The sequence below is a fragment of the Vipera berus genome (assembly GCF_964194415.1).
Source record: "Vipera berus genome assembly, chromosome: 2".
NCBI classification, from domain to species: Eukaryota; Metazoa; Chordata; class Lepidosauria; order Squamata; family Viperidae; genus Vipera; species Vipera berus.
In genome coordinates, this window is record NC_138203.1 from 134,715,171 (window position 1) to 134,787,259 (window position 72,089).

At 40.5% G+C, this 72,089-nt stretch overlaps 2 protein-coding genes across 3 annotated transcripts; both read right to left on the reverse strand.

Annotated features, from left to right (window-relative positions):
• Positions 1-18,955: 18,955 nt before the first annotated feature.
• Positions 18,956-31,698, reverse strand: LOC308662821 (retinol dehydrogenase 7-like; the record flags this gene model as incomplete). Its single annotated transcript, XM_081318966.1, has 4 exons — positions 18,956-19,173; positions 19,775-19,932; positions 25,201-25,459; positions 31,383-31,698. 4 exons carry the CDS (start codon positions 31,696-31,698, stop codon positions 18,956-18,958), a joined length of 951 nt encoding a protein of 316 aa, XP_081175092.1.
• A 16,815-nt stretch (positions 31,699-48,513) lies between these two features.
• LOC308664290 (17-beta-hydroxysteroid dehydrogenase type 6-like) lies at positions 48,514-61,462 on the reverse strand. 2 transcript variants are annotated; one of them, XM_081321386.1, is made up of 6 exons: positions 61,096-61,462; positions 60,643-60,701; positions 57,637-57,958; positions 53,796-54,054; positions 50,831-50,988; positions 48,514-49,461 (listed from the first exon to the last, which is right to left on the reverse strand). In XM_081321386.1, the coding sequence occupies exons 2-6, from the start codon at positions 60,670-60,672 to the stop codon at positions 49,238-49,240; spliced, it is 993 nt and encodes a 330-aa protein (XP_081177512.1). In that variant the 5' UTR covers positions 60,673-60,701; positions 61,096-61,462; the 3' UTR covers positions 48,514-49,237. The 2 variants fall into 2 exon arrangements, with proteins under 2 accessions (XP_081177512.1, XP_081177513.1); XM_081321387.1 differs by lacking the exon at positions 60,643-60,701 and having other exon boundaries at positions 48,517-49,461.
• Between the last annotated feature and the right edge of the window lie 10,627 nt (positions 61,463-72,089).

Genomic DNA, 72,089 nt, shown 5'->3' on the forward strand with positions numbered 1-72,089 from the left:
GCTAACTCTGACGACCCTTCCAGGGAAGGCAGGTTGAAGTCACCCAGCACTATAAGCCTGGGGAACTCCACTGCCAACCTTGAGAGGGTGTCGAGCAGCTCGGGCAGAGCTGTTGCCACACATCTGGGTGCCAGGTATGTGAGCAACAAGCCCATCTGAACCCGAGGGCCACATCTCAGGAGGAGGGACTCACTCCCTCCAATCTGGACAATGGTGGTCTCCCACGGACATAAAGTCTCCCTAATAACCACCGCCACCCCTCCACCCCTACCCTGAGCCCGTGGCCGGTGTAGCACACGGAAACCTGGGGGGCATAACTCGATCAGAGGGACCCCTCCCTCCGAGCCCAACCAAGTTTCCGTAATGCATGCCAGATCCGCGCGTTCCTCCTCGATCAGGTCACGAACGAGGGGAGCCTTATTAACAACGGTAAACCAGCCTGAGCTCAGGGACCTGATCTCCCTCATCCCCGGGCAAAAGGGTGCTAACCGGAGGGTTGGAGTGCTCCACCGCTCGGAGACAGTGGGGGCGCAATCCTGGATGTTGATACGGCCCTCTGTGCAAACACCTGCTGCCATTCCCTATCGTCGTGGGGATTTGAAACCCCACCCCAACACATCCAGAACCAGCAGCCTCCACCCCAAACCCTGTGCCGTCGGGACCCCTAACAGGCCCAGACGGAGTGCCGGTTAATAATTCCCTCCCCACCCTCACCCTCTGTAACCTTTTAAAATAACTGGGTAAAAATATATTAGGGGCCTCTTAATATGTCTCCACCCGAGGCCCCTGTCTAAGCCCAGCCACCATATTATGGTGTTCAGTTCATCAAAGAAAGCTTTTTCTAATTTTATGGGAATAGTTTGAAATAGAAAGAGTATTTTCGGTAAAATATTCATTTTAATTGTAGCTATTCTCCCCAGCATTGAAAGTTGGAGGTTTTTTTCCAGTTTTCTAAGTCCAGTTTTATTTGTTTTAGTAATTTTATGTAGTTATACTCTTTTATTGTTGCACATCTTGCTGTTAAGTAAATTCCCAAATACTTAACCTTTTTGACTGTTTGAAGGTTTGTTTTTCTTTCAAGTTGCATTTTCTGTTTTCTGTTAAGTTCTTTGTCAAAACTTTAGTTTTTTCTCTATTTATTATCAAACCTGCTACATCACCATATTGTTCTATTGTATCCAACAATTTCCTGCTTGTTTCCAAAGGTTCTTCCAATATAAAAACCAAGTCATCTGCAAATGCTTGTAATTTATATTTTTCACCCTTTATCTCTAGTCCTTTAATCTCAGAGTCTTGTCTAATGTTTCTGTTCAGTACTTCCAGAGTTAATATAAATAGTAGTGGGGATAAAGGACATCCCTGTCTTGTGCCCTTTTTAATATTAAAGATTTCTGTATAGTCCCCATTTACAATTATTCTAGCAGTGTGTTTATCATAAATTGCATGGATTCCATTTATAAAGTTTTCCCCAAAGTCCATTTTGGCAGGTTGCTGGAACATGAATTGCCAAGTAAGATTATCAAATGCTTTTTGTGCATCAAGAAATATCAGAGCCATCTGTTTCCCTGGATGGGCTTCATAGTACTCTGGGACAAAGATTTTATAGTCCACATTGAGTAATGAGATTGGTCTATAATTTTTTATATGTGTCAAGTCTGCATCTTCTTTAGGTATTAAAGTGATATTAGCTTCAGTCCATGTCTTTGGTATTTTGGTTTCTAGGAGAATTTCATTGCAAAGTTCTATCAAAGTTGGAGTTAAGATATCTTGTAAAGCAGTATAGAATTCTGCAGGTAGTCCATCTGCCCCTGGGGTCTTATCTTTTTTTTTTTGCCTTTTTATAGCTTCCGTAATTTCCATCATTGATATTGGTTCATTCAATATATTTTGAAAGTTCTGGGAAACTTTTGGTATGTTTGCTTTTTAAAAATATTGCTGTATTTTTTTCCTTGGGGATTTCCTTTGCTTTGTAAAGTGTCTCATAATATTCTTTAACAATTTTTTTCACTGCATCATTTTGAAACTGTATTTCTCCATTTGTATTTTGTAATTTCTTTATCATTTTCTTTTCTTTTTCTTTTTTCAATCTATATGCTAGCCATCTTCCCGGCTTATTTGCATTTTCAAAGAAATTCTGTTTAGCCCGTTTGATCTGTTGAGCCATTAGTTCCATCTCAGCTAAATTTAAGCTATGCTTTATTATTTCCATTTGTTTCTTGAGTGATACTTTATCTGGATCTATTTGTAGTTCTGCTTCTAGTCTTCTGAGTGCCTCCCTCAGGTTGAGTTGTAATTGTTTCTTTTCTTTGTTTTTCTTAGCCATGTAAGTTATGGCCAAGCCTCTAAAATATGCTTTAGCAGTGTCCCAAACATTTTGGAGTGATGTTACTTCCTTCTTATTTATTTTGAAGAAAAATTCCATTTCCTTTGTCACTAGTTGTAGAAATTCTTTTTCCTTCAGTATCAATTTATTTAGAGACCATCTAGGTTTCTTCTTAATTCCTTTCCAGATCATTTTTATTGGATTATGGTCTGCCCAGTCATTGGCTTCAATTTCCACCTCTTGAATCATCAATTTCAAGTCCAATGAGATCCATATCATATCAATTCTTGACCATGATTTGTGTCTATTTGAGTAAAATGTATATTGTAATTTCTCTGGGTTTCTCTCTCGCCATATATCTAACATGCTAAATTCTTCTATCATTTTTAAAAATGCTCTAGGTCACAGGTCTGCAACCTGCGGCTCCGGAGCCGCATGCGGCTGTTTCAGCCGTCTCCTGCGGCTCCCAGTCCTCTGCCATGTGCAGTCCCAAAAAAAAAAAGTGGGACTAAAAAAGTTCAACCAATCAATTCAAATATGCAGGGTAGGTGCATATCTCGCCTTGGCTCCACTCTTCAGTCAAACCCTGTTCTGTGCATGCGTGCATGTACGCGCATGTGCACACATTTTTTGCAGCTCCCAGTTTTTCCTTTTGTGAGGGAACCGGTTCCGAGTGGCTCTTTCACTGTTTCAGGTTGCTGACCCCTGCTCTAGGTAATAAATTTCCTCCTTTCCTTCCTTGCTTGGCACTTTTGTAGTCCGAGGATCCATCTGCAATTGCATTAAAGTCTCCCATTATGCAAACATTTTGGTAGTTTAGATCTAGTATTTTCTTATAAAATTTAAGATAAAATTGTTCTTGTTTATCGTTAGGTGCATATATTCCAATGATTAGTAGTTGCTTTTGATCCATCATAATTTCCACCATTAAAATTCTCCCCTCTTCGTCTGCATAAATTTGTTTGGGGCTCATCTTTTCTTTGATATAAAGGGCTACTCCTCTTTTCTTTTGGGATGATGATGCAAATAAAAGTTTGCCTATTTTTGATTGCTCTAGAATTTTGGTATGTTTCCTCGTAATGTGCATTTCTTGGAGACAAATTATATCCATATTTAATTTTTGTAAGCATGTGAAAGTTTTTCTTCTTTTTGAGGGAGAATTTAGGCCGTTAATATTTACTGATAGTATCCCCATCTCTTCCATCCTGTGAGATTTAAAAACCCAAAATTTGATACTCACAACTCAAAGACAAGTCTGGTTAACAAAAACAAAGATTTATTGAAAAGAAATTGAAAATAATAAAGAAAATAATAAAGAAAGAAAACGTTTGCAAACGTAGCCTCTTAGACCCTTCCCAAGTTGGATTGGGTTCTAAGAGCGCGCTGTGCAAGTTTCAAAGCAAGTATTTATACTTTTTTTCTCGATACATGCCCCCCCCTTAAGAAACTTAAGTTAGTCTTTGAAGTCATTTACATTTCTAAAAGATCCTCTTTGAACTTTTACATCCAAAAGACTTATTGTAACAACTTCCTTACATCCGTCACTACACTATCTTGTTTTATTCACCTTCTTGAGGTGATTATCCTTTTTAACATTTCAAAAGAACTTTGTTGATTACCATGTGTGAATTCTCTGTCTAAGCAGGAAATACTGTAGATAGCCCCACATCTTAGTGTTACATTTGATACAATTCATTGGTGTTACATTTGGTACCATTTATAAAAGAATAACTTTATTTATTTTCCATTAATTCCACCCTTTTTCTCTTCTACCTGAATTATTCTTTTATACTTTTAGGAATTCATCATTTCCTAATTTGTGTGGAAGCAAGTTATTGTATTCTGAATCTTCTTTCCCCAACCCTTGTTTTCCTACCTTCATTATTAACATTGTTTCTTTTTTCCCATTTTCAACTGAAGATGTTATTAAGGTCATACTTTTCATTGTTCGTCTTATTAGTATTTGTATGAGAGGAATCAAACATGGTAAAAACATAATAGCCAAGAATCCTAGTATTGCAAATTTTGCTAGTTCTTTCCAATTTGCAAACCACCCTCCAAACCAATTATTTACCCCATCTAAGGTCAACCCCTTCCAGGTTTGGACTGGGACATGAGCTAATTTTATCATTTTGTCTGTAATTTCCTTTACTACCATACCACTTTCATCTACTTCAATGCAGCAATTGCTCAGATTAAATTTTCCACACACACCTCCTTCTTGAGCTAATAAGTAGTCTAAGGCTAACCGATTCTGCATAATGTAAGTTCGAGACTTTACACTTTCCTTAGCTAAATGCGTTAGAGTACTTACAGTGTCATTTGTAATTATTTCAAGCACTGCTTGTAGCCTAATTACCCTATTTAGAATATAGATGGGCTCTCTGGCACCTAAAGTGCCATCTTCCGCCCATGTAGCTGGTCCATAATAGTTGATGATCTAGTCCAATCATCATCTTTCCAGGTTCCAATTTTCATATTGCTTGGTTGTATGGCTCTTTTCTTTCGGACTTTATCTGATAAATCATCATATACAGTTAGTCCCAGCGATTGTTTTTGTTCGATGGGAAGGAGGAAAAAACTTGGCTTTATTATTCCTAAGATACAAGATCCATACCACCCCTTGGGTAGATACCCATAGGCATATTTTCCACATATCCAATACATACCTTCCGGGGCTACCCAGTCCAGGGTGTCGTTTTCAGGATCTTTTAAATAAGCCATCTCAGTTATTTCACTTAATGTCTCTTTCGTTGATATTCCACTTCCTCCCCACCAACTGTCATTGTTCCATACAGCCAAGCAAATCATGTCCCCTACTGCGACTTTTCTATTCTTTCTTTGTCTCTCATAACATACTTTCCCTACTAAATTTGTGGTTAATGCCCATGTTCCCTCTTTTCCTTTTGTGAACTTGAGAGTTTTATTTTTCCACATTTCCACCACAATGTCATGTTTTAATTCCTCCACAAACAAAACAATTTCTTACTGTTAGAGTTTTTGCAATTTCTTCAGCCAATTGTACAAACATATTCACTGTTTTCTTAGGAAATTCAGGTAATTCTAATTTTTCGAATTCCTGATAATATGACCAAAAGATACTCTTGCGTATTGGTTTTATTTTAGTTGTTTCTATTTTTAATACTAGCCACCCCCACGGGTCTTTTCCGGTTCCATCTATTCCTATTCCAAAGTCCTTATATTGAATTCCTTTTTCTAATGACTGATTTATATGTATATGTATATGTATACACATTGGGTTACATTTTCCTTGAGTGCAATCAGTCCTGGTACTTCCGATACTAATATTCACTTCCTTTGGACCTATACTTCTCTCATTTGGGACCGTAGTAGTATACCAATAATCATAGCTTGGAGTAAAGGCAACAGGTATTACACTTGATATGTGCACTTTGTGAAATAAATACTTCCTTTCTTTTATATAATTTCTTTCCCACTCTAAGTTTTCACATCTCACCCCAAACGAGTTATCAGATCCTTGTCCATTATTAATAGCTTGGCAAGCATCAAAGCACACCCCCACACTAGTTCCGCCTCTGGTTTCATTATGGGCTATGTAACCTCGTCTGATTTGACTTAATGAGAACATCTGAATTGCACCTAGCCCTCCCTTATAAGCATACACCCACATTTTTGCAGTTACTGGTCCTATTGCTTTTGGGTCATAACATTCTACTCCTATGTTGGTGTGACAACGCTTATATTGTGTGTCATTTTGAATGCAGTCTGTCAAGTTAGTTTGTAAACATTCAGGAATCATAGTATGGTATATCATTGTTTTCTCAACTTTCCCTTCCCTTTTTGTCATTTTTACACATTGCGTACATGGTTCTAGTGGTTGGACAGGTTTTAAGAGTATAATAAGAAGAACTCCCAAGTACCACCCAGTAACGTTCCAATACATCCTCTATGCTCTTAATATCACACTCTATCTTACACCCCGTACATAAAATGCAATCAATATAATAGGAGCAACAACAACATCCACAAAGGCACTTACAAAACCAGCACCTCCTGGAGATATGGAGATATTGGATTTTTCTCAATCTTGGCTTTTCTCTGGGAGTGGAAGCATAAAAAAAATGCAATGTTTAGTCCTTATGTCTCTTTTACCCCTCCTTCTGTCAAGAGTCCGTTAGGTCCTCCGAAGCTTTAACTTCAGTGGATCTCCTTGGTGAGATTCCACCTTCCACCTCTCTGGTGCTGGCACGGGCCCTTTCACTCGGGAGTAATGAGTCCAACCTCTTTCAGCTGTCCGGATGGCTGTTTCAGTAGTTAACAAGATGATGTAAGGTCCCTCCCAAGTTGGAGTTAGTTTTTCATCTTTCCAGGCTTTTATCAACACCCACTGCCCTGCTTTGTATCGGTGTACTGCAAAGTCCAAGGGTGGAGTTTGAGCAAGAATGCCTTTCTGTCGCAAGAGAGAAAAACATCTGGACAGCTTAAGTACATATTCTATTATTTTATCTTTCAGTTCAACTCGTGGCAATCCCTCCCTCCCCATATAAGGTACTCCAAACATGAGTTCAAATGATGACAATCCAATATCTTTACATGGTTGTGTTCGTATCCTTAATAAGGCCAAGGGGAGGCATTTATTCCAGGGTAAATTTGTTTCCTCCATTAATTTAATCAAAGTTTGTTTTAATTTTTGATTAGCATGTTCAGAAATCCCAGAACTACTGGGGTGCCAAGCTGTGTGATAATCCCATTTAATTCCTACGGCCTCATTAATTAATTTTACTACCCTTGCCATAAAATGCATCCCCTGGTCACTGTCTATTACTTCAGGAAGACCATACCTGAGTATTATGTTTTCTAACAATATTCTACCCGTGGTGCTAGCATTTGCATTCACACATGGAAAAGCTTCTACCCATCGAGTTAAATGATCCACTATGACAAGCAAAAACCTTATTTTTCCTGCTTTTGGTAATTCAGTATAGTCAATTTGAATTTTCTGAAAAGGTGGTATTGCCAACTCCCTTCCCTGTTCCAAACAAGGACAGGATTGTAATTCCCCCAATTCTCCCAGATATCACCTTCCATCAATGTGTCCTGCACACAGACACAAAAACATCAAAAACAAAAAAACCAACAAAAAAAAACAACTCCACAAAAAGATTAGAGTAATTTCTTTTGGGTGATGTTTAACTAAAACTCAAAGATTTCCAAAAACTTGTCCAACAATTACTGTATCCTCTTTCCAAAAAAAAAATTACAAGCTGAAACTGCAAGAGTGGGCATTACATTTCACACACCCCCTTCCTCAGACCAGAATTCTAAGCAGAAAAAATGGTTAAAATGACCAGCCCCCCCTTCTCTCTCTCTCTCTCTCTCTCTCTCTCTCTCTCTCTCTCTCTCTCTCTCTCTCTCTCTCTCTCTCTCTCTCTCTCTCTCTCTCTCTCTCTCTCTCTCTCTCTCTCTCTCTCTCTCTCTCCAGGGGAGGGGGGAAGAGAAAGAGACAGGAGTAAAAGAAATTTTACAAAAATCTCACCACTAAATTTTTTTGCTGTCCTTCACATGCATTTTCCATAAATTCTCACACACATTGTCCATGAAACTTGTCTCATTGGTTTTTTCATTTACTTTTACAACAATAAAATCTGCAATTTACTATTCCTTTCACAGCCTGGGACTCGTGGGGGTGAGTGATGTTTGAAGGCTAACACACATTTACATATCAGCAAATTAACTCATTCACTTCCATTCTGACTGCTTGCATAAACAATTTCACATACAAAAATTTCATTTCATACTTTCTCCAGACAAACCATACATTGTTAAATAAGGCCTTTTTGTTTGGTGTTATCAGAGAGGATTTTGACCCTCTTCCAAGTCTTGGAAATAACACAGAACAACACAGACAGACATATATACACAGATACTATTAAAACAACATTTATTTAGACATATGGCTTGTCTTACAAGAGGTGAGAAAAATCATGAGGTGATTCCAACCGAACATGGTTTCTATAGGGCCCTTTAACCATCTCCTATTTTTCTCACCATTCCAAGTCCAAGCTTAATGTTCCAAATGTCCAAATATATATATAACAAAACAAAACACACATATCAATTTGGGGTTTTAGGCCAAAACAGGTCTCCCCTTTTAATTAAAAGGGGGAAAACATTTATGGTTACCTCCAATTTATCCCACCAACTTCAAAAGACAGTGGGGAAAGACTAAAAGGGATTTTGAACCTGGGGTCTTTTGCAGGTGTAAAGGGGGAGGGGAAAAGTAGCACCCTCCTCACCTCACCTTTGACAAAGGGAATTGAATAGTCCAAAGAACTAGATTAAAAGAAAAAGATAGAAAAAAAACTTGCTTTTATTTCTTTGAATTTTCTTTTCTTTAGGTTTACAACAACAACTACAACAATTGCCCATCTTCTTTGAGAGTTTCCCTGATTATGGTTCCCTGAGGTTCTCGATCTTATGGCCACTCAAAATTTTCAACACCAGTTCGCTTCCCTTCAGGCTGTCCTTTCCCCTCGCGGGTTAAGGAAATGCAACCTTTCAGGTCCGCACTCGCTTTGGACTTACCAGTGTTCCCAGAACACAGCCCATCACACTCACACAGCCATTATCGCAGAAACCTCCCACAATCGCTCTCCTGACCACCCAGGTACAATTGCATGCTTCCCTCCTTCGGGGCAAAAGTTTCTTACCTGGGCCAGTGCACTGGGTTACCTGGTCCTGGGCCTCAGTTGTTGACTCTCTTCCTTTTTCCTATTCTTTGATTTTGTAGACCAGAATTGTTAATTTAGTTTGGCTCGGAGCCTGCAAAGGGAAGCTAGATCTCAGACAACTCCTGGCAGTTGAAATCAACAGGCGCGCCCCTGGACTTTACTGAGAACAGCTCCTCCCTAGAGGCTCTTTCAAGCCCCACGTTTGGTCGCCAAGATTGTGAGATTTAAAAACCCAAAATTTGATACTCACAACTCAAAGACAAGTCTGGTTAACAAAAACAAAGATTTATTGAAAAGAAATTGAAAATAATAAAGAAAATAATAAAGAAAGAAAACGTTTGCAAACGTGGCCTCTTAGACCCTTCCCAAGTTGGATTGGGTTCTAAGAGCGCGCTGTGCAAGTTTCAAAGCAAGTATTTATACTTTTTTTCTCGATACATGCCCCCCCCTTAAGAAACTTAAGTTAGTCTTTGAAGTCATTTACATTTCTAAAAGATCCTCTTTGAACTTTTACATCCAAAAGACTTATTGTAACAACTTCCTTACATCCGTCACTACACTATCTTGTTTTATTCACCTTCTTGAGGTGATTATCCTTTTTAACATTTCAAAAGAACTTTGTTGATTACCATGTGTGAATTCTCTGTCTAAGCAGGAAATACTGTAGATAGCCCCACATCTTAGTGTTACATTTGATACAATTCATTGGTGTTACATTTGGTACCATTTATAAAAGAATAACTTTATTTATTTTCCTTTAATCCTTTTCAGTTATATCTGGGTCTTAGTCTTCTAGTCGATCTTATCTGTCTCTGGTCTCTTGGTCTTGCACCTTCTTCTGAATAGGCATATGTGGTTTGGGTTTCTTTGGTCTCTTCCCTCTCTTTTTGGTCGGCCTCACCTTGAACTGGCAATTCCTCTTGTTTTTTGGGTTCTGGATTGTCTTTCTCCAAAAAGGCTCTGTGACTGTCAAAAAACTCCAATGCTTTAAGTGGTGTATCCAGTCTGTATCTTTTTGTATCCCAGTAGAGTAAAATCCCTTCTGGAATCAGCCATCTAAAATTCACTCCTTTTTCAACATTTCTTATTTAAAAATTGGTAGTCTCTTCGAGCCTCTCTTATCCTTCTAGGAATTTGCTTAAGAACCACAATTTCTTTTTCTTTGTATTTCAACGGCTCATCTCTTACTTTTCTCAGGATTTCATCTCTTATGGTTCTTTTTAAAAATCTGACATGGACTTCCCTGGGCACCTTATTTCTTCTAGCATAATTTGAGCTAACACGATAGGCCTGATCGACCTCTCCTTGTATTTGTGACTTCCCCGAGCCTAGAATGTCTGCCAGCAACTCTGTCATCAATTCTAGAAGATCCTCTTCCTTGTCTTCTTGTATGTTTTGGAATCTTAGGAAATACAACGCCCGCTCCATTTCTATGGTCATCAAAGAATCTTCCAGTTCTCCATTTATTTGGATGAGTTTTTGGTTTTCATCTTTCAGGTCTGCTATTTGATGGTCAACCTCCGTTGACTTATGTTCCATTTTTTTGGATTCTTTGCTGGTTTTCTGAAATCATCTTTATGAGGTCTGCCAATTGAGAATCTATGTTGTTGATTTTTTGGTTCATTTTGTCTAGGTCACTTTTCAACTCTTCGTGGTTTTTACTTGCTGTGGTGGACTGGGCAGTGTTGGCATCAAAAATTGCTTGTAAGATAGCTTGGGTATCCTTCTGTTGGATATCGGTCTTTTCCTGTTGTAACATTGTAGTTATTGATTTCTTAAACAAGGACAAACCTGTTTAAGCAATAATCTTCAAAACCAAACAGGGCGAAAAGACCAAAGGGAGTCCTTTTTTCCTTCGAAAACAAAGATGCCAAAGACCTTCAGGGCAATTTCTGGGCAATTAGCCAAATTCCAGTGTGAGATAAAGCCATTCAAGAAGGGTGGGTGAAATTTTCAAGTTTCACCACTAGATGGGATTATCTATCCAGTCCCACCCTTTGCAGGGAAAATAAAATAGAAGGAGCGAGGGGGAAAAGAAATAAAAGTTTCAAGTTTAAAAAGAATTAAAAATTAAAAGCTAAAAGTAAAAATAAGAAGTAAAAATCATAGTGGCTTTCACACAAAAGCCCAATTTTATGAAGGAAAAGCTTTCCCAAGCTTCTAGCTAAAAACAGCCCTGTGATAAAGTAGCATTTTCACTTTGCAAGAAGCTTATACCACCGCTTGTAAATTGGAAGGGGGGGATAAAAGAGAATTCCACCCCCTCCCTCGAGCAAGGGCTTTGCTCCCAAAGGCTGAAAAAGTGCTAATTGCTAAGGGTCTTGGCTTGTAAAGAGAGTAAAAGGAAGTTCCTCACCATTGACTATTTGCATGTAAATTAGAAGTCTTTTGTCTCCGCTGGCAATGGCGGGTCAGACATTGCCCTGCCGGTTCCAGGGGCTCTTTTGGGACCAGCAGTCTGGCTACCACCTAATTGCAGTCCTCAGACATTCACCCTTTGGGGGCTGCCTCTACGGGGCAGCATTCAGTCCATTTGGACCCACCAGCTGATAGAATTCGGACCCAGGGAGGAGAGAGACCTTTCCCCGAGTCTGATTTTCAGCTGACGTCACTGGAAATCCTCTCCTGACTCCAGTCTTTCTGACAAGATTAACACATCTGTAACTCTGCAGACTTGGTTTTTGTTTGGGACAGAGAGACTTGGGGGCAGGGTTGGTTTCTGCTTTTAAAATCCTTTAAAATATATTTTGCCATTTTAAATATTTTCAAGAATATTTCTTTCTCGGGGGGGGCTGACTTCCCACAAATCCCCCCTTTGTGCCATAAGTGTGTGAATGACAAACTTACTGGCACAAGATTAAAATTGATCTGGTCAGGAGCCTTGTTAAACAAGCTTTAAACTCTTAAGCCACAAAAAAAGAAACACACTAATAGAAGCAAGCAGAAAAAGATCCCTCCAGAGGACTGGGAAAGAGCTGATGTAGTTCCCATCTTAAAAAAAAAAAGCAGGGGGGTAGATCCAGGAAACTACAGACGTATCAGCCCGACCTCAATACCTGGGAAGATTCTGGAAAAGATAATCAAATAACAAATCAGTGAACACATAGAGGCAAACAAAGTCATTACTAAAAGCCAACATGGGTTTGTCAAAAACAGATCATGCTAGATAAATCTTATTGCATTATTTGACCTAGTGACAAAATTAGTGGACCAGAGGAATGCTGTGGATATAATTTACTTTGACTTTGGTAAGGCATTTGATAAAGTTGGTATAGGGTTTCCTGCCTGAGCAGGGGGTTGGACTAAATGAATTCAAAGGTCCCTTCCAACATCATCATCATCATCATCATCATCATCATCATCATCATCATCATCATTAAACTTTTATTCATTAAACATGAAACTCAGTCAACTGAACACTCAAATTGACTGGCACTAATGGTTGACATGGGTTGCTGCCAACACCCTAGGAATCAACCAGGTATCTCCTTCAAATGTAAGATGTTCCGAGTAGCGCAGTTTTTTGTAGCTTTGTTGGACTTATTGCAGGAAGCTGCAATTTCTTGATGTATTTTAGTTTAGTTTAGTTTTATTTGATTTCTATACCGCCCTTCTCCCTAGGGACTCAGTTTTGCAAAGTTTTGGACATAGTTCCCAATGCCCCAATGACAATGGGTATCACTGTTACACTGTTACTGTTGTTGTTGTTATTATTATTTGCAAGAGTGAAACCTTTCCAGCAGATAAAGTTAAAACATTTCCTCCTGCTAACTTTGGGCTGTTCTTAAGAGTACAGAGAGAGAAAGGGAGAAGAAAAACAAACAAACACATTTTTCTTCACTCTGTTTGTTGGCCAGATAAACAGAGTGAGGGTATTTTTCTTTTTATGGCTTATTTTAAGCAGAATTTCTAGCAGAATTTTAAAATTCTTTTCTCTTTGGATTAGAGACAGTTAGCAGTCACATTTACCTCACAAACAAAGACTTTGACACACATATACACACAAAGACAAGAGAACAGAAAAGGAAACAAAAGTCTTAGTTTTACACATCATAGTCCAGGGGTTGGCAAGCTGAAACAGTGAAAGAGCCACTCGGAACCGGTTCCCTCACAAAAGAAAAAACTGGGAGCTGCAAAAAAGAGTGTGCATGCACACGCATGCACAAAACAAGAGGCTGATCAGCAGCCCTGTGTATGCGTCCTCCCGGGAGCTCTGGCAACTCTGTAAGACTAGCCCCGAACTTCACAAGTGGAAATCGAGGGAGATTGCCAGGAACATGAGAACAGCGTTTCTCAGTCTGCACTGATCTCGCCCTTCTTGCAGTCTCCTTCTCTCTGTTTCAGCTTGCTTTTGGCTACTTTTCTTTTGGGGGATCCAGCCTCTGCCACCCCCTTCTCTCAACAGCTGGATGCCCCGAAAGAAAAGCAGCCGAAGGTAGCAGCTCTGCAAGTCTCCGCCAAGAGAATGGGGCGGTGGAGGCTGGATCCCCCAAAGGAAGTCTCCGCTGAGAGAATGGGAGGCAAGCCTCCACCGCCCCATTCTCTTGGTGGAGCGCTCCACCACCCCATTCTCTCGGCGGAGGCTTGCAGAGGTGGCGGTGGAAATGCGCGCACAGCTCTCCAAACCACCGCCGCCCGTTTGGAGAGCTGCTGCCTTCGTCAAACACGGACAAAGGCAGCAGCTCTCCAAACAGGGCGGTGAAGGTTTGGAGAGCTGCGTGTGCAGCTCTCCAACACGGCGCTCTCCAAACCTCCACCGCCCCATTTGGAGAGCTGCTGCCTTCGTCAAACATGGACGAAGGCAGCAGCTCTCCAAACGGGGCAATGGAGGTTTGGAGAGCTGCGCGCGCAGCTCCCCAAACCTCCACTGCCCCATTCTCTCAATGGGACTTTTTTACTCCCACTTTTTTTCCAGAATGGCGGAGGAGGACTGGGAGCTGCAGGAGATGGCTTAAAGAGCCGCATGTGGCTCCGGAGCTGCGGGTTGCCGACCCGTGTCCTAGTCATTCCCACCATAAATCTCAATTAACTCAAATTAGGGAAGGCACAAATCCTAAAACATACCACGTGGTTGCATAGAGAGAGAGAGAAAGACAATCACTATTTCTTATTTTTTAATTTCCCTTTGAGTACCTTTATTTAGCCAAATTGATTTCCCAGCAAAGCCCTAGCAAAGTCCATTTTTTTAATCATTTCTCTACCTATCTCTTTTTCATACCTAACTGAATGGGTAGCTGATTCCCATCCCAGGCCTCAAGCAAGCTTTACTGGGGAGCCTATATCGACCCTTGAACTAGAACACCCCATGATTCCCTTATTCCTGATGCAGGGGTTCACTTTGGTTCTATTAGGTCCAGCACACTGAAGCTTCCTAGTGAGATTTCTGCCTATGACCACAGTTTCGGATCAAAAAGGACCCACGGACCACTCTGGATCTCTCACAGAGAACTGGGACGCTCCTTTAGGGATCTACCACCACGGTTTCAGACCAAAAAGGGGTCTGTTGAGGACACTTCTGCTCCCCTGCAGAAGGTACATGATACTCTCTTTTCTGGCTTTTTTGCAAATCCACCAAACATGATAAAATGATCCTTTGTGTTGCCCACACTTCCAACATAGATTTGAAGTATCTTTAGACATTTTTAGACAGTTCTTACAGAGTCATATGTCAACATTACATTGTTTTATAAAAATTTCTTTTAAGGTATAACCTAATGGGAATTTCAGTCCTTTTTAACCAAATATTTTCCCACTGTTGCATCAAATATGTCCAAAGTTCCTAGTCCATTTTATCATGTATGTTTTCACTCGCTCTTCTTCCATTTCAAATTTCATGAAAAGTGTATACATTTTAGCCAGTAAGTGTTCATTTGGCATAGTGGTTAAGGTAACAGGCTAAAAATGGAGAGACACTGAATTCTAGTCTTCTCTTAAGCATGAAAGATAGCTAAGTGACATTGAGCCAATCTCTCTCTTGGCCCAACTTGACTCACAGGCAGTGGTGGGATTCAGCCAGTTCGCACCACTTCAGCAGAACCAGTAGCTAATTTTTTGTTGCCCAGGCCCAGAATGGACTTCTGGCAGCAGCATCCACATAGAGAACTGGTTGTTCACATATCTGAATCCCACCACTGCTCACAGGGTTATTGCTGCGTGTACAATTCTAAATGTCCTGTTATTTACCAAAAATCTTATTTTTACCTGTGCATATACAACTGCTTGAACATTTTGATAGCTTCTGGTATCAGAGTGTAAGGCAGGCTATTTAAATATTGGGTATATGTTAGATGATACAATTTTTGGTGTAATAAGATAAGGGAACTTTGAGTTGTGAATGCTATTTGGGATGTTAAAGGTTAAACTTGGATACGATAATTAACATCAAAATTAGATAAAATTTAATAACAGGATATAAATATACTTTATCAAAATTGGATTGACAAAATCTTCTTTAATTGACTATGCTATTCCTAGAAATTTGTTAGTTTAAATACGTTGTATTGAATGTTGAGGGAAATAGAGAAGGATGCTATGATAATGTAACCCGAACTATGTATTGAAAACTCTGTTACTCAACTGATGACTACCCAAGTATCATGATGCTTTATAAATATAAAGGTTGTAATTTGAAAAACTAATAAAATGGGTAAGGAGCACAGCTGATCTTCTCACAGCTGATGTTTCAAGGTTTCAAGGTTACAGGTGTCAGCCAAGTCTCTTTTAGACAATAACAAATTGAAATATCAGGTTTAGCCACAAGATGTCACTCCTACCATTTGAAGATTTCCTTTGAATCCCAAAGTTATTTCAATCTTTTCAGTTTTGCTTCTATTTTATAAGGAAAACCCCAGATCTTCAGTCAAAATAGAAAATAGAAAATAGACAATCTTTTAGTCCTCAAATTTTAGGAAATAAAATTTTAATTAGGATCCAGTTAATTTTTTCAATGTTTTAAACTCCCCTGGGTAGTTGGTTGCCACTGTTTCTAGAGGGAGAGCTAAAATCTAGAGGGAGAGAGAAGGGGAAAATACTTAAGCAGCTTATGCAGGTACAAAAAATAGGATTTAAGAGAGGTAGATCTCACCCAGTCTCTTCCACGCTGCTTTAGAGTTGCCTAGCAGTAAGTGTGACTTTGGCTGTCTGCAGCCTAGTGACGAGCCATATTACTATGGGCGGTCTTTCATCCACCAGTTTGGAGGTTGCGCCAGCTCTAGCGACAGAGCTACCACTCTCCCGTGATCCATCGAGGGTCCCTCCTTGCTGGTCGCCCCTACAGGGCGACTTTTGACCCATTTCAGGGTCCCCCAGTGATGTGAACCTGGACAAGGAAGACGGAGCTCATCTTCCAGCTGTCCATGGTGGCCATGTTGGCAAACCGGAAGTCTGCAATGTTTTTTTATAGCAGCAATTTCATTTCAAAATTCAATGGGAGTAAAAAGTCCCATTGAGAGAATGGGGAGGCGGAGGTTTGGAGAGCTGGTGCCTTTTGGGGCCGAAAGAAATGCGAATGAAGGCAGCAGCTCTCCAAATGGGGGGCGGAGGTTCTGCCTTCGTCCATGTTTGACAGAGGCAGCAGATCTCCAAACCGCCACCATCCCGTTTGCAGAGCTTCCGCCTTCGTCCATGTTTGACAGTGGCGGCCAATCTCCAAACGGGTGGCGGTGGTTTGGAGAGCTGCGAGCCCAGCTCTCCAAATCCCCACCGTCTCGTTTGCAGAGGTTCCGCCTTCGTCCATGTTTGATGGTGGCAGCAGATCTCCAAACGAGCGGTGGCGGTTTGGAGAGCTGCGCGTGCAGCTCTCCAAACCTCTACCGTCCCGTTTGCAGAGTTTCCGCCTTCATCCATGTTTGATGGTGGTGGCAGATCTCCAAATGAGTTTCCGCCTTCGTCAAACATGATCTCCAAACTGGCGGCAGCGGTTTGGAGGCCCTGGGGGGAGGGGCAGGGTGCTTAGGCGGGTCTGGTGGCGCCCGGGCTGAAAACGGTGCCGCAACCCATCACCCATCGCCAGGGAGACTTGCCGCTACTGCTGTGCAGGTGCCTCCCAAGACTGCAAGCTTCGCACGGGAAGCCTGGCATCCGGGGAAGCAGCAGCGAAAGGGCCGCCTCCCTTTCCCCCCACCCGGCTTCAGTTGGGAGTTTTGTGCTCTCGAAGTTGGCGAGGACTTTTCGGGCTAGCTAGCAGAAGAGAAGCCGGGCCCTTCCTCCTCGGGAGCCATGAGCAGGTATGGGAAGTGGTGCAAGCGTGGCCTCGTGAAATTTGCCCGCACCCTCTTCAAACTCGTGACGGGCAGGCTTAGCAAAGGTAAAGGCGAGCAGTAAAAGTGATGTGGGAATGGCAGGCAGCGGCAGAGGGAGGGAGGGAGGGAAAGGAGCGAGAAAACCAGCCGACACCATTCGCCAATCGTTGGGTTTAGGGAACGGAAGGGTTCCCGGTTCCCTTTGGAGAGGGTGTTTGCTGCGCTTATAGCGTTTTGCAGGCCGAGAAAGGTGTGCTGTTTGTTGGGTCACTTCTGGGCGATCACGGGGGCCCTGGACGATGTGGGGTTTTGCAGCAAAGCCTGGTAGGAAAAGGCTTCATCGGGACACGCTTTCCTGCTTAGGGGGCTTCCGAAGCTACGAATCGCCCTTTCCAGTTTGCAGCAGTAGTGGCAGCAGCTGGAAGGTGGCATGAAAACCGGTCCGTGAACCTCTTGTTTCCTGGGGGAAAGAGTTGGAGCCTGTTGTTTTGCGCATGCGCGTGCATGTGCGCACATGCGCACCCTTCTTTGTGGCTCCCAGTTTTTTCTTTTCTGAGGGAACCGGTTCCGAGTGGCTCTTTCACTGTTTCGGGTTGTCGGCCCTTGTCCTAAGTCATTCACAACAATTGATAAAAACGATAGAATGGAGTTTAGAACGGAGTTTAGAATGGAGCTCTCCATTTAAGCTATCAAGTTGGAAGATCACTTAAAATCATTTATTAGAGTATTACAGTTACATCATAAGAATTAATATGTGAGCACTGAGGATTGAAAAGAGCATTGCATTCTGAATAAAAATAAAAGGAACATTTGCAAGGGAAAAATGTGAGAAGGGGTAAGGGTAAGAGACGTTCTCAGTGCTTTCTGGACTTGGGCTTGAATATTTGCTTTGTTCACAAAGGCTTGAAAATAGACCAAAAGGAAACTTTTATCTACAATGTATGGAATGCTTTCCTGCCAGTTATGGTTCCTAAAAAGGAGGCTTTTCTTGAAGGTTAAGGCTTGTGGCAAATGATTGGCAATACATTTGAGAAAGGAAAATTTAAAATACAAGAAAACCCATGTTGCTTAGCCAGTGCAACAGTACTGCAAAAACTATATTTCAGGTACTAAAAAGTCAATACTGTGTGGTCAAGAGAATTTTTTTTTGCCAAAGTCATTCAGAACTGTAAAACTGACTGCAGCCCAAATGGTTTGGCAGACTCATTTAGCCACTGAACTGCTGTCCTGCAGCCTCTGCCTGGCCCGTGCTTTCTTCCTTGCTAAGCTCAAAGATTATGTCACTACACCCCACTAGGCTTCTGGACAAAAGCTTTCTCAGGTGGTTCCTGGCCTTGCTGATGATGTAACACAGTCTGGAATATTATTGCAAAGGTACCTCCCTTCCTAGAATCACACGGGCCATTTAGGCCATCTATTCCAACTCCTGCACTCCGTCCAGAAATCCAAATGAAAGCATATTATATATTCCTTTGTTTGAAGTGGAATAAACAAAGAAACAAATTTTTTGCAAATCTTTCCTTTACTACAAAGCTTGAAAACTTTTCAGTTCTTAAACAATGGGGCTGAAAATATGGATTATTGTTGCATTGGTGAAATGGTCTTACCAGTTTTCACTATAACTGAAACCAATTTGTTTGCGCATTTGGACGACTGTAATACATTTTCTACAATGGAATCTAAAGTGCTTGTGCTGGCTTTGGAAGAAGAATCCCCAATATGTAATCTATTATTGCAGTTGGCAAATAAGAGGCAGGCAGCAATAAGAATTTTGCATCCCAGCCGGCAGAGTAACGGGTACGAGGATAGCAAGACGTCAAAGCTTGTTCTATGCAATTGGTGACCAAGCAGAAGTTCTTGCTGCTCAACTTCCCGATATTGCAGATATATCTGTGATCTAAGAAATAAGAAGCAAAAAATGGTCAATGGATTATCTTTCTATAGTAGCTTCTATGCTATTTTTTATATAGAAAAATATGAGTATTCCATGGGAGAAAGGCATAGTGGGAGATAAGGTGTCAAGTACCCTTGTTGCATGTGAACAATGAAGAGCAATATAAAAGGTTTTCTTCAGTTCTCAGCCCAAAGAGAATACTGAAAATATGATGCTTCAAAAGTGGAATGGCTTTGGATTGGTAGGGACTCTCAACTCAAAGCCAGGGCCTGTCATGAGGTCAACTGAGTCACTTCAAGCAGAATGAATTAAGCATCTTGAAAGTGTCATTATTGTCAAGCCATTCATCGGTTATTTATTGTGTTATTTTATTGGTATTACCCCAAGATGGAGAAACATGGGATTTTCTATCTGGTGTGAGAAAATAACTTGACTAGTTAGCATCTTCACTCCAAATGAGGACATGAAGGACAAGTGTTGCTAATTTACTTCAAGTAGCCATATGTCTTTGTTGGCTTTGGTTACCTTTGTGATTCCTGCCTCTGCTGGTTCTCAATAACTCATACATAGACAAAAGTCTTTCTAGGGTTCCCCTTTTACTTACAAGCATCCAGGTATGGCTGTCCATAATATTCTTTGACGTGTGGAGGCATTTGGCTGAACACACCCTGTAAGTGCTGTTCTAGGTTATTGAGCATGTTTGTGGCAAATCCCCCGGGCTCAATGATGCTGACTCTGACTCCGAAAGGAGAAAGTTCTCGCCTGTATTGGGATAAAAGGATTACTTTTGCATAAAGAGAGCCAGAGGGGTCGAGGGATTAAGGTCTTGGACTAGGAACTAAGCTTTTACTCTACTCTTGACACAAACACTCCTTGGGTGACTGGTCTTGCTGGGTTTGCTTACTCCCTCTCAGACAACCCAGTTCACACAGTTATTGTTATTGTCGTGGAAGAAATAGGAGGTTGAAGCAATATGTACTCTGCTTTGAGCTGCATTGTGGGTATTTCAGAGTCTTCTTGTTTTCGTGCACGTAAAAATTTGCAGCAGTTATCACATATAAAACAATGTTCCACAACTCTTTTCTAATTTTCTATCCAGTTCTGGTTTCAATCGAATATTGATGTTTAAAATTCTTTGTATCTTTGTGTTTTTTGAACCAAAATTTTCTGGGGTTTTTTTCAAGTCCACCAGGCATGATAAAATGACTGTTTTGTCCACATTTCCAACATAGATTTGAGGGACCTTTAGACATATTTTTCTGGAGTCATATGTTAACATTAAATCATATAATAGAAGCATAAAAATTTCTATTAAATGATAACCTAATGTGAATTTCAGTTCTTCCTACTGTTGCATCAACTATGTGCAAAGTTCCTAGCCCATTGGTCGTGCTGGTGAATGATCTCTGGCGGTCTCAGGACAGGGGTTGCTCCTCTGTCCTAGTCCTATTAGACCTCTCAGCGGCTTTCGATACCATCAACCATGGTATATCTTACTGCGGCATCTCAGGGGGTTGGGAGTGGGAGGCACTGTTTTGCAATGGTTCTCCTCCTACCTCCTGGGACGTTCGCAGTCGGTGCTGGCAGGAGGGCAGAGGTCGGCCTCGAGGCCTCTCATTTGTGGAGTTCCTCAGGGGTCGGTCCTCTCACCTCTCCTGTTCAACATCTATATGAAGCCACTGGGTGAGATCATTCGTGGTTTTGGGGTCGGGTATCATCAGTATGCTGATGATACCCAGCTTTTCATCTCCACCCCAAACCACCCCAGTGATGCCCTCGATGAGATGTCCCGTTGCCTGGAGGCGGTTCGGGTCTGGATGGGGAGGAAAAGGCTTCGGCTCAATCCCGACAAGACTGAGTGGTTGTATGTGCCAGCATCTCGGGAAATTCAGGTTATTCCATCTTTAACCATGGGGGGTGAGGTATTACCCCCCATAGATAGGGCTCGCAACTTGGGTGTCATCCTGGATTCACAGCTCTCCCTGGAAGATCATATAGGAGCTGTGACCAGGGGGGCCTTTGCCCAGGTTCACCTGGTGCGCCAGTTGCGACCCTATCTGGACCGGGATGCCTTGCGTACAGTCACTCATTCGCTCGTGACCTCTTGTTTAGACTACTGCAATGCTCTGTACATGGGGCTGCCCTTGAGGACCACTCGGAGGCTTCAGCTGGTGCAGAATGCGGCCGCGCGAGTTGTGTTGGGGGTCTCCCAATACTCCCATGTAACACCTCTACTCCGCGAGCTGCATTGGCTTCCAGTTGCCCTCCGGGTAAGATTCAAGGTGCTGGTGATGACCTATAAAGCCCTAAATGGCATGGGTCCGGATTACTTATGGGAGCACCTGCTGCCGGCGTCAACTTCCCTTTGTCCAGTGTGCTCCCACAGAGAGGGCCTCCTCAGGGTGCCGTCGGTCAGAGAGTGTCGGCTGGCGGCTCCCAGGGGGAGGGCGTTCTCTGTGTGCGTGCCAGACCTTTGGAATCATTTACCGGTTGAGCTCCGGATGGCTCCTGACCTTCGCTCTTTCCGCTGTGACCTGAAAACTCACCTCTTTGAACAAGCCGGCCTGGTCTGATGGGTTTGGGGTATTTTAATTGTAATTTTAATTAACTTTTTACTGCAATTGGGCTATTCTATTTAATTCTCATTTTAACTTTTGTATATTGTATTTTTATTGCATTTTATTGCCCTGTACACCGCCCTGAGTCCTTCGGGAGAAGGGTGGTATAGAAATTAAATAAATAAACAAACAAATAAATAAATAAATAAATAAATAAATTTTATCATATATTCTTTCAATCTGTTCTTCCATTTCAAATTTTGAGAAAATTATATACATTTTAACCATTACATGTTCATTTGGTATAATGGTTAAAGTAATGGGCTAAAAATGGAGAGATTCTGAGTTCTAGTCCTCCTGTAGGCATGAAAGCCAGTCTCTGTGCATATACAACTGTTTGAAAATTTTGAGAGCTTCAGGACTGCAACCTGAAGGCCAAATTTCTATCTCAAATATGTGCCCACTAATTGTAGACCAGAAGGACTAAGTGCCCTGCTGCTTCACATGTAATGCTAGACAACATTTGCTGCTAAAGAAGAAAAATAGCTCATAAATGAAGGCAAATATATGTGTACCAGGATAATGTTGCAGGATCCAATCTTGGTCAGTGACCGGGACCAGAGTTTTTGACTTCTGAGCTTTGGGATTCATGTTGGAGCCCATTCTCAGAGAACATCTCTCTAGTAGAGTGTATGCTTTGGGGTGTTCTCTGTGTGATATTTATATGGTGCTTGTTGTATGTCATTTTTATATATTGATTGGGGTATTGATGGCTCACTATTAAATTGTTGGCTGTTGTTTGCTTGTACTATCAAGCCCTCAACTCTTAAGTACTTGATAAGCTGGTGGTAAATCAAAGACTGAAAATCTGGTTCTCAGCTCACCCATAAATAAATTGATGTCCTATAATTCTGGTGCCTGCTCATTGTGTAGGCTAGTCAACCATTTGGCAGCTTCCCCTTCCAGGTTCGCTGTTATGGCATCAACCATTCTGGCCCTGTCTGGGTAAGCATTCGCATAACAATTCAGGAGAGCCCACACCTGATTCAGGAAGAAAGACAGCTTCTCAGGGTCCCCATCAAATGTGGGTTTCATAGGGGGTGGGTCCACAGGCTGTTGCCCCCAGTAAGCTTGCTGTATAGCTGGCCACTGGTGCTGGGTTATGCCTGGTAACCCCTTGGCTGGGCACCTGGGCTGGCAGCACGAGCCATCGCTATGGGACTGGGGCTTCAACGAGGAGGTGGAAGGGTTGGGGAGCACCTGTCGCCTTGTCCATTGGAAATTACCTGGTGGGCAATTGGCTCCACTTCTCCCATCTTGAGTCAGTCAAACTTCTCCCTCAGCTGCTCAACAGAGCGGCTGTGGATGGCAGTCAGGTACCTCCACTCCCCTGATTCATCCCACCCAGCTGGCTGCTTCACCTTCCTCAGGCCTGGTGAAAGAGAGCTGTGGGATGAGCTCAATGGGAATTCAACTGCAGCAACCTTAAAGGCGTTTCTCCACTGCAGGACAGCATCCGATCACCAATTTCCTCTGAGGGTCAGTACTCCTTCTTGCTGCATCAGCCACTCCGATGGGATTACCCTGGCTTTTGGCCTTGCTCCAGCTGTAGGGGCTGCACTCTCCACTTGAACTGTAGACTGCATTCCATTAGCTGACATTGCGCAAGACCAGTGGCCGACTCCCCATTCTTCTCCATCTTGACCTCTTCCCTGAGTCTTTGTCATCCTCCTAAAAGGGTTAGGTAGGAGATCAGGGCTCAGGACCCCAAGTTTTAAAATTTTAAGGAGACCTGGTTTAATGTCATGGTTCTGATAGATGAGACCAGTAAAGGCAGAACTCCAAGGCAAGAGGTTTCCTTAAAGAACATGTTTATTGGTTACAAAGTATCGGCACAGTCAAAAGTAAAACCAAGTCTGGAGTTCCCTCCCAAGCATTACAGTGTTACAAAGTTGAACTTCCCACCCCAATACACTATTTTGGCGGGCTTTCTAATGGAAGGCTCAGCCCGCCAAAAGTTAGGCAGCTATGACCTTGATTCCCATGGGACAAATTATTGTTTAGTCTAACCTTAAAACCACTCATCCCCTCTCCCAGTACTGTGGCAACCGAAAACAAAGAAAAAATGGCTTCAGCCAAGATCATTGCAGTATTGTCATAATAACTGCGAGACGGACCTTGGAGTCCTAGTGGATGATCACTTAAATATGAGCCAGGAGTGTGTGGCAGGAGCCAAAAAAGCTAATACAATTTTTGGTTGTATAAACAGAGGCATAGATTCAAAACCAAGTGAGGTATTAGTACCACTTTAAGGTAAAGGTAAAGGTTGCCCCGCACATGTGTGCTAGTCGTTTCTGACTCTAGGGGCCGGTGCTCATCTCCGTTTCAAAGCCAAAGAGCCAGCGCTTGTCCAAGGACGTCTCCGTGGTCATGTGGCTGGCATGACTAGACACCAAAGGCGCACAGAACGCTGTTACCTTCCCACCGGAGTGGTCCCTATTTTTCTACTTGCATTTTTACGTGCTTTCGAACTGCTAGGTTGGCAGAAGCTGGGACGAGTAACAGGTGCTCACTCTGTTACGCGGCACTCGGGATTCAACCCGCCAAACTGCTGACCTTCTGATCAACAAGCTCAGCGTCCTAACCCACTGAGCCACCGCGTCCCTTTATAAAGTACCACTTTATAAAACATTAATAAGACTACACATGGAATACTGCATCCAATTTTGGTCATTACATTACAAAAAAGATGATGAGAGTGGAAAAAGTGCAGAGAAAAGCAACTAACATGATTAAAGGCCTGTAGACTAAAGCATATGTAGAATGGTGGCAGGAACTGGGTATGGCTAGTCTGGAGAAAAGAAGAACTGGAGTGACATGATAATAATATTCCAGTATTTGAAGGACTGCCACAAAGAAGAGGGGGTCAACTTATTTTCCAAAGCACCAGAGGGCAGGACAAGAAACAATGGGTGGAAACTAATCAAGGAGAGAAGCAACCTGGAATTAAGGACAAACTTCCTAACAGTGAGAACAATTAACCAGTGGAATAACTTGACTTCAGAAGTTGAGGGTGCTTCATCGCTGGAGGTTTTTAAGAAGAGACTGGACAGCCACTTGTCTGAAATTGGTATAGGGTCACCTGCTTGAGCAGAGGGTTGGACTAGAAGATTTCCAAGGTCCCTTCCATCTTTATTCTGATGGAAGCTAACCACCAGATTGCAAGGCGAGGGCTTGGCAGTACAAGTGAACAACAGCCAACAAGTTAATAGAGAGCCATCAACTCCCCATCCAACATCTAAAAAGCCACATACAACAGGCACCATATAAATACCACACACAGAACAGAGAGAAATTCCCTGAGGATGGGCTCCAGCACAAGTCCAAAAGCTTGGAAGACAAAACCTCTGGTCCTGGTGACCAACCCAGATTGGATCCTGAAAGAAAAAAAGCTACTAGGTTTACATTTTACCTCAGAGTGTCTGAGAAGGCTTCCACAGCAAACTTGGAGAGGCAATACCCACCTCCGGGGTGTGCCAGTCTTCCCACCACACTAGACAAGTTGACCACTCTCCCTCTGGCTCTCCTCACCAGGGGTAGCATGTGGAGCGTGACGTCAATCAGCCCAAGTAAGTTGACTTCCAGAATCTTGGCAAAGTCCTCCTTCTTCAGCCACTCATTGGGAGCAACCGGATAATTAATGGCTGCATTGTTTACTAACCCCCAAAGTCCTGTGAGCAGGAAAAAATGGGATTCAGAAGGATCTTCATGAGTCTGTCTTGGAATAATCTTATCTGGAATCCCAGTTCCTTCAGTTCTGCTTTTTATATCACTTATAACTCCCAAAGATAAAATTCCCTAACCCACTCACAGGGTTGTTGTTGAGGAGAAAATAGGAGGAGGAAGAAGTATAGGTAGTTCTTGACCTATGTTGACAATTGAGCTGAAAACCTCTGTTGCTAAGTGAGATATTCGTTAAGTGAGTTTTGCCCCATTTTACCATCTTTCTTGTCACAATTGTTAAGTGAATCACTGCAGTTGTTAAATTAGTAACGTGAATAAGATAAAATAAAATAACCTTTATTATCACTTTTTCTTTGTACATACTGGCACATATTAAAATGTGCCAATATGGTGGATGCCTGGGAAAGGGCGGCCGCCGGGGCACTTGACTGCGTTGTACCCTTGCGACCTCTGACCCGGCGCAGATCCCGCTGGGCTCCATGGTTCTCTGTGGAGCTCCGGGAGATGAAGCGTCGGAGACGAGGTCTAAAGAGCGGTTGGAGGTCCAGCCGATCCGAATCTGACCGATTGCAGTTAAGAACCTTTATAAGGTCTTATCTTGCGGCGATAAGGACGGCGAAGTCTAACTACTTTGCTGCCCTTATCGCGTCCGCAGATAATTGCCCGGCCGCCCTGTTTAGGATAACTCGCTCCCTCCTTAATCAGGAGGTGAGGGAGGATCCCTTGCGGGGACGAGCCGAGGAGTTTAGTCATCATCTGGCGGACAAAATCGCTCAGATCCGGACCAGTCTGGACTCTGACTGGGCAGAGTCTGATGTGGAGGAATCGGACGGTCTTGAGCATGTTATCTGGACTGAGTTCGACCCTGTTTCCCCTGATGATGTGGACAGGATCATGGGGAGGCTGAGCACCACCACCTGTTTGTTGGATTCGTGCCCCTCCTGGCTAGCTTATGCGGCCCGGGAGGGGACACGAGGCTGGTTCCATGCAGTAATAACTGCTTCTTTGAAGGAGGGTGTCTTCCCTGCCGCCTTGAAGGAGGCAGTGGTGAGACCCCTCCTCAAGAAGCCTGCCTTGACCCGGCTGTTTTAAATAACTATCGTCCAGTCTCCAACCTTCGCTTTTTGGCGAAGGTTGTTGAGAGTGTGGTGGCGCATCAGCTTCCTCTGTTCCTGGAGGAAACTGATTATCTGGACCCATACCAATCGGGTTTCAGACCTGGATACAGCACGGAGAGGGCATTGGTCGCGCTGGTGAATGATCTCTGGAGGGCTAGGGACAGGGGTTGCTCCTCTGTCCTGGTCCTATTCGATCTCTCAGCGGCTTTTGATACCATCGACCATGGTATCCTACTGTGGCGTCTCAGGGGGTTGGGAGTGGGAGGCACCGTTTTACGGTGGTTCTCCTCCTATCTCCTGGGCCGCTCACAGTCGGTGTTGACGGGAGGGCAGAGATCCGCCCCGAGGCCTCTCATTTGTGGAGTTCCTCAGGGGTCGGTTCTCTCGCCCCTCCTGTTCAACATCTATATGAAGCCGCTGGGTGAGATCATTCATGGTTTCGGGGTGGGGTATCATCAGTACGCTGATGATACCCAACTTTTTCTTTCCACCCCGAACCAACCCAGCAATGCCCTCGCCGTGATGTCCCGGTGCCTGGAGGCGGTCCAGGTCTGGATGGGGAGAAACAGGCTTCGTCTCAATCCCACCAAGACTGAGTGGCTGTGCATATCGGCATCTCGGGTCAACCAGACTATTCCATCTCTAACGATGGGGGGTGAGGTGTTACCCCCCATTGATAGGGCTCGCAACTTGGGCGTCCTCCTGGATTCACGACTCAATTTTGAAGACCATATAGGAGCCGTGACCAGGGGGGCTTTTGCCCAGGTTCGCCTGGTGCGCCAGTTGCGACCCTATCTGGACCGAGATGCCCTACGCACAGTCACTCATGTGCTCGTGACCTCCCGTTTGGACTACTGCAACGCTCTCTACATGGGGCTGCCCTTGAGGACCACTCGGAGGCTTCAACTGGTGCAGAATGCGGCCGCGCGAGTTGTGATGGGGGTCTCCCGATACTCCCACGTAACACCTCTACTCCGCGAGCTGCATTGGCTTCCGGTTGCCCTCCGGGTGAAATTCAAGGTGCTGGTGATGACCTATAAAGCCCTACATGGCTTGGGTCCGGGATATCTGAGGGAACACCTGCTGCCGGCATCAAGTTCCCTTCGTCCAGTGCGCTCCCACAGGGAGGGTCTTCTCAGGGTGCCACCGGTAAGAGATTGCCGGCGGGTAACACCCAGGGATAGGGCCTTCTCAGTGGGGGCGCCTGCCCTTTGGAACCAGCTCCCAGTGGAGCTGAGGACTGCCCCCGACCTCCGTTCATTCCGCCGGGGCCTGAAGACCTGGCTCTTCGAGCTCTCTGGCCCAGGCTGAGGATTAATTTATTTTAATTGGGGTTTTATTTATACAGGGATAAATTTAATCTTTTTTAAACTTGGTTTTAACTTTTGTATTTTTGGTTTTTAATTACCCTGTAAACCGCCCTGAGTCCTCCGGGAAAGGGCGGTATATAAATGTAATAAAATAAATAAATAAATAAATAAATAAATTCTCATGCCCCAAAGAATGTATCTATGTATGTTTGTATGTATATATATATATATACATACGTACTTACATACAGGAAAGTGAACTTCCAATAATCTTTTCTGCCATTCTCACCACTCTCTGCATAGCCTTCCTGTGCAAACCAAACAGTAATACAATATACAACAGTAATACAATCCAAGTACAGGAGAAAGAAAATGTTCTCTTCTCATATGACACAGAAAGCAACCAAGCTATCCTACCCATTAACTGCATACCTAGAAACTTAATAGTACTAACCACCCCCACAACAATGGTCTCTTTGTTTTCCCTACATTTAGAACCAAGCTCATCGTATTACACCAGTCCACCAAACCTTCTACCTCCTCCCTGTAAGCACCTTCATTGTCATCATGAATAAGTCCAATTGACAATGGGATGACTGAACACGGCTGCCTAGTCATGCCCATTCCACCACAGACCCCTGCAACACTGGCCCATTTAACTATGCTTCCCTGCCCAGGCAAGGACCAGTCAAATCTCTGTAGCATCTTCTCTTGTGAGCAAGGAATGGTGCAGCAGAGAGAGAAAACATTCCCCAATCAGCAGCAATGTCCTGTATTGGTTTTCCCAGCTAGCCAGCCACATTCTGCACAGGAGCCCGCTGGCAGGAGGGAAATTCATCAGGCAAGCCATGGCCCTACGCACTTTCAGCTTCTCCCAGTAGCTGATTGTCTGCCAGGACAGGTGGCTATTTGCCCTGTACAGCCAATGGGCTGGGAAGAAATTGTCCCTCTGTGAATCGTCCAGGAGGAAGGGATGGGGGACTAGTGGCAAAGTCTAGTTCCCCACTAGTGGTGGGGGAAAAATTCAAGAGATTCAAGGTACTAGTAATGGTGTTTAAAGCCCTACATGGCAGGGGTCCGGAGTACCTTAGGGAACACCTGCTGCCGGCGTCAACTTCCCTCCGCCCTGTGCGTTCCCACAGAGAGGGACTCCTCAGGGTGCCACCGGTCAGAGAATGTAGATTGGTGGCCCCCAGGGGGAGATCTTTCTCTGTGGGCGCCCCGGAGCTATGGAACCAGTTACCGGTTGAGCTCCGGACGGCGCCCGATCTTCGCTCCTTTCGCCGCGATCTGAAAACATACCTGTTCGAACAAGCCGGCCTGGCCTGAGGGGGGATTGGTGGGGTTTTTTACTATCATTTTATTGGGGTTTTTATTAATGTACCAACTGTTTTTATGGGCATGTATTTAATTATCTTTTAATTTTTGTAACTCTGTGTTTTATTCTTGCCCTGTACACCGCCCTGAGTCCTTCGGGAGAAGGGCGGTATAGAAATATTAATAAATTAAATTAAATTAAAATGCCAGCAGAGGGTCAACCAATGATAAATGCCCATGATGGGTCAATTTGGTGGGGGCCCTGCAATGAAGCGGGCATGGCCAGGTAGCCACACTCAATTGTTCTAGACCTCTACTATTGTCTTTCCCCTTGACTTTGCTTGTCAGAAGGTTACAAAAGGGGATCATGTGAACGTGGGACTGCAACTGTCATAAATACGAGTCCTGTGCCAAGAGTTTGAATTTTGATCTCGTTACCAAGAATTGTAAGTGTGAAAAATGGTCATAAGTCACTTTTTCTCGAACATTTATTAGATCAATTGTTGTAAAGCTGACAACTACGGTGGCTGTATTATTTGTGTTTGCTGCTTTGAGTTACTTATAAAATAATAAAGGTAAAAGTAAAGGTTTGCCCTGTCCAGTCATATTTGACTTTACGGGGTGGTGTTCCTCTGTTTCTTAGCTGAGGGAGCCAGCATTGTCCAAGGATACTTCCATGATCATGTAGCCAGCATGACTATATGCCGAGGCACAGAGAAAGCTGTTACCTTCCCATCAAAGTAGTACCTTATTTATCTACTCATATTCACATGCTTTTGAACTGCTAGATGGGTTAGAGCTGGGGCAAGAATGGAAGCTCACCCTGTCGCATGGCACTTGGGTCTCATACCTGGCCTGTCACCTTTCTTTAACTATTGAGCCATCGCGCTTCATCACAAAGTAAGAAAGGCAGGATAAAAATCTAATCAATAAATAATTGGGACCCCATGAAATATGAAGGAAGACCTTAAGCTCCTCTTGGAATTTTCTACTCTGGCAGCATTTTCTACCTTCAAACAGCTGGTTTGTCAGAACACCTGAAACGTTTCAACGGTTGCTTTACCCTTAGGCAGGGGTAGGCAGCCTTGGCTCTTTTATGACTCATGGACTTCAACTCCTAGAATTCCTGAGCCAGCCATGTTCCCTGGCTACTTCCAGCTCCTGTCACCACCTCTATTCCTCTTGCGGGATTAGTTGGAGACAGAACTTGCTCATTATCAGTCACCTATATTATCTATTTATACTATATTATCCAGCATTCCCTTCAAGAATACTGCTGGGCTAATTCTGAATGTGAGTTTAACAAATTCTGTTGTCTATGGATTCTGTATATCTTGTCTTAAGTCCTAAGCTCTTAAGTACCACATTCTATATCCTGTAAATATTTGAGAAGCGTTATAAAGAATTTGACTCCCTCAAGCCTTTTTTTTGTCTCTGTGTGCTGAACCCACAGAAATTCAAGGACATTTCTTTCATGAGAGAGTTCTTATTTCTATGTCTCTTCTTATTGCCCAAATGATTAGGGAAAAACCCTCTATGCAGTAATGGGATTCAGCCAGTTCGCATCAGTTTGGCAGAACCAGTAGCTATTTTTTTTGTTGCCCAGGGACAGATGGACTTCCGGAAGCATCATCCACACAGAGAACCGGTTGTTCTCATATATGAATCCCACCACTGCCTCTATGTATAAAATCAACTTAAGAAACAAACTAAACAAGTACATAATTAACAAACCAAGAGTTTGGTTTAAATGTGCACTTGACTAATTAATGCATAATGAGAAAATGTACTATGTCTCCTGGAGAGGTAAAACCTGGTAGCTTGAAAGAAGCCCATTTTTTTTGCACTGCTCCCGCATAAAAATTCCACACAGGATAATAACACCAGCTGCCTGCAATTAGTGCAGGTTCGAGTCCCACCAGGCTCAAGGTTGACTCAGCCTTCCATCCTTCCGAGGTAGGTAAAATGAGGACCCAGATTGTTGGGGGCAATTAAGCTGACTTTGTAATAATGCCGCTTGGGGGGGTGTATGAAAGCCCTAATAAGCAGGCATATACATAGAATGAAGGCTACTGCTAAGCTTGTAAGCCGCCCTGAGTCTTCGGAGAAGGGCGGGATATAAATGCAATTAAAAAAATAATAATAAAATAAACAGAGTACATCACCTTTGTTCCCCACGCAGGTTTTCACCCACTCAGTTGCTGCTGCAACATTCTCAGTGTTGGTGACATCCAGCAGAGTGGTTTTTAACCGGTCCGATGTGACCTTTTCCAGCTGTTCTGCCGCTTCTGGAGTGAGACAAGAGGCCAACACCCGCAGACCCTGAGCATCCAGCTGCCTGGCCAGCTGGTTCCCAAAGCCAGAATCACAGCCTGTGATGAAGACATATTTTTCCGTCAGGTTCTCCACCGTTTGTCTTTCCAGGTACCAACGGTAAAGGAGGAAAAGAACAGCCACCAGGACAGGCAGAAGGAGCCACATAGCTGAAACCTGCCTGGAAGAATGAGAGAGAATGGAGAAACTAGCTGTCCTTATATCCAGGTACAGGTCAAATATAATACCTATCCTGTTCCAAAGTTGAACATCAGTTAAGATGATAAGATCAGAACATCTGCATGTGGCAAGGCATCATCAAAAAACCACACAGCATATTTTCTCAGAGAGGTAATTCTGTTCTCCTTGGAAAATATTATGAGGTGGTGTGCAAAAATCCACCTTAGAGTGATCTACAATGGAACAGTCAGCAAGGGATGTTGATGATGCTTTCTTGTAGAACCATAATATATGCACATCCCAAAGTGGCTTAGTCACTTTATATATATTAAAAACTAAAATGCAAGTAAGAATGATTTACATATGCTGTTGAAAATAACAGAATGACCATCAAATAGAGTTCACTTGTGTAGTCATGGTAACCAATTGATTGATTCCATTAGATTAGTTCAGTGAACTACCATATCAGTACAGCACAGGTACAGGTCAAATAAAGTAACCTATCCTGTTTCAGAGTAGAACATGATATAATATTTCATCAGCTCAGATTTATCTCAAGATCATTGGTTGCTTAGTCTTAGAACATTGTGATATCTTCATTGCCCAATTTTTAGCCACTAGCACTTTAATGAAATCAGTGAAGAAGACTATGACTACATGACTAACATTGTGTTTGATCTGAGAAGCCAACTTGATACACCTATAAATCTTTCTTCTGCGAAGGACTTCAAATGAAATCAGTCATAAAAGAGCACCAAATCTAAATTAATATTTAAATATGTGATGTTCATATGTTTACATGTTAGTATGCTAAATGCTGATGATTTATAAACCTATACAACATTATTTACAACTTAAATCATTTCTTTCATCTGAAGGTCTTTGTCAATACAGTGAGTGGGTAGTAGATTATCTCAATTGCCTATTTTTTTAAAAATGTTTTCTCAGGGTTCCTCCTTACAGCCTACTAACTACGCACACTGATGCTTTCCTAACCAATGTTAAGAAACATCTTCTCATAACATTGTCCCCTTTTCATCTCCAGCCCACCATAGAGGAAGCCTAAAGTGGCATTCAGGTCTTTGTTAAAGCACTGATTGAGACATAAGTATTGCTTAGAGACAAATTGTGATGCTTCCTAATACTGTTGAGGATGATGCTTAGGTGCTAGGATCTGTTCAACTCCCATTGGCCTGCTTAGGCTGCTGCAGGCATGTCCTCTCTCCCAATAGTTCAGTACTGTCCTCATTAACTTAGTTTGGACTACAGGAGACACCAGACACCTACCTTCCAAAATTTTTAGTTTTAAAATAGTCTCTCTCTGTCTCTGTCTCTGTCTCTGTCTCTGTCTCTCTCTCTCTCTCTCTCTCTCTCTCTCTCTCTCTCTCTCTCTCTCTCTCACTCTCTCTCTCTCTCTCTCTCTCACACACACACACACACACACACACACCACTTGTTTCTTATTTTGAGTTTGGCAAGAGAAGTGGAAGATGCTACTTTTAACATGTCTTGTAATCTTCCAGAAAACTGAAAAGATGTTTTAAAACAATTATAATGGCCTATGTAGTAGAAGGGCAATATTCCATGCGTCTGCACAAGATAGATGTGGATTTGTCATTTGCAAGGTAAACCTAAAATTACTGCATCTTGGTGAAGATACACTTATACAGATACACTTAACAGTCCACTTCCAGTTTACCATTCTGGAGAGGCAGGTCCCCTGCTTTACAATGCCTCATCATCACCTTCTTATATCAGAAAACCTGCACTGGCTTCTAACATATCAATGCCTAAAGTGCTACAAGCCACCACTCACCAAAAACACATTTCCCCCCGACACCATGTGTTTCGGAATTCACCGTGTTGTCTCTGGCATCCAGATTGGCATTGCTTTTGCTGTACTCCTGGAGAGGATACCAGCAGCAACAGCTAAATTATTCTGTGGCAACCATGGCAGAGACTGAGTTCATTCAGGACTCCATATCAAGCATCTGGCTCAGAACTTAAGAGATGAGCAATTGTAAAATCCCAAGAGTCAGTTTGGTCTAATGGTTAAAGCTTGAGAGCCAGAGACTGGGAATTCAAGTCCTGCTTTAGCCATGAAAGCGAGCTGAGTGACTTTGGGACAGTCACTCTCTTTCACCCCAACCAACCTCACAGGGTTGTTGTTGTGGAGAAAATAGGAAGAGGAAGGTCTGTTGCATCTGTTCACAGCCTTGAGGTATTTGTAAAAGGCGGGATACAAATAAGGCAGGATAAATAAATATACGGAGCATGCTTAGTTCAATCATTCCCCCATTAATTATGGCCAAATTATTTTTTTTCTCTGGGTAACTTATTAGGCATGATTGTGTGAGGATAGGAACTATGTGCATATATAGATGTAGGATAAAAATAAAATGACATAGCCAATTATGCTATGAGTAATATAGTATAACTTCTATAACTTTCCATTTGGCTTGTTCTTTTTTAATTAGTCCTGAGTGTATTTTGAGTTAACTTCATGATTCTTGTATAAGAGGATCACAATTTTTGCCTTTTTATTACTAATTCATTCACAGTTATTTGAGATGTGGGAAGGGGATGAGTGAAGAGGAGGTCAATTTTTAATTTTATGTAAACTCACTTATAGAATGTGTCAACAAAGGCATCTTCAATATACAGTAGTGGCCAAAATTATGGAAACCTTTTGGGAAAAGTGTACAGTAGAAATGCCACCTTTGGTTAAGTTTCCACCAATTTTTCTTCTAATTTCTTTATAACTGTAATCTTGTTCCCTTAATAGTACTAGTTTACATCGGTGTCTGGGCAACCAGTCAACTCTTTGCAACATTACTTTAATTTTATTACGTTTTACAAGCTCACTAAATGAAAGGGAAAAAAACCCCAACCAACTTGATAGCGATCACATAACACACTGACAGATGTCCTAGCGATCACATAACACACTGACAGATGTCCTCCTCTCAGCTTCAATACATGACATCAATAACTGAATCCTACTGATTAGCTAATTGCCAAAACAAGATGACACCTGATTGGCTCTCTAAACACTCATGCTCATTGGCTACAATCAGATGAAGGAAAGCTACCTGATATCAACCTAAGCAAGTTGTGTTTCCTTTTTCTGGTTATTTGGCTATAACTTTTCATAGAATACAGTACAGATAATTGAACAGACTATGTTGCATTACATTCTTGATTAAATTATCTTTCCATTGATATATGGAATAGAGCCTTGGTGGCGCAGTGGGCTAATGCCTCCTTAAGTAACACCAGCTGCCTGCAATTAGTGCAGGTTCGCATCCCACCAGGCTCAAGGTTGACTCAGCCTTCCATCCTTCCGAGGTAGGTAAAATGAGGACCCAGATTGTTGGGGGCAATTAAGCTGACTTTGTAATAATGCCGCTTGGGGTGTGTGTGAAAGCCCTAATAAGCAGGCATATACATAGAATGAAGGCTACTGCTAAGCTTGTAAGCCGCCCTGAGTCTACGGAGAAGGGCGGGATATAAATGAAATTAAAATAAATAAATAAATATACAGAGTGATGCAAGAATTCCAGATAATGAAGCCCCATTCAGAAAAAAAAATGATCATAATATAGCTAGTTCTCAAGATACAACAGGTCACTTAACAAAGTTCAAAGTTATGACAGAATCCCCAAAATACAACTTGGTTTCAAAGTTAGGATGGCTGCAGTTCAAACGTTTAGCAGGCTAGAATATAAATGGGGCAGAAGCTGGGTCCTTGGAAAGCTTTTTGTTGTTTCTCTGACTGCCTTTAGGACTCAGCTAGGGCTTGCCTTTAGAGTCCTACCTTGGTCCTAAAGATAGTCAGACAAACAGCAAAAACTGTTAGAGGAGTCTTAGCTGGGTCCTAAAGGCTAAACTTTTTATTTATAAGAGTTTTTATTCAATTGTATAGGGTTAGGAAGAGGATATAACCAGGGTAAGGATCAGGATTCGGGATGGGGTTAGGATCAGGATTGGGGTAGGAATGGGGTTAGGAACAACATTGGGGTTGCCCTCCAATAACATTTTCAAGCTTTAGCAAACAGACTATTATCTGGGTACATATGTTCAATTAATGCTAATTAATATAACAGTAAATAACTATAATATATATGCTAAATGATAATCATAAACGGTATCAATTAGTCAACACATATCATTCTCCTTACTAATATATATTCAAAATAACATTTCACATTCATTTCTCACTAGTTTGTTTTCCTAAGCATTGGTAAAATTTATCCCATGTTTTAAAATAAATTGAGTCCTCTTTCTCTTTAATCTCTAAGGTTAATCTGTCCATTTCTGCACACTCTAAAATTTTCTTGATTAAAATCTCCTCAGTTGGCAGGTTTTCATTTTTCCAGTATTGGGCAAATGCTATTCTCGCTGCTGTCAATACAAGCAATATTAGATACTCATTCTCCTTCTAATACTTAGCTCCTAATATTCCTAAGAGAAACAGTTCTGGTTTAAATTCAACCTGTATTTTAGTCACCTTTTCCAACCATGTATGTATCTTAAGCCAGAACTTTTTTTGCTTTAGGCAGGCATACCCACCAGATATGGTAGTAGGTACCTGGCCTTTGTTTACATTTCCAGCAATTATTTGAAGTATTTTTAAACATTTTAGCTAATCTGCCTAGTGCCACTGCCATGAAGCGCCCCTATGTCTCCTGGGAGTTGTGCTGGTGTCCTTCGTGCCGGGCATCCTTTGCGGTGAGTTTCTGGAAAGATTTGCGACGGGTGGATGCGATATGCGAGGCGGCAAGTGGCCACAGCCAGAACCAGCCATTTGCTGCCTCCTGCCTATGATGCGGCCATGAGGCCATGGAACAAGCCAGGCGGTGGTAAGAAAGCGGTATACCGGTTCCTTACCTCCACCCGGCTTGTTCCGCGGCCTCATGGCAGCCGCATTGGGTGTGACATGCAAGGCGGCAAACAGCCACATTGCGCTGAAACTGAGGGGCCGACAGGCTGTGGCTGCTGATGGACACAGTTGGCCCCCATGCGTTCGCTGTGTGCGGGGGCTGATGGTGTCAGGCAGCAGCCACCCTGGCCCCTGCTTCACCTTGCTTTGCCCTGTGGCAATGGCACCCCTGCCCTGCCCCCTGCCTCGCCTCACCTCATCCCACAGGACAAGCCTCCTGCCCACCATCCCACCTGCCAGAGACCCCCTGGATCACCCCCAACCCTGCCTGGCCCCCACAGGCACCCCTCCCCATGATCAAGCACCCAAAGGCACCAAGGAACTTACAAGTGAGGGACCGGGTTTGGACCCGGAATTACAGGCAAGGGGCCTTGTGGGTGGCAGCAAAGGTTGTTAAGATGTCAGGACCACTCTCCTACGAGGTGGTCCTGGAAGATGGGTGAGTCATTCGCCAACACATTGATCAGTTGTGTAGGTGGCTGGCAGAGCAGTCGCTGGCTCAGAACTTCCAAGAGGGACAGACATTGAGTCCACAAGCCAGTATTCCAGCAGAGCAGTGTACACGCTCTGAGAGAACTCTTGCACAAGAGAACAAGAACGGGGCCTTAGAAGCGCTTCCCCCATAGACACAGACTGTACCACAGGAGCCGGACAGTCATCCTACAACCAGTAGCAGCCCTGCCGATTTCACGGCACAATTGGACTTTGGTTTGGGCCGACCGGGACAGGCCAGCCAAAGGGACTCGAGTCGTTTTGACTCCACCGAACCGCAGAGCCCGGGTCTACCCAGCTTGGCAGGCAAGCAGGTAGACCGGGAGTTCCCGGTAACCCCCCCCTGACATTCCAAATGAGAACAAAGACCACCTAAGTATCTACAAGACTTTGTAAGCAAATGAGTTTGTGTTATCCAGGAGGAAGGGGTGTAATGTAACTGGCCTTATATGCTGTACTGGGTGTAATGTACTGGCCTTATATACCGGTACTTACTTATGTTTAAACTGTTTGCTAATGGCTGAATTCATTTGCATGTTTTGTAACGGTTGCTGGGCCGGACTAGACTGGCTGTCTCCAGTCTAGTCTAGTAGGTTTTTGGGCGGGAAACTGCTGCTTTAAATCTATTGGTCGCTGCCTAGAGGCCAAACGTATAAATAGCTGCGCAGCATTTATTAGTTTGCTTCTGTCATATTCTGACTCTCAATAAAGCCTGTTGCTGTTTGAACCCTCTGTCTCGCTCAGTGCCTGCAAGAACCAAATATATAACAATATTATTTAGGGAATTCATCCCTCTTAGAATGACATATATATTCCAAAACGTTTCTATTTCTTTAACTATATTCAAACAAATGTTTCTTTTTTAAGTATTCTCTCTGGTAAGTCCCAACATCTATATATCTTTCCTCCTATGAAGTATTTATATTTTCTTGATATGTTCTTTCTACATGTCTCTGATCCTTTCTTTTCTCTGCAAATAGCTTTAGAGTTCCAATTAAGTAGATATTTATAATCCAGATAGTTCAAGAAAGATTTTTCCCCCTGAAATTTATAATTCTCTCTTTGCCTACAGCCCAGATTATTGTCTGTTTTTTTGTCACACCTGTTCTTTCTTGTTAAAACTTGAAAGGTCACAAACACAGATTAGCTTTTCCCAGGTTTTGCCAAGTCTTATATTAAAGTCATAGCTGTCATAGTCTTCATCCACCACTACGTGTCAACAATTATTTGTTTTTCAATTTTCAAAATAAACAGTTATTTTTAGAATGAGAGTCTTAACCATTCAGACAATTTTAGATTTATCCAGATTTAAGTTTTAAATTTCAGATTTTATATTTATTTTACTTCCATATATTTTGATCCTCCATAAAAAGATTAATTCACCACTTCCATAGTATAAGGGTGGGGTGGAAATCCCCCTCCTTCCTTTCGGAGGAATTTTGCTCCTTGGGGATCTTTTCCAGGAAATTAAATGTAGAATAGAAAAGAGAAGATTGAATTCCTCACCCAGTTTCAAGCACGCTGTTGAGAGTAGTGCTGGTTAGTGCTTTGGGACTTCAGTTGTTAGTAGCTTGGGCTGGTCGATGCAATACGGCCAGCCTTTCTCCTGTCTGGTTAGAAGGCTTTCCTCAAGTCGAATGGAATGGCTAATGCCGTTCCAGAATTGCTGCAGCACCTTTCTTTCTTCATCACCTCTCTGGGGCGATTTAGACCCATTTAGGGTCCCCTGACAGGGTGAAATTAGCTGCGGGGGTGTGGAGAATCTGCAAGCCTGTGACCGGTTGCTACCATGCAAAACTGGAAGTCTAGTAATTTACTGATTTTGTCACCTTCTTTCCAGGCATGCAGTAAATTTAGCAAATTTAATTTGCCACTTCTATCTATGTGAGGGTGGGGGTGTATTCCCCTCCTCTCTCATTTTCAGAGGATTTTTTTGCTTCTTTGGGATCTTTTCCAGGGAATCAAATACAAAATAGGAGAGAGAAGATCGAATTTCTCACCCAGTTCCAAGCACGCTGTTCACCGTTGTTCTAGTTAGTGCCTTTGGACTTTGGGTGCTGGTAGCCTGGGCTGGTCACCGAGCTATGGCCAGCCTTTCCTTTGTTGGGTTCTGAAGGGCTTCCCCTGGAACAAGCAGATCGACCGCTGTCATTCCACGATCATCGGGGTGCCCCTTTTTCTTTGTCACCTCTCCGGGGTGACATTATACCTATTGTAGGGTCCCCAGGCAGGGCGAAAGCAGCCAAGAGCTCCACACCGCCATGTTGCTACAATGTAAGACTGGAGGTCCAGGTGGGGAGTTTAGTTTTAACACCTGATGGGGATGGGGAAGAGAAAAATGAGCAAATCTATCCCTCTCAGCTTTTTTTGTTTTCTGTATTGAAGAAATGTGGCTTTCTGGGTGAGGGAGAGGCTTAAAGCAACATAAAGATTTTGTGAAACTCATCCTGAAGCTGCTGCTTAATATGCAGGGACTGGTTCTCCAAAGCCTAGCAAGAGTCAAAACAACCAGCTGACTGGACAGAAAGCTCAAAAAAGGCTAGGAAACTTGTCCTTTCTTTGCCCCAGAAAGGCAAGAAGAAAGGAAGCAGAAGAACCAGCAAAAGCAGGTGGCCCCAGCATTTTCCTTCTCTATTGTTTCTAGCTGGCAAGACTGTACAAGCTTAATGGTGGGCCTGCATGATAGCTAGCAGGAGGCATTGGGGATGAACAGCAAGCTGTTTTTCCCTGGGCTGCGTTCCTCTTTCCCTTCTGAAAGCAAGAACCATTTTGAAGGGCCCACATTATTCATTATGGCCAGTCTGAAAATGGCACTTTCTTCTGGGCCACAGCCTTATGGACACTGAGGGACAGAGCAGCTTGGTCTTATTCCCAATGCCGCAGAGCTTCCAGAAGGTGATCTATGGTAAAAGGTAAGTAGCAATGGAGGTGAGGAGTATTTGGGACCCCAAGGGGCAGGAAGTGGAGCATGAGGTACCTCAGGGGTAAGGGAACCCTTTTGAGGCCCGAGGCAGGTGGGTTTGTGCCTGCGCTAGGCCTCCCAGAATGTTCTCCCACCTCTGAAGCACCCTATGCTCACTTAATGTCCCACATGTTCATTTAACAGTTGCATTGGGGAGAGCAGGGATGGCTGGTTATTACATGAGACACTTCATTTAATGCTTGTCCCGACTTCTGACCTTAATGGTTAGGCTCCATTGTGGTCATAACCTGAGGACTACCTGTATTATTGTTATAGATCAGGTATGTCCAACCCTTAGCTCGCAGGTCACATGCGGCCCTGGACAGCTAGTAATGCAGCCCCACAAGCTATAATAAAATTACAAAAAAAATAAATGAAGTTTTCTATTTATATGCATTGACTGTATTATTTATTTTATATGCTGCCAAGACAATTCCTCTTCACTCAGTGCAACCCAGGCAAGTCAAAATGTTGGACAACCATGATATACATGCAGCAAAGAGACTCAGCTCACATATTAATGAGTGTTAAGAGATATTCATTCTTTTTAAAGTAAAAAAATAGGTTTCTTAAGAGATGATTGGGATAGGAAGGACTCACTTCTACATTTAGACTACATCTTGAACAAAAGGTTGGGTAGGGGAAAGACTTTGTTTTGTTTCTAAACGCATCTCTGATTGGTGTGATGTTACAAGTAGACCTCAATTTTATGACCACAATTGAGCACAAATTTCCATTGCTAAGTGAGGCATTTAAGTGAATTGCACCCCATTTTACAAACTTTTTTTGTCAATTTTTAGAGAATCATGTGGTTGCTAAATGAATCTGGTTTGCCCCTTCAACTTTGCTTGTTGGAAACTTGGTGGAAAAGTTACAAGTGTGTTCATATGACCCCAGGATAGTAAAACTGTTATAAAGGCCTGCCAGCTGCCAGGCATCTGAATTTTGATCATATAACCATGGTGAGGATGCAATGGTCATAAATGTGAACTGGTCATAAATGACTTTTTCTGTGCCCTTGTAATTTGAATGGTCACTAAAAAAATGATTGTAAGTCAAGGACTACCTGTACAACATTTTTTGCAGCATTCATTAAGCAAACTCTTTGCTTGCTATGGCTCAGTTTTTACCAGAAAGTAAAAACTGGTTTTGCCAGTTGCTAGCAAAGCCGTATGTACCTCAGGACATTGCAAATGGCTGTAAATACAGGCCGGTTGCCCAACACACAAAACTGTGATCAGTGACTGCAGGGGGGGGGGGAGAGGCAACATTAGAAGTTCAAAACTGGGTTGTAAATCAATTTTGAGTGCTCCATCAAGCAAGCAACTGTCCATAAGTCGAGAACTACCATCTCCTGTAAAGCCTTCTTTTGTTTTATTGCTATGTTAACATTCTATTGAAGGCTTCATGCAAATCACAGGGCACTTCTTCTCTCAACTAGCCTTTGGCTTTACACCACGCTGTATGAATGCAGGCCCTGTGTAAAATTGTCCTATTTAAGGTGATTTAAACGGTACTGGCACAGTAAAAAGGCCTTGAAGCAACAGGTTAGCCTCAGAACTGTGTAATTGACGGGTTTAACTTCTGTAATTTGCACATTTCTTTTACCTGGTCTCTGTCTCTCTGATGCCTGATTAAACTGACCTGCATTCTGGGAAAAAAAATCTGGTATATGTTAGAGCAGGGGCGTCAAATTGCCGGTCCACCGGATGCATCATGCCGAAACCACACCCACCCCAGCTCCAGCAAGGGGGGGGGGAGATTCGCAATACATTGCGACACATCACATAACGTTGCAATTTTGACATCTCTGTGTTAGAGGCTGTTTTTGTTTGCCGTGCTTTCTCTCATTGAGGCCTGGTGCAATCTTGGATCTATCTGTACTAGTATTAGCTCAAAAACAAATTGGAAATAAATCCATCATCACTCATGCTTTGTTTTGCCTAATCTGTACCTAAAATATTTAGTTAACAATTAATTACTGACTGGAAAAGATTGACATAATAATAAAAATCTTAATGATGTTGCATGAGAGCTTCAAAAATACATTTATGAACTTAAAAAAGATAAAACTCTAATTATAAGTATAATCTCAACATTGATAAAGCCATGTAACAATATCCTCTGTAGCTGTTGCATGTCTCAACAAATATTAAATCTAATGCAATATTTCACCATGCTATGCCCTGTGCTATAAATGTTAAATGAATAAAAACTACGAGATATGGAAGCTAGTTTGCGTAACAGATTAGTAAGAATACTTTTAAACAAATCCTATGAAAGCTGCTATCGCTGCCTCTTTCACAGCAGCCTTTATAGCAAACTATGTTGATGCCAAAATATGAGCACAAGGGCGTTATCATGCAAATGTCACCCTTGGGATATTTATGTCCCAATATCTGCCACAAGTAAAAGCAATTACTTTACCATACACATCATCGGTTCCTCTCTTCTCTCAGTGGACACTCATGGATCATGATGTAAATAGTGCTACTTAAGCATTTGTGTTGACAGTTGGGACTCAAGTATAATGAAGAGTTTTGTACTAAAGCTTTAAATAGAAAATGTATCTGACAGATTAGAGTTAATTTGTAAAATATGCTAAATTACGCAACAATATTATGTCTTGTGTGTTGTGCAAACAAGCCATTTGCTCACTACCAGTATGTAATACAAGACAGCTTCTAACAGTGATATGTTTAGTCATTTGTATGCTGCCTACTTTTGCAAGAGTCTTAAGCAATTTACACTGATTAAAAATATAATTCCTACATGAGTTAAAACCAGTTAAAATCCCACCACTGCTGCTTTCCTTTTTTATAATAATCGTTTTATTGGTTTATCAAAATATAAAATACAAAGAGAAATTTAAAAAAGTAATAGAAAATTAGAGAAAGGGGGAGGGAAAAGAAAAAAGATAGTGTAAAAAAGGAAGAAAAAAGAAAAAGGCACCAACTTCCAACTCTCTTTAGCACAGTAGAAGATAACATTACAATCACAACTTTTTGCTTTTACAAAATAGTATTGTACAAACCATTTCTATAACAATAAACCTATCTAACTAAAACAAAATCAAGGTTTTCTTTTTCTTTTTCATTGCAAGCACAATATCTGGAAGCAATTTCAAAACAGAAGCAAGATTAAATATATTCTCTTCTTTGGATTAAAGAACCAGTTTGTCCATCTCTGCTTCTCATTACTGTCTATTGACTCATTAATCTTTATCCTAATTCATATTAAGGGAATCCTCTATCTAAATTCATTTTTTTTACCCTAGTAGAGGGAGAAAACATTTTCCCTAGTTTAGATATTTTACTAACTTTAAGCAATACTCAAATATTATATATAAAAAGGAAAACAAAAGAAAACAACAACAAAGAACCTTCTTCATTTTAAACCCAAAACTACATTAGGGCATTCACGGTATTACAAAAGGAACCAACAAACTGCTGCTTTCCTAACTGGGGTTCTCCACGTCAAATAGAGGAGCACCGTCTTTACAGCCTTCCAAAGTATTGCCAAAGTGTTCCAGGCTGTTCCTAAAATAACTATCCTCTGGGACAGTCACCCAGATCTCTCAGGAAGAGAATACCTGCAGCACTCCTTCCCAGCTGCTACATGGAGGAGATAAATTGCACCTGGAAGAGACCTGGAGGAAGATAAGGCATCACACTCCCTTATTGCACCTCCATCTCCAACTGTCTCTTTCAAGTTGCATCCTTAACCTATAAAGCTGTTAAGAAGCTTATGCCAAGTGAACTTCTTGCTTGGGAGCCATTTTTTTTTAAAAAATTACTGAATATACTATATTAGAGATTGTCATGATTTTACAGGAAGTCCTTGGCTTACTGCATTCATTTGGCAACTGTTTGAAATTATGATGAGCTGAAGGTCGCAAAAGATGATCACATGATCTTGGGACACAGTAACAGTCATAAATACGAATTGGTTGCCAAGTGTCTGAATTTTGATCACATGGATGCTGAAAAAGTTGTAACTGTGAAACATGGTCATGTGACTTTTTTCAGTGCCTTTGAAACTTTAAATGGTCACTAAATGAATTGTTTTAAGTCAAGGGCTATCTGTATTTGTATTTAAGCTTGGACTGTAAAACATTTATATTGGTGGGGATTCTTGCTATAAAAGAGTCATGTTTAATTTAATTTAATTTAATAATTTAATTTGTATACCGCCCTTCTCCCGAAGGACTCAGGGCGGTGAACAGGGCAATACACAATAAAAATAGAATACAAAAATTAAAAAGCTATTAAACCATTATGCCCATAAAATTAATACATGTTAAAATTAAAACTATTTATAAAAACCCAACCCCAACCTGTCAGACCAGGCCAGCTTGTTCGAAAAAGAAAGTTTTGAGATCGCGCCGGAAGGAGCGAAGGTTGGGGGCCATCCGGAGCTCAACCGGTAAGCGGTTCCAAAGGTCTGGCGCGCCCACAGAGAACGCTCTCCCCTTGGGGGTCACCAATCGGCATTCTTTGATCGGCGGCACCCTGAGGAGGCCCTCTCTGTGGGAGCGCACTGGACGGAGGGAAGTTGACGCCGGCCGCAGGTGTTGCTGTAGGTAATCCGGACCCATGCCATGCAGGGCTTTGTAAGTCATCACTAACACCTTGAACCTCACCCGGAGAGCAACCGGTAGCCAATGCAGCTCGCGGAGCAAAGGTGTAACATGGGAGTATTGGGAAACTCCCAAGACAACTCGCGCGGCTGCATTCTGCACCAGCTGGAGTCTCCGGGTTGACCTCAAGGGCAGCCCCATGTAGAGAGCATTACAGTAGTCTAGACGAGAGGTCACGAGCGCATGAGTGACTGTGCGCAAGGCATCCCGGTCTAGATAGAGCCGCAACGGCGAACCTGGGCAAAGGGCCCCCTAGTCACAGCTCCAATATGCTCTTCCAGAGAGCTGTGAATCTAGAAGGACCCCCAAGTTGCGGGCCCTATCTACGGGGGGTAATAGCTCACCCCCCATGGCCAAAGATGGAATAATCGGAATTTCCCGGGATGCCGGCACGAACAGCCACTCAGTCTTGTCAGGGTTGAGTCGAAGCCTGTTCCTCCCCATCCAGACCCGGACCGCCTCCAGGCAACGGGACATCACGTTGAGGGCATCACTGGGGTGGTTTGGGGTCGAAATAAAAAGCTGGGTATCATCAGCATATTGGTGATACCCAACTCCAAAACCACAAATGATCTCACCCAGCGGCTTCATATAGATGTTGAACAGGAGAGGCGAGAGAACCGATCCCTGAGGAACTCCACAAATGAGAGGTCTCAAGGTCGATCTCTGCCCCCCTGCCAACACCGACTGCGAACGTCCCAGAAGGTAAGAGGAGAACCACTGGAGAACTGTGCCTCCCACTCCTAACCCTCTGAGACGTCGCAGCAGGATACCATGGTCGATGGTATCAAAAGCCGCTGAGAGGTCTAAAAGGACTAGGACAGAGGACAGATTTGTACTAATCTGTTCTAATGTTCTAATCCATCAACATCTATTACAGTCTCTTCCAACTGGAGTCTTCTAGATGTAATAATAATAATAATAATAATAATAATAATAATAATAATAATAATAATAATAATAATAATAATAATAATAATAATAATAATAATAATAATAATGATGATGATGATGATGATGATGATGATGATGATGATGATGATAATAATTTGGAAGGGACCTTGGAGGTCATCTAGTCCAACCCCCTGCTCAGGCAGGAAACCCTATACCATTTCAGGCAAATGGCTGTCCAGTCTCTTCTTAAAAACTTCCAGTGTTGGAGCATTCACCACTTCTGGAGGCAGGTTGTTCCACTGCTTAATTGTTCTAACTGTCAGGAAGTTTCTCCTTAGTTCTAGGCTGCTTCTCTCCTTGACTAGTTTCCATCCATTGCTTCTTGTCCTGCTTTCAGGTGCTTTGGAGAATAGCTTGACTCCCTCTTCTTTGTGGCAGCCCCTGAGATATTGGGACACTGCTATCATGTCACCCCTCACTCTTCTCTTCGTTAAACTACACATACCCAATTCCAGCAACCGTTCCCTATATGTTTTAGCCTCCAGTCCCCCAATCATCTTTGTTGCTCTTCTCTGTATCCTTTCTAGAGTCTCATCTTTTTTACATCGTGGTGACCAAAACTGGATGCAGTATTCCAGGTGTGGCCTTACCAAAGCATTGTAAAGTGGTATTAGTACTTCACTTGATCTTGATTCTATCCCTCTGTTAATGCAGCCTAGCACTGTGTTGGCTTTTTTGCCAGCTGCAGCATACTGCTGGCTCATATTGAAGTGATTGTCTACTAGGACTCCGAGATCCCTCTCACTGTTACTACTATTGAGCAAGGTACCACCTATACTATACCTGTGCATTTGATTTTTCCTGCCTAAATGTAGAACCTTACTTTTTTCACCATTGAATTTCATTTTGTTAGATAGCGCCCAGTGTTCGAGTCTGTCCAGATCCTCCTGTATTTTAAGCCTATCTTCTGGAGTATTGGCTATTCCTGCCAGCTTGGTGTCGTCTGCAAATTTGATGAGTTCCCCATCTATGCCCTCATCCAAATAGTTAATGAAGATATTGAAGAGCACTGGGCCCAGAACAGAGCCCTGGGGCACCCCACTACACACTTCCTTCCATGTAGATGCAGTTCCATTGAGGACCACATGCTGAGTACGGCCTGTCAGCCAGCTACGAATCCATCTGGTGGTGATGCTATCTGACCCACATTTTTCTATCTTATCAAGTAGTAAGTTGTGATCTACTTTATCAAATGCCTTACTGAAGTCCAAGTAAATTATATCTACAGCATTCCTCTGGTCCACTAATTTTGTCACTTGGTCAAAGAATGTAATAAGATTTGTCTGGCATGATCTGTTTTTGACAAACCCATGTTAACTTTTAGTGATGACTTTGTTTGCATCAAGGTGTTCACTGATTTGTTGTTTGATTATCTTTTCCAGAATCTTCCCCGGTATTGAGGTCAAGCTGATAGGTCTGTGGTTTCCTGGATCTATTTTTTCCCTTTTTTGAAGATGGGAACTACATTAGCTCTCTTCCAGTCCTCTGGTAGTTCCCCAGTGCTCCAGGATCTTTGCAAAATATACTTCAGTGGTTCTGAGATCACGTCTGCCAGTTCCTTGAGAACTTTGGGGTGTAATCCATCTGGTCCTGGTGATTTGAACTCGTCTAGGCTGGACAGGTGTTCACTTACCATTTTTTTGCCTATCTTAACTTGCGTTTCTATTGTTTTTTATGGCACTGGTTTTGGTAGGTTGGACTGTTTTTTCCCTTTGTGTAAAGACAGATGGAAGGGACGCGGTGGCTCAGTGGGTTAGGACGCTGAACTTGTCGATCGGAAGGTCGGCAGTTTGGCGGGTCGAATCCCGAGTGCCGCGTAGCAGAGTGAGCGCCTGTTACTCGTCCCAGCTTCTGCCAACCTAGCAGTTCAAAAGCATGTAAAAAAAATGCAAGTAGAAAAATAGGGACCACTACGGTGGGAAGGTAACAGCGTTCCGTGTGCCTTTGGCATCTAGTCATGCCGGCCACATGACCACGGAGATGTCCTCGGACAAGCGCTGGCTCTTCGGCTTTGAAACGGAGATGAGCACCGCCCCCTAGAGTCGGAAACGACTAGCACGCATGTGCGGGGGAACCTTTACCTTTACCTAAAGACAGATGCAAAAAACGAGTTAAATAGTTCTCCTTTCTCCCTATTGCTTGTCACCTTCTTGCCACTTTCCCCCCACTAATGGACCAATCATTTCCTTAACTTTTTTTCTTGTTTTTTATATGTTGAAAGAAGCATTTTTTGTTATTTTTGACTTTGGTCGCAAGCCTTAGTTCATTCTGAGCCTTAGCTTTCCTCACTTGGCATGGGCTATTTGCTGATATTCTGACTTAGTTATGTGCCCCTCTTTCCAATTCTTATACTTGTCCTTTTTATCTTTCAATTTATCAGAGAGTTCTTTATGCAGCCATGCTGGTTTCTTTTGAGAGCTGTTATTTTTCTTCTTTGTTGGTATTGTACAAGACTGGGCCTTTATTATCTCACTTTTCAAAATTTCCCAAGCTTCTTGAGTTGTTTTCCCCTTTAGGATTCTCATCCATGGAATTCTTCCCATGGTCTCTCTAAGTTTATTGAAATTGGCTCTTTTAAAGTCCAAGACTCTAGTTTGGCTGTATTAGACAATACATCCTATCTGGGCACCCAATGGACAGGAATAATGGTTGTTTGATCCAGCACATTTGGATGTCGTTTGAGAAAGATTACATGATGAAATCCATTTTTTATTCCATATAGTATGGAAGTTCCATCATCCCTGTTATTTGGGATTAAAATATGTTACACAAAGTACGATTCAGCTTTATTGTTTCAAATATATTTTTATTCGAGAAAATATTTTTCCAAGCTTTCTTTAAATTCATTTTTATAAACAAAAGCACAGATCAACAATTGGAAATGTGTGGTGGTTTATTGCTTTTCTAGAAGTTGTTGCTAGGATTCTGTATAGTTTATAAGCTTTTCTAGGCCAGGTCATAAAGCTGCACAAAGGGTAAGTGCACCTTCTGTTACAATTTCTAGAAGATTCATTGAGGTCAATTAGTGATGCAAGGCAGCTTAAGTTATATGACCCAATAGTTTAGAGCTGATGAAATATCATTGAATCTTTTTCTAGGTGTTGATGATTCTGCATTATATAGGTAGTCTTTGGCTTACAACCTCAACTGAACCCAAAACTTCTATTGCTAAGCAAGACATTTGTTAAGTGAATTTCCCCTATTTTGCGACTTTTCTTGCCACAATTGTTAATTGAATCACTGCAGCTGTTAAGTGAGTAACAGGGTGGTTAAGGGAATCTGGCTTCCCCATTGATTTGCTTGTTGAAAGATTGCAAAAGGGAATCACATGATCCTGGGACATTGCCACTGTCATAAATTTGAGCCAGTTGCTTTGATCATGTGATCATGGGGATGCTATAAGTGTGAGAAAATGGTCATAAGTCACTTTTTTTCAGTGCCACTGTAACTTCAAACGGTCACTAAATGAACTGTGGTAAGTTGAGGACCACTTGTATTAGGATAGTAATCCCTTAACAGGAAGCTATGCTTTGTGGATTCATCCTGACACTGCTTGCGCTGGTTTTGGCCAAGTGTAGGTCACCATGAAGTCTGCCACCGAGCTCGGCAAGTAAGACACTGGAAGGTAGAAGAGTTTTGCATCCAAGCCACTACTGTAGCGAGCACGAGGGTAGCGGCAGGTCAGGGCATGTTCTACACAATCAGTGACCAAGCAGAGGTTCCTGTTGCTGTTTTTCATGAGGTTTTGTAAGGTCTTCGAAACTGTACAAAAAACATGCAAAGAAAAAAAGAGAGTGAATTCTACAATGACTTACAAGCAACTTGAACCTTTTGATAATCCAAGGAACCAACTGTTCTTTGAGAGCCAGCCTCTAAACCCTGACCTGGTGCCATGTCTATTCATAATTATTCAACAAGAGTTCTGGCTGAACAGATGTGGACAACACTGGGTTGTAAAAGTCCACTATAAATCATTGTCAGACATGTTGTGATGGAATGTGCACTTGGAAGAACAGTGGGAAAGAGTTTTGGCAACCCAGAGCTTTGCCGGAGACAGGCCAGATTGATATGCAGGTTCTGAGGTTTTGCTTGATAAAAAATACAGGAAACCAGAAGTTGCCTTCAAGCTTGCGTGTTTATTCAGCTGAACAAAGACAGGCTTCTCTAAAAAAGAGACAAAAAGCCCCAGATATCAGAAAAGCCTTATTTTTATACCTACTTTGATTACATAAGCAATTTACCCAGCAAAGCTGACACACATAAGATTAAGACTTCGCCCTTTAGGGCTGGCACACTGTAGTTAAGAAAGCAGAAGTAGCTAGTATGTTCCCTTTTGGGTGTTTCTCCAAGACACCAGATGTTCCCGGGTGGGTTAGAATATTGGGTGTGCACATACAGTATTCACAATTGATACTGTCCCCTAAGTCCGGGTCATCATAATTAAGAGACTGCATCCCAAGTTGTTCAGGTGTTCAGAGTAGCCATCTGTAAAATCTCTCATGATACATCTAGTAAGTTAGAACAGCGGTCCCCAACCTTCTCAACTTGCCAGTTTGGGGGGGGAGGGAGAAGAGGGGATGGTTCTGTGAGAGCAGCAGGCGCACACATAGCTCCATTTGCACTCACACAAAAGGGAGCTTCACGCACAAGTGTCCGCTGTTCTCAAACTTGTGCAAGTGGAGCTGTGGGCATGCACGCACTTGCCCTCCACTTGCACGCCCAGTTCTGCATCGGTCATGGTGACCCAGCTACTCACATAAGTGAAAGCCGCACACACGCACTTCTGAATGGGCCGCGGCCCTGAGTTAGAAGATTATAGTTTTAAATTGGCAAGCTTCTATCCATTAGGTATAAGCAAATAAAGGATGGAATTCAGTTAGATTTCACCCTGTCATCTTTGTACTTGGACCTGATACATGTCAATGCTTATAATTAGCAATGTGGAGTCAAATTTCACATTACTATCTTGTTTTCTCGTTTAAGACACATAACGAGCTCCTTAACTAGTTTTATGGAATATTTTTCAAATCTTCCATGATTCCATGAGTTGTAGGTTCTGCATTTGTGATACACCCACCCCCAATCAAATCTATATGCAATCTACAGCCCAGTTGCTCAAATTTCAACTCACAGTTATCAAAGTATAGCTGTCCATAGTATTCTTTGGTTTCAGAAGGTGTTTTGTTCCATGAAGTCTGGAAGCTGTCAAGTGTAGATTGGATAATGGATGTTTTGAAAGCACCAGGCTCAACAATGCTGACCTTCATCCCAAATGGAGAAAGTTCACGCCTGAGTAGAATAAAAAGAAAGAATAAGAAGATGCAGAAAGAAGTACAGGTCTGCAAAAATCTGTTTTGGATGGTAAATTCCAAATACAGACTTTTTGCATATGAGGAAATAGCCAAACACTCATTACACAACATAGAATGAATCTGCAGCACAATTATCTTTTCTTGCTCAAGTTCTATATTTTTTTCCAATAATGGGGCAGGGAAAAGCGCTTTCAAGCAAGTTGGTAAAATTTGGGGAAATTGCTTAATTTAAGATAAATATTCCTATGGCTTTTTTTTCTCTTTAGTTATAATATTATGTCATGTTGGTATTAGTTTTGTGCCCATATGTATGTTTACACATACATTTGTTTGACAGAGTAAGGTATCTATTTACTTATCTATTTCAGTCTACTTTCCAAGGCTATAAAGGACTTTTTGTGTCCGGCACATCTATGTGAGGATGAAATAAAAGAGCCCAAAAGTTAACTTTTCCCAGACTGGACAGCAGATGCATGACCTTTTTTAAAAATATACACAACAATTAAGAAAACATCACAGTAATAAAAGTGGGATAAAAATCAAATAAACAAAATAAATATATACTATGAAACCAACATTTCATTTGAAGCAGAAAGGTTACCCTTAAGCTTCTGTCTTTTAATTTAACTTATTAAACGGGCTATAAATAAAAGGTAAAGGTAATGGTTTCCCCTGCCCAGTCGTGCCTGAATGTAGGGGGTAGTACCTATCCCCGCTTCTTAGCTGAGGGAGCCAGCATTGTCAGCATATTTTAATATTAAATGTCTTGTCACATCAGGGAATGGTTCTTTCATATTCTGAACCTGCCCAAAACTGGGTGAGCAAATGAAAAAGAGGGCCTCCATTACAAAGCTCCGAAGTTTATAAAACATTTGCAGGAGGCTCTGGGAGTGTTTCTCTTGACAACAATTGTCAAGCAATGGAATGCTTTTATGTAACTTGCCTCAATTGTTAGATTTTGGGCAAGATACCACAAGAGCAACATCAATAAGAATGCAATGAAAAACAACATCAGGGCAATAGAGTAATACAGGTAGTCCTCAACTTATAACAGCTCGCTCAGTGACCATGCAAAGGCACAACAGCACTGAAAAAAGTGACTTGTGACCATTTGTCACACTTATCACAATTGCAGCATCCTCATGGTCACGTGATCAAAATTCAGATGCTTGACAACCAACTTATTTTTATGATGGTTGCAATGTCCCAAGGTCATGGGATCCCCTTTTGTGACCTTCTGACAAGCAAAGTCAATGGGGAAGCCAGATTCACTTAACAACCATGTCACTAATTTAACAACTGCAGTGATCCACTTAACAAATGTGGGAAGAAAAGTTGTAAAATGGGCCAAAAGTTACTTAACAATTTTCTCAGCAACATAAATTTTGGGCTCAATTGTGGTACTCAGTTTAATCTTTTCCAGAAGTACTAGGAATGGTCTCCGTATAAGTGTATTCTCCTTTCCTCCTGAGGGGTCTTGATCCCTAGGACCTGATTTAAAGCTTGTCATAATTTATTTTGGCTTTCAACAAGCACAACTAAAACAGAAAGACCTCCAAGAATAGGGCTAATAACGCCAGAATGTAAAAATCAGGATGACCGCTATGTGGCAGCATGAAGACCTAAAACTCAAATTATCTCCTTGCATTTAATTGATCAGGTAACATAGCTTGTTTTGTTTTGGCTCAGCATGTTCCACGAACCAAGCTATTCCTGTTTACAATAAATATTCTATGACATTAGCATCTTAAATTATAGCTTATTCAACAAACCAGTTTGCAAAGCAAGTTTTAGGACAGAAGTGCAGAAGACAAGGCCCTGTGAGAGTCTTAACTGTGGTCGCAGGAAGTTTCCCAAATTAGTACTAAATTATAATTTTGATATAACAGGCAAAAATGCTAAAGGAATGTCTGAATACTCTTTATTTCCATTATTTCATTTTAATTAGCTTTAAGATAAATAAAGTAAAACATATCTAATTTTTCTACTGGTCCCACTTACTACTATTTGGACAGCACACTATTCGAATGTTGAGGCTCAGCTATGCCTAGACAACTTGTTCATTCCTATTTCCTCTGTTCCTCCATTTATTTGTAAATTGTTCTTATTTACTATTGTAAATTGCTTAGAGAGGGCTGTAAAGCACTGTAAACTGGTATTTAAGTCTAAGTACTATTTCTAGTGCTACTTGGATATTGCCCACCTACCAAAAGATTGTTCCTCCAACACCACTTTTATCTCAAGCACTTTTATCTCATGTTTAGATCTTTGGGACAATCCTTAACAGACACAACTGTATTACACAGTGTCTGCTAGAAATCACTGCAGCTCGGACTATCTCAGACATGTCAAACACAAGGCCCGGGGGCCGGATGTGGCCCGCGAAATGGTTTCATGTGGCCCGCGAAGCCATCCTGGAAACAGTGAGGGAACGGCCCCCACTGCCTTGGCCCTGGCCCAGAGACCCTCCTTTTGCCAGAGACCCTCAGATCTGTCCCACTCCTGCCCAGGCCCCCATAGGCACCCTTGATGTGAACGATGTAGAGCTGGCCACGCCCACCCAGTAGGCCATACGCACTCTAGCCATGCCCACCCAGTAGGCCACGCCCACCCTGGCCACACCCACCTGGCCCCTTGAGGGCAACCGCAATGCTGATGCGGCCCTCAATGAAATTGAGTTTGACACCCCTGGACTATCTGAATCTGTGTATCTACTTGTTTTAAATGGAGCTGGAAAGAGATCCATGCACTTAAAACTAATTAAGAGAGAAAGTTAAATCTTACCTCAAAATGTCCGAGAAGGCTTCCACACCATACTTGGATAGGCAATATCCTCCGCCAAAGCATGCTAATCTTCCCATCACACTGCTTATATTGACCAGTCTCCCTCTGGCTTTCCTCACCAGGGGCAACATCTGCAATGTCACATCAATCAGCCCAAGCAAGTTGACATCCAGCAGTTTGGCAAAATCTTCCTTCGTCAGCCATTCATTGATAGCTATGGGTTCACCTCTACCTGCATTGTTTACCAATCCCCAGAGCCCTGAACAAGGAGAAAGAATACACGGTCATGATGTCACTGTCAATCTCGATCCCCACTTATGTTCACAACTTGAGCATTACCACTACTTTAAGGGTTGCATGAAATATATTTGTTGGCACAAGCAAAATGGCCAATTTCCCAAAACAGAAAGGGATAAGGAGAAAATAACAAAAAACAATTTAGGCTTTTTTTTGGGGTGTGTGTTACTTATGCCATGGCAACATCAGAGGAATGACAAGGATTACATTTTGCATCATTTATTTGCACAAATGTCATGAAGCAGACTTTATTGTGTGTTTATCTGATTTCTGTGTTGGTCCTCCACTGGCTAAAACGCCTTTGGAAAATTATGGAGGATGAAAATATTGCATGGGTGGAGGGACTTGTGATTTTGCGCGGTAGCAACTGGTTGCAGGCTTGCGGATTCTCCCACCACCATGGCTAATTTCGCCCTGCCAGGGGACCCTAAATAGGTCTAAGTCACCCCGGAGAGGCGACGAAGAAAGATGGATACTCCAGTAATTCTGGAATGGCGTTAGCCATTCCGTTCGACTTGGGGAAAGCCTTCTAACCAGACTAGAGAAAGGCTGGCTGTATTGCATCGACCAGCCCAAGCTACTAACAACTGAAGTCCCAAAGCACTAACCAGCACTACTATGAACAGTGTGCTTGAAACTGGGTGAGGAATTCGATCTTCTCTTTTCTATTCTACATTTAATTTCCTGGAAAAGATCCCCAAGGAGCAAAATTCTTCCGAAAGGGAAGGAGGGGGATTTCCGCCCCACCCTTATACTAACAGAAGTGGCGAATTAATCTTTTTATGGAGGATCAAAATATATGAAAATGAAATAAATATAAAACCTGAAATTTAAAACTTAAATCTTAATAAATCTAAAATTGTCTGAATGGTTAAGATTCTCATTCTAAAGATAATTGTTCATTTTGGAAATTGAAAAACAAATAGTTGCTGACATGTAGTGGTGGATGAAGACTATGACAGCTAAGACTTAAATATAAGACTCGGCAAAACCTGGGAAAAGCTGATCTGTGTTTTTGACCTTCAAAGCTTTAACAAAAAAGAACAGGTGTGACAAAAAAGACAATAATCTGGGCTGTAGGCAAAGAGAACTATAAATTTCAGAAAAAAAATCTTTTTTGAACTATCTGGATTACAAATATCTATTTAATTGGGGCTCTAAAGCTATTTGCAGAGAAAAGAAAGGAAGAGAAAAACTCAAATTCTTGGCCATCATGGATCAGAGACATGTAGAAAGAACATATCAAGAAAACATAAATACTTCATAGGAGAGATATATAGTATACTGCAACTAATTCAAACAACAATAACTTTAAACCACAGAGAAATCCAAAAATAATTTTGAAAATATAAATCAATCCATTTCCAAGTTATCTCTACAACAAAAACATTCCCAAAAAACAACAATAGAAAAGGAGCAGATAAAACAGATAAATGGATATAGAATTGAGAAGAGAGACTCAAAGATGGAACTTAAGAAAACAAGGAAATGTGATTTAATCCTAGTGGGGAAAAACTGGAATTGGAAAAAACAACTTATCCCTTAAGACTACAAAATAAATCTGAGGTTGAGAAAACATTGAATAAAATGGACTGTAGAGATGTCAGGAACATTGGATAGAAAGGAAATTTAGATTTAGATTTAGATTTTATTAGATTTATATACCGCCCTTTCCCGAAGGACTCAGGGCGGTTTACAGGGCATTTTAAAATCATATCAATATAAGTACAAAGTTAAAATGATAAGAGAAGCAAAGAGAAAGAAAACTATTTTCAACAAACATGGAAAGACAGAAGCCCCGTACAAAGACACTTCACCTGATTTACTTTTTATATCTACAGCAACATTTATGAACATACAGGAAAAAATTTTGATTCAGCAAAATACATTGATTAAGATAGACTAAAATGGAAACCAAGAAAATAGATGTTGGGACTTACCAGAGAGAATATTTAAAAAAGAAACATTTGTTTGAATATAGTTAAAGAACTAGAAATATATATGGAATATATATGTCATTCTAAGAGGGATGAATTCCCTAAATAATATAGTATGCTTTTTTCCCTTTTTTGTTCTCTTTCTTGATATGAGTAATATAAAAAAGTTGAAATGACTTAGATAAAGGAAATGTTTTAGATACTTAAATGTGATTGAATATAAGAAAATTGTAATGGATAAAAAAATGTTTTGAATAAGTTAAAGGACTAGATAACTAGATGTATTAAATGGAATGTTTAAAGATTACACATATTTTTAATTATGGTTTAAAAGAATAAGAAATTTAGGAAATAAATATATATTAGCTTAGGAGGGATATATATTTTAAGTAGTATGTTATTTTTTATGTTTCTTTACTCTTGCTCTCCTTTCTTTCTTTTTCTTCTTTTTTTCTATTCCTTGAGAAATGTAAAAGTGTGAGATGGTTCATATGGAAAAATAGAGTTAAATTTTTAAATGTAATTAATTTTTGAGAAAATCTTAACCAGTTAGAATACCTAAAATTTGGTGGGAGAAACAAATTAAAATAAGGACTGTAACAGGATCTACGATAAGGCAACCAGAATGACTGGATAGAAAAGAAATATTATATTGATGTGATTATTTTTAGGAATATTGGGGGAAAATTATATATTTAATTGTTCTCTATCAAAACTGTAAGAATTGTATTAACTCAATGTTTGCAAGAGAGGATATTCTGGGGAAAGAGGAAATCAACTAAAACCATTATGAGGATTATGGGCAATAGAAATCAATTGTTAGTGATTGTTTTACAAATGTAACCCAGACAACACACTCTTCACCAATTATTAAGTGATTTTTTTAAAAAAAAATCAATATATTACAACAACAACAAAAAAGAAAATATTGCACGGGTGGGATTAATGGTTTATTCCTGTTCTCCAAAACTGCTTAGATTAAGATAGAATTTCCCAGCAACTGCTTTTAAAGGAAAATTAAATGAAGAGTCCGTCTTCCTATCTTTCATTTTAGCTCCCTACATTTGTCATTTTAATTGTGAATCCAGTACTGGCTGGATTCTCATGGAGAATTCACATGCTGCCAAAGACATAAAACACTTTATCCTAGCATATTGGTACTCCTAGCTGCTAATATTTGAAATTAGGTACAGGCAGTCCTTGATTTATGACAATTGGGACCAGGATTTCCATTGCTTAGCAAGGCAGCTGTTAAGTGAGTCATGCCTGATTTTATAATCTTTTATGCAGTTAAGTGAATCACACTGTTGCTAAGCGAATCCAGCTTCCCCCATTGCCTTTGTTTGTTGAAAGCTTGTCACAAATGGCAATCATGTGCCTCTGAGACATCAAAATCTGTCATAGATTCCAGTTGCCAGGCACCCAGATTTTGATCACGTTACTGTGGGGATGCTGCAATGTTTGTTACGTTACTTTTTCAGCAGCATTGTAACTATACAATCGCTAAATAAATGGTTGTTATGTAAAGGACTATCTGTATCCAACCCCCTTGATCTACATATGTAGGTATGGCCAGAGCATTAATATAAATAGAAGGAGTTGATTACCTTTGTTCCCCACACATTCTTTCACCCATTCGGTTGCTGCTGCGACACTCTCGGTGCTGGTGACATCCAGCAGAGTAGTTTTCAACCGGTCCGATGTGAGTTTCTCCAGCTGTTGTGCTCCCTTCTCGGTGAGACAAGCGGCCAACACCCTCAGACCCCGAGCATCCAACTGCCTGGCTAGCTGGTTCCCAAAGCCAGAATCACAGCCAGTAATGAAGATGTATTTATCAGTCAGATTCTCCACTGTCTGTCTCTCCCGGTACCATCGGCGAAGAAAGTAAAGTCCCACCAGGACAGCTAGGTAAAACCACATAGCTGAAACCTACCAGGAAGAAGCAAGTGTGGTGAATGAATAGGGAGAGATGCATCTCGCCAGCTTGGGAGGCACGAAATTTACAGTTTGAAATCTTTGGTGTGAAGTTGCTTTTGGTGGGAAGACAAAAGGCCCATTGATGAAGTGAACTTTTTTCAGTGCCACTGTAACATTGTATGATTGCTAAATGATTGCAAATCGAGGACTACCTGTATCCAAGCCCTTTGATCTACATACACAAGTATGGCCGTTAAGTTCTTAAGTCAGCATAAAATTTACATGGCAAAAGGGAAGAACAAATATGTTGTCAGAGTACATTTGCACTATGGTTTTATGGAGAGGCAGAAAGTCAGGAGTCCCTGCCCTCTGTTGTTTGGAGCAAAGACTGGATTAAACAATGTTGGGGTTTGAATTCAGCAGGAGCCATTATTAGAGGATGTGCTCCGGAACACTTACAAAGTGTTAGATTCATTAAACAAACACCAAGAAATAAAATAGCTGTACATTGTCCTAAAAATATTCGTAACACAATTGTCTTGGAAAGAGATTATGTGCTTAGTCCAACTATGAATAATTCTAAGAGATATTCATTATATTTGAATTAAAAGATAATTTTATTAAGAAATATGCAAGGATGTTAGCAGAAATGGCAAAATTGACTGCTTTGATTAAAGAAATGACACTTTTTAGCTTTGTTTCCACTCAGAAAATATGGTTGGATTTTTTGATTGAAACTTAAAATAATAAGAGTTTAACTTTGGGTTTTGATGGTTAGGTATGTTTATGATAGAAGTATTGTTCATTGTGGTTCATTCTAGATCAAAGGGACATTAATTTATAGTTTCTATCTGAACAGAAGAAAGTCAGAAGTTCCTTTATTCCTGTAGCTTTATTGTGTTACTGTTGCTTTCACTCTTTAATTTCCCTTGTTTGCTTTTTGAAATTTAACAAGTTTTGAATTAAAAAAGAGAAATATACAAGGACAGAGAAATCTCATTGCCATCTGAACTTCATCTTGAATAGAGAGAAGCACAAGAGACAGAAAAAATTGGAGCAGACTTTTGATCATTTGATTTGTTGGGAAGACAACTAATATTAGGAGTAATTTATCCCACAGTCATATTTCTACTTACTGGACAGGGTTTGAAATATCAGAGGCAGTCTTCCAAAGAAACTTCATTAGAGAGGGCTAAGCATTTACCTTAGAAGTTCAGCTACCCTGCTGGAAATGTTCACGGGCTTAATTTAATATTTCTTTCCTTTGATGTAAAGGCTCTTCTCCCCTTTCCTCTTCACAATCACCACATTATTTTTTTTTTAATTTATATGTTGCCCATCCCTGAAAAGGCTCTAGGTGACTTAATAGTTTAGATTAGCATAGAATAAAAAGGAATTCTGGGAGTTGAAGTCCAAGGTTGCCTACCCCTGGTATAAACAAAATTGATATCTAAATAACAAATATACAAAGCAATGTGCCTGCTAGATTCTACCCTTCATTCACAAGATACCTTCTTCCTGCACTAGGTTCCTAGTGCCTCTCCCAAAATCCAGGAGGGAAGGGACAAACTGGATATCTGCAGGAAAGTAATCCTAAGTGATAATTGAAAATGCCTGCTCCTAAAGTCCCTTAAGATGACTATCTTGTACAGACAATATCGGGAAGGAGCTGATTCTTTGTGATTAGGTGAAAAAAATAAATACAGGAAAAGACGGCCCTCTAAATACCTGGATATCCACAACTGACTGCTTTAATTAGAGAAAAGAACATATTCAGCATTGTTCCTACTTAGAAATCGCTTCTGGACTTTGTGCTCAAGATAGAAAAAAATGAACTCTTGACTTTGGGTTTTGCTGATTAGTAGGCTTGTTAGTATTTCTTAAGTTGGTAAGGTAAAAAGCTGAGGTTGTAATTTTGTGTTCTTTGCTGCATTGAAAAAAGTTGGGAGTCCACGCTTTCCTACTTACACCCTTCTTCCTCTATTATATTTATTTTCATTTGTATTTTATATTATGATAATTTTAGTAAAATTATTACTAGATAACTGGATATCTACCTAGGGATTTTAAAGTGACAATCGATATCCTGAATCACTCCTGGAAGTGTGATTCGGTCTGAGATGGTTCCTCCCCTTTCAGATCGGCAGTCATCAAGCATTGGATAAGTACCTTAGTTCTACAGCAGCAGTTTCCAACCTTTTCTATACTCCACGCCCCTAAAACGCTTCTGATATATTCTCGCACCCCTTACAAAAATTCGAAATAATGGCAACAAATTATGCATATACACTATAATATGCATATACACTATAATTTTGAAAACCCCAGTTTTGTAAATGTCCCAAAAGATTAATAAAATGCCTACTTGAAATTTAAACCCACACAGTGCATGCTAACATTAATAGTATTAACTTACCTTGAACAAAATCCTGTTCTTCAGATACACTAAAAATTGAAGGTTTTTTTTTCAACTACAAAGGTAAACCTTGTAGGGTAGGCAAGGCGGGTTGCATGTGAGTTCCAGAACTTTTTTTTTTTTTACAAAAAAAGCCCTGCATACATACATACACTCCCTAAGATTCACATTTTTGGGGTGGTACACATTTAATGTATTAAAGGTGATGATCGAAAGCAATTTACAATATTGCAGCAATATAGCACAAATATGTACATTGTACAATAAATTCATCCCCTACCAGATCTGTGGCTATGCATCTGAGGACCATAAGTCTCCCAAAACCTTGGTGCGCCGTTTCTAAGAGAGAAAAAACTGACAATGCGTTCTTGTCTCACCTATCCTATTCTTCTATTCAGTCTCCCCAGGTTTGCCTTCACTATCCACTTTCCTCTTACAAGTACATTTCTAGATCGAAGTATGGTATCATCTGACGGATTCTCCTTCCATCCAGAGCTAGATAGGCTGGCGTGGCGGAAAAATCCCAGTAATGCACAGATACACACGTTTCCAACTTTCCCCCTCTATTCTCGCAATAGAAATTCCGCCCGAGGTTTTTCTCCACTTAACGGCGAGATTGCATCTCCCCAAAGTGTTAAATAAACAACAGCCTGCTTTCTCGCGAGTTTTTCCAAAGGGTTAAAGCAAATTATGGATTGGCTGTACCCAACTGCCTAGGGTCCGTGTGACTAACCTGCAGTTGATTTAAGTACGACCTCCGCAGCTTTAGGTGGTCTTGGAGGCTTTTCTCAGCTCCTCTCACCACTTATATCACTCATTCCCCCCAATGATGTACACAGGCGGCCAGCTACACTGCTGGGTTTGGAGCCACAGCATTGGCCGCCAACAGCTCCTCCCTTGGCTTGAACTTCGTCTCAAGCAAATTGGAACAAACTCTACTTCAGAGCAAGGGTCTCTTCTCGGAAGAAAAAAAAACAACCATTCTCCATCCTCGTAGACTTTGGAAACGAAGTAGGATGGGCATAAGCGCAAGACTTCCCCATTCGGCGGATGTCTACAGAGCAGATGTCTCCCTTCACCTAACAAAACTGGAAAAGCCGGAGACCATCGGAAAAAGCCTCGAGTGCGCAAAAACCGCAACTGCGCAGAAGCAGAGATCCCAGATGCCCCCCCCCCCAAAACTGCCCTATTGTGTTACCTGTAAGCGGGCCACGTTGGCACACGGAAAATTCCCTCACCTACTTAACTCTTGTGTTTGTGTAAATCCATTTTTTTGGTAATTGATTACAGCATATACTATACTACGAAGTATATACACACGTTCGCCACCTTAAGTTACTTGTAACATTAAGGTAGCGAACGTGTGTATATACTTTGTAGTGTATATTCTCCGTTATTTGTAAAAGTAGCAAAGGCGGGATATAACTAAATACAATAAATAAATAAAGTACATGACCCGTATGCTTTCCTCTGTTGTGAATCGGCCAATTTTGCAAAAAATGTCCTCAAAATTCCAAAGCGAGCATAAGATGGTTTAAAAGCTCGGACGTGTGTAAAAATGCAGACATGGGAGACTACTTACAATAGCAAGGGAGCTTTTTAAAATTACTTTTAAAATAATGACAAACCACACAGTAAAACAAAACACAAAGATAAAAATACATACATGGTCAAAGAAAAAAACTTTTGTAAAAAACGACAGGAAAAAAGGCAAATTATTTTAGCAAGTAATTATTTACAATTCTATATATAGTTATTCAATGCAATTAATATTCAAGTACATATATACTTCTAATGCATTTATGTGATTCAAGGTTTTTTAAGAAACCTATTATATTTTATATAAACGAATCCCACGTTTCATTATACTTGTGCATAAGAAGTCTATATCTACAGGGAATTCATTCATAGGTAGCAAGTGGAATCAGGCAGCTTTTATTTATTTTTTGTTTTATTAAATTCGTCATATCTTTTCCTACAAGAAAATGCCTTTTCGTGCCACAGGGACCCCATTACACACGTACAGGGTTTGAAACCCCAAATGCAATAATGAATATTTTGCTGGCATTTCTGATAATAGAACGATTTGTTGATTTTAGAAAAATGATTTGCTTCATAAGGACAGATGCCTATTCAGAATGAAACTGTATTAACCCTCACCTCAAAATAAATTGCAATATGAGCAATGTTTTTAAAGCAATGCATTGAAACAGTATGACTAACAACCAAATGAAATGAGATGTACAGTAACTGTGCAAGATTCTGGCTTCTGTCTCCCAAGGTGCTACAAAGCAAATGGGAGTGTGAGCCAAGCATCTTTTGAAGACTGAATCCAAACTGAAGAGGACTGATGGATCTATGTGAAATGGCATAATGAGTTTCTATGCAATAAGAAAAAAAGATGCAAGGTGTGCTAACTTTACTCTGATATTTTCTGATTTGCACAAAACAGAAATGAAGTGTCAAACGAATGAGGGAGCCCTTCTTTTTCTTTGTTCATTTCCCAAGTTGGGATTATAATAAAAACACCAAATAATCAATTGAGGTTAAGGTTATTATATTTTTGACCCAAAATTGTAATTACTTTGGATGTGAGGCCATGCTAGGGCTGCCCTTTCATTGCCTTTTCATTGCTTTTTATAGGCATTTTAGTTTAAAGGTTTAGCCAGTTGTTATCAATAGAATATGTTAAAACAGATATTTTCTTAAAGTGAAAGCAGATGCCTCCTTATTTAGAATATAGTTAAATTTATGTCAGCTAACAGAGAGCTAAAACAATGGGCATAATATCTTTCCTTTTCATCTTTCCTCTTATATTGTTCTATTCATAAGATACATGTTTTCCTTTACATAGATTTTGCTACATGATACTTATTTATACTGATAGGAACCAACATTACTATATTCCTTTTACAATCTTCCCTTATTGCAAACATATAATGAAAATATTCCAATAAAAATGCTTGCACATGGAAAATTATGACTATTAAATGATTTACTCTACTAACATTTGGAGGAGGCTGAACATATATTGATAGTTCTCCAAACTTTCTCAAAAGTATTGGAAACATGTCTGTATGTTTTCATTGGGGACTAACAGATAGGCAACTAGGAAAAAAATCATGGAACTTTGTTTTTATATATAATAACTGCAGCAAGAATATTATACACTCAAAAGTGGAAAGGCTTAATGCTATATGGCTGGTGAAGATGATAGAACTTAGAGAGATGGCTGAACTAACTTCTCTAACTGGAAACTCCTTACAGACATTTTGCAAGAAGCAGAAAAAAATGTACTTGTTGTGTAGTGAGTTCTTTGTAGGCAGTAAGCGAGACGAGAGGTTGTAAACAGGAACATTGCTTTATTGAGGCAAACAGGAACAGAACTGAAACAGAGGCTTCTGCGCAGCTACTTATACAGTTGGCCACCAGGCAGCAGCCAATAGGTTTAAAGGAACCCATTACCGCCCAGTCCGCCCCAAATCATCCAATGATCTTCTTGGAGACAAGTCTGGCTTAGTCAGTGACCGTTACACAGACACACCAATTGAGCAACCTTAAGCAGCATTCAAACAGACATGTGAAACAGTTCAAGTAAAATCCCAATACATTACAGTACTCATGATTTGTGGTTTTGATGATTAGAAAAAAGAATTAGCAACAAAATAAATGGAGTTTTTCTTTAAAGAAAACAAAAAAGAAGATACAACACTACAAAACTTATGGGATACAGGCAAAGCATATTTTAGAGGTATAGCTATAACATAGACGATGAAAAAAGTAAAGAAAAAAGACAACAATATATATTATTAAGGGAAGAATTTGAAAAATTAGAATTAGAACTGCAAATGAATCCACAAAAGAAAATACTGAAAAGACAAATGGAAACAATAAAACATAAATCTGTTGGAATCAGAAAAATTGGCACAGCAAATTAAAAGAGCAAAAAATTTTTTTTTTTAAAAATACAAACAAACCAGGAAGCTGGTTATCTTATAAACTCAAAAAACAGAAGGAGAAAAAACTGATAAATAACTTAGTAGATGACAAAGGTTGCTTACAATTTAAAAATGAAGAAATAAAAAAGACAATTAAAGAATACTATAAGAAACTGTATGATGTAGAAGAAATTCCACGGGAGAAAATGATTCAAAATTTGGAAGAAAATAATCTACCAAAAATTTCAGAAAATTGAAGGGTTCTGGAACAAAGGGAAATTGTTTAGTCTAACTGTTGCTTTCTTGCTTTTTGTAATCAACCTTTGCACCAGAGAAATTTCATGCAAGCTTGGGAAACATGTACATGGATGGGATATACTGAAGGAGGGAATAAGGGAGTGTACAGGAATGATTGATGTCTTTCTTATGATGTAATGGTCCTGTTGTCTGATTTTCTTTGGCTAACAAAGTTTATAAAGCAATGCTACCAATTTTCTAATGCATGGGACTTCTGGATGTAACTCTGCCAACATTCCAGATTGTTGGCCATCCAGCTGCTTAATCTGATCAAATAAAGTGCTGCTCGATCAAGAAGTCTCCGCTTGGGTTATCTGATTAGATTGATATGATATCTCAAGTTCAAGTAATGAACTGGGACCTTACAAAACTTTATGTTAGAGGAAAAAATAACAATGATGGAACTAACAGAGGCTATAAGAAGACCAAAAAAATAATAATGAGAAAACGGCAGGACCAGATAGGTTACCGGCAGTGCTATATAAATCTTTACAAGATACATTAAGTGTACCGTTGAAGAACGTATGTAATGAACTTTTGTTGGAGGCTAAACTCCCAAATACATGGACAGAAGCAAATATTACCTTAATACCAAAAGAAGATTCAGACTTTATGATCCAGCAATTAAAAATAATGGACTTTGGACAAAACTTTATAAATATGATTAAAATAATATATAATAAACAAACAGCAAAAGTGATTGTGAATGGAAACTACACAGAGAACTTTGAGATAAGAAAAAGTACAAGACAAGGATGTCCATTATCTCCATTGTTATTTATCTTAACTTTGGAAATTCTAAATAAAAATATTAGACAAGATACAGAAATTAAAGGACTAGAAATAAAAGGTGAAACATACAAATTGCAAGCATTTGCAGATGATTTGCTATTTATCCAAGAAGAACCTTTGGAGACGATCCCTAAGCTACTGGAAAAGATAGAACAGTATGGAGAAATAGCAGGACTGAAAATAAACAGAGAAAAAACTAAAGTAATAGTTAAAAATCTCTCAGATAAGCAAAAAAACCCCCAAACATCAGAAAAAATAGAACTACAAATAGTAAAGAAGGTTAAATACTTGGGAATATAGTTAACAGCAAGATGTTCAATGATAAAAAAAGATAATTATACAAAATTATTGAACCAAATAACATTGGACTTGGAAAAATGGAAGAGCTTGCAACTGTCCATATTAGGAAGAATTGCTACTGTGAAAATGAATATGCTACCAAACATTTTATTTCTATTCCAAACAATACTTATAAAACTTGAGGAAAAAATTCTTTGAAGATTTAAATTCATTAATTTTGAAATTTATTTGGCAAGGAAAGAAAGCTAGAATCAAGATGAAAATGTTACAAGACGCCAAGGAAAAGGGAGGTTTTGGTTTGCCAGAGTGGCTCTTATATTATCAAGGATCTGTATTAACATGGGTAAAAGAATGGGTAACTCTTAGAAACAAAAGATTGTTATATTTGGAGAGACATGATTTACAACTAGGGTGGCACGCTTTTTTATGGTATGGGAAAAATAAAATCCATAAGTACTTTCAAAACCACTATATAAGAAATGCATTATTATTAACATGGGAAAAAATAAAATGCAAAATATATCTAAAAATTTGAGGATGGCTTTCAACAATGGAAGCATTTGTACATCCAAATTTAGTTAATTTTGAAAAAAATAGGACATACAGAGATATTCTAAATTCTGAAGGGAACTTAAAATCTAAACAAGAAATAGAAAATCAGGGTGTCAATCTATCATGGTGGGCATACTTACAAATGCAAGTTAGATATGATAAAGACAGTGGTGGGATTCAGCTGGTTCGCACCAGTTCAGTAGAACTGGTAGCTAATTTTTTGTTGTCCAGACCCAGAATGGATTTCCGGAAGCAGCATCCACACAGAGAACTGGTTGTTCACACATTTGAATCCCACCACTGGATAAAGATGCTAAACTATGGATTTTATAAGGAGCAAACCATGTTTGATAAGATATTATTGACCTCTGATGAGAAATTAATTAAGAAAATTTATAATTTTCTATTAAATTTGAAAATGGAAAGCGAACAAGTTAAAGAAACAATGATAAAATGGGCAAAAAAGATTGGATACAATATAGAATTAGAAAAATGGCAAAACTTGCGGGAAAGAAATTATAAATTGACAATGTCAACTTCTTATAAAGAAAACTTATATAAAATGTTTTATAGATGGCACTTGCCACCAGCAAGATTAGCAAAAATGTTTAAAAAACATGTCAGATAGATGTTGGAAGTGCTAACACAAGTCAAGTGCATATTACCATGTTTGGTGGACATGTGCTAAAGCGAAGAGTTATTGGAAAAAAATACATACGTGTCTGGAAAGGATGTTGGCAAAACATGCAGATTTCAAACCTGAATTTTTTAAATTAGGTATAATGCCAGAAAAGACTGATAAACAAAGCATATATTTGATTTTACATGTAACAACAGCGGCAAGAATATATTCACACAATGTTGGAAAAATGAAGAAATACCATCAGATGAAGAAATAATTAAAAAAAAATACTAGAATGTGTGGAGATGGATAGACTGACTTTGAGGTTGAAAGAAAAAGAAGAAACAGAATATTATCAAACTTGGGACTTATTTTATCAATGGCTAGAAGAAAGAATAAAGGATTAGGAATTAAATTTGTATTAGCGAATGTAAAACTCAGCACTTTTGTTGAACAAGTACTATTGAATGTATGAAAAAATTAATAAAAAACTTAAAAAAGAAAAATGCTAGATAACATAATAGTAGTAGTAGTAGTAGTAGAGCTTTTTAGTTTTGTAATTATAAAATGATAATTAATATTGTAAATGTACTTCTGTGTGTTGCAAAAGAAATTGGAAGCTTCTTTTTTCTATTTTTTTTGTTCTCTTCCTGCACTTTTTCTTTTTTTTCTTTTTCTCTCTTTGCTTCTTTTGCTCTATATTAGTTTGTGTTAGTTTGTGTTATGTTTCCTGTCCTTAGAATTTGGGTGGGGTGTGTACATTTTAGGTGTCCAACCTTTCTGAAAGGATTATTGAACTGGCATTTCTAAACGCTGGCCTCTGCCTAGGGACTGGGGACGATTTCTGGAGGCTGGTTTCTGTCTTTTTAAGAGCTTCTCCATTATTCCTTTAAGGAAATATATTCTGCCTTTTTAATATTTCCTAGAATATTTCTTTCTCTGGATTCTTCCCACACATGTTTCAGTTAAATGTCTCATTTCGGGACAGAGTTCCAATCTGGCAAAATTATACTTCAGTTTTAACAAATTGGTAGGAAATGTCAGGAAATAAGACTTGGGGCTTGCAGAACTCCTTGCTAAACATTATGAAATAGCCTTGAGCAGGAATTTTCAAACTTTTCCAGGTCACACAACCTATTATTTATATATCTTTTATTTATCTTTCACATGTTGTCAATCATTGTACACACACACACACATCAGTTGTGTAATGATTGTCACCTGCAGTAAGCACTCAGCGCGCGACCACATGACCAATCACAAGCCGAGCAGTATCCTAAGCCTAGTAGCCGGATGAAGTACGCATGCATCGGACTCAACACACAAGCAGCCCACATGCAGCATTTTAATGATTTTTGCCGCCTACCTGCTACGCTTCACAGGGCGATTCAAGTTTATGTGGACCAAACATCAAATTTTGAAAAGTTACTTTTAAAACTTGGAAAATCTGTCAAAAAAAGGTGCCAGAACTCTGTTCTGGTGAGTTCTATGACAAAAAAAAGCACTGTATATACATAAACCCCAGAATTTATTATTAAGAAAAAAGCTCTAGTGATGAAAAGCTGGCAATAAAATGAAGTTTGTGTTCCTTGTAATTTATTTATGGAAATATATGCATTCAACTTATTTGAATTTCACAAAAAGGATTCCTCAGTTACAGCACTGGGATTTGTGTTGCCTTTTCTGTTTCCCCCTGTTGGGTACGTTGTCTGCATTTACTCTCTCTCTAGCTTGTAGCCAATAATAGATAATGATAATGATTTTTGTAATAGAAAAAATGTTTTATTACATAAATATTTATTAGGCATGTATGCATGCTTGTATAATAAATAATGGAGATGTAACAAAAGGTGTGACAATTTAATCTTGTAAGCTGAAACATTTTGTGGGGAAATCACGATTTGTGATATCACTCATAATGAATCCTTTACTTAGAAATGCTGATGGCCTGCTGTACATAAACATGATGTTTGGCATAATAAAAAAGGCAAAAGTATCGACTTAATACAATGACATTAAATTGGCTTATTTCATTGTGAAAGTCTGGGTGAAGCCATTAAATATTAACTTCTTCCTATCTGCTTGCCTGTGAAAGTGGAATATTTAATGTTTCCTCAGGAGAAAATCTCCCTCGAAAGCAATTTGAGGCACATGTGTAGGACAACCTGGTAGTGAAATCCTAAAATTCTTCATTAATTTTTACACAATTCAAAGTTATTTCTAACTTTGTGAGTGGGCACATATCTGTGGCTCAATATGGATCATATGCTTTGGCTGCTTTCAAGAAATTGATGTGTTTTCATGTTTGATGGAGCTCATGTCTGAAACTAAACCTGAAACATTATATTTGTATTAAAAAAAATAAACAAAGTTTCAAAATTGATATTTTTGACATCTACAGCAATATAGACTAAAGAATTGGGACATCCAATAATAGAACATCAAAGGTTAGAGGTCTTACAAATGTCAAATTGATTTTATTAGATTGAGGATTAAAAGGGATTAAAATATTTTATTTCAAGTCTACTGGACACCACAGAATATATACTGAAAGAATACATGTCAGTTTTTCTTTGCTGGTGATGTAACAAAAATGAAGAGTCATTGATATTTTTTGGAATAATATTTTTACATACAAAAGTAGATTTATAGGAAAATCTTTTACTATTAAAGATTAATATTTAATATTATATTACATTATGTTCCAAAAGTTTGTAATCAGACTATTTTTATGATTGTACCAGACCTGTGATGTTGCTTAGAGAATTATTCTGAGAAACTGGAAAAAGATATTCTTGATATTAAGGAATGAATTCAAGAGGTATGTAATTTTTCTGTTTTTGAAAAGGCAATAGCAACATTTTAATGAAAAAATGACAAAATATGTTTCATCTTCAATAAAAACAGATAAAATAAAATAAACTTCAGGGATATACAGAGTTTGAATATTATCTTTACACAAGGTTGGCTTTAAAAAGTTTCTTCTAATGGATTCTACATCCTTAAGCAGTGCATTTCATTCCTTAGGGCAGGGGTGTCAAACTGCCAGCCCACAGGCCAGTTGCATCATGCGGAAGCCGCACCCACCCCAGGTCTGGCAATGCATCACGTGATGTGGCAAGTTTGACACCTGTGCCTTAGGGTGTGAGCACATATACTGTATGTATGGAATATATGTAATATATTATGCAATATATGCAAAGTGTAGATACTTTTCCATTCCAGAAAGTGATAACTTACTCTGTTGGATTTTTTTTGATAAAATTTGCTATTTGGCATTGCTCCTGCCTTTTCTTCAGCACTTCTTTAGAATGAATAATGGAGAACTTCAGGTCCAAATCCTAATAGAAATATTATATAAATAATTCTGCAATGAACCCTACAACTATTATACAAGAATATAGGTTTATGGAACACATTTTAGAAATATCAGAGGAAAATATTATTTTTTTTGGTTTGTAAACCATAGCAGCTTCAGGGCTTCTAATAAATGTACATTACATTTCATCATTTTACATTTCAATTTCCAATTGGAAATTGGAAAACAATTTATTCCCGTACATTATAAATGCAGTTTGAAATACAGTAGAATAAGAAACCTGGGGCGCGGAGCTTATTACCACAAAATTCAAATATACTGTAATTATCAGTTTTGGTTTTTAGCTACAATGACTAGTCTGGAATCAATTTTGGAGATAGCTTCCTTTTCCCTTGCTGTCTTCTTTGCTTCTGTTTGAGTGGGTTTCCTTTACATTGAGGTAATATGTCCCTTAAGATATGACTTAAACAACATTCACAAATGACAGATTCTGATTAGACTTTTCCAACAAATGCTGCTCAAGTTCTTCCATAAGTCAGAAGAAACCCTGTCATCTCTCTTCTGTCTTCTTCGGAGAACTCTAGGACAAGTCAGGGAAATGTCATTGCACCCCCTCCTCTCTTTCTGCCTCCCTTTGATGATCAGTTGCCCAGGCAATACTTCTGTGTAGTTGAGTCATTGTTTGAATTACTAAATTCCGTAAACATTGATCTTTGTTCTTTTCAACACTTGTATTAAGTATTATAACTTAAATGCAATGTAACAATGTTATCGGATGACTAAGGGATGATTGGGAAGGTGAACAGAAGTCAAAAAAATAGGTGAGAGTGAGGTTAAAAATTGCAAAATGGGGACTTCAGGAATGGCACACCTGGAAAGCTGACATTCAGAACTCATGGAATGACTCAGGGAGAGATCAGAATCAGGATACCAGGGGATTTTATAAAAAAAATTATATGGCCAAGGAATTTGGTAGAAGTTACAAAAAATGTGTCATATAAACAGCTGCTGGATGACTCACAAAAGAGATCTTAGCTGGCCAACTAAGATTTTTGACTTCTCAAGAAGAGGAAGGAAGGAAGGAAGGAAGGAAGGAAGGAAGGAAGGAAGGAAGGAAGGAAGGAAGGAGGGAAGGAAGGAAGGAAGGAAGGAAGGAAGGCTTCCTTACCAAATGAGCGATGCTTTGTAAGTATGAGCAGGAATTATTATTACAAACAAACAAACAAACAAATAATCTTAATAAAATTAAAATACAAAATGTTGGGGTTGGTTTCATAGTTTCACATGTCTCTCTCATCATCTGCTAATGCAGAATTGATTATTCTAGTCCAATTGCATTTGCAGGATTTCAACAGCACAAGTTCGGTCCTTTCATGTGTGTGTGCAATGTCGTGATCTAGCATCGTGGCAGTGCAATGCTGCTTTTGACATTTGTTCCTCTCTTCTTCCTTGCCTGCAGAGATCTCAGTTTTAGCTTGTAATCATGGTTAAATACAATCACTTAAACAGAACTGTGTTTCAACTTCGCACATGACCATTCTGGGGATAATTTTATCTCAGCTTAAAACAGTTGTAACTACAATATTACTTTTTCCGCATTGTGTGCATCTATTTATTTTTCAGTTCTATTTTGATTGACTGCAGATGGTTTGGCTCTGGAGGTCTTTGGAAGAAATCCTACTTCTGTTGAAGATCTGTGGGCACTTATTTTTTTTCTTTTTGTCTGTCCTGAACAGTGGGTGGGAATAGTAGAGATTCTTTTACAGACATAAAGCAACTGAAAACCTTGTTTTCATTAATGCTGACCCACTAGATGAGGAAATAGCTAAGACAATAAACACCACGCCAGATTTAACAGATTAGTCATTCTTTTTTTTGTTGTTATTTCGTTTGGCATTGGCATTTCT

Excerpts from the sequence above, each read along its gene's own strand:
- LOC308664290 (XM_081321386.1), bottom strand. The coding sequence starts at position 60,672 with ATGGTCCTCAGATGCATAGCCACAGATCTG. Across the intron at positions 50,989-53,795 it reads GCCTTCTCGGACATTTTGAG|GCGTGAACTTTCTCCATTTG; the intron begins GTAAGATTTAAC and ends TATTCTACTCAG. Across the intron at positions 49,462-50,830 it reads ACAGCTATACTTTGATAACT|TTTCGAAGACCTTACAAAAC; the intron begins GTGAGTTGAAAT and ends TTTTTTGTACAG.